At 43.0% G+C, this 72089-nt stretch overlaps 1 protein-coding gene and 1 long non-coding RNA gene across 2 annotated transcripts; both read right to left on the bottom strand.

The window, feature by feature from the left end:
- Positions 1-27567: 27567 nt before the first annotated feature.
- Positions 27568-31329, bottom strand: LOC144807689 (uncharacterized). Its single transcript, XM_078673329.1, has one exon. The coding sequence runs from the start codon at positions 31115-31117 to the stop codon at positions 28847-28849; it is 2271 nt and encodes a 756-aa protein (XP_078529455.1). The 5' UTR covers positions 31118-31329; the 3' UTR covers positions 27568-28846.
- Positions 31330-31418: 89 nt separating this feature from the next.
- LOC144807691 (uncharacterized) lies at positions 31419-65488 on the bottom strand. The gene is made up of 3 exons (XR_013606383.1): positions 65401-65488; positions 44044-44134; positions 31419-31827 (listed from the first exon to the last, which is right to left on the bottom strand). It is a non-coding gene; the product is annotated as an uncharacterized LOC144807691 (long non-coding RNA).
- Between the last annotated feature and the right edge of the window lie 6601 nt (positions 65489-72089).

The raw sequence follows: 72089 nt of genomic DNA, 5'->3' as shown, positions 1-72089 counted from the left end.
AGACTAGTTTGGGGGCTATATCTGTTTTGTCTATGAGATGTGTGAAAGCACTTGAGAGTAGGATGTAGTCAATCCTAGAGTAGGAGTTATGAGGGGCCGATTAAAATGTATAGTCTCTTGCGTCTGGGTGTTGTAGGCGCCACAAATCCCTTAGGTTATATTTAGAGCATATTTTTTTGAGGATTTCATGTGAGCGGGAGGGCTGGTATTTGTATTTAGATTGGCGCTCTATGTGTGGGTCTAGCGGCAAATTATAGTCCCCTCCGACTATGATAAGGTCATCCTGCGGAAGGCTCTAAAGATTACTGGAGACCTTCTCCCAGAACTCCGGATGGGGTCATCACCTCTCTGGAGGTGTGTTATTAAAAGTCTACCATCATCATCGTGGGAGCTCGATACAGTTGTGATGTTGGCCTTTTTAGCAATGAGGGTAATCACTCCTTTTTATGTCGAGCCTAGTGCAGCGCATGTGCTGCACTAGGAAAACAACCTCTTGCCATCAGCACAGCTTTCCTAAAAGCTCGTGCATGTGTGGCTTTAGCACACAATTGGCCAAAGGTCTATGGAAGTGCTAGCTTCTTTTAAAAGGTTTACTCCCAGAGCGATTTGCTCTCGGGAGCCAGCAGAGGAATGCAGGGCCATCTGGATTTAATTAGCCGTGGCGCGCTTGTTCAGTTTGCTTGAGGGTTTTCGAACAATTTTAGGCGTCTCATCCAAGCGTCCTCGAGTAAAGGGTGCCATTTGCTGTGCACGAGTCTGGAACACTTCTGTACATTTTGCGAACGCTCGTGCTGCTCCGACAAACAGGCTCACAAACTTTTCCTTCAGTCATGCACTTGTACACTTTAAAGGTAAACACTGGCATGGGATATTTTTCTACAGCTCGTGGGAATTGAATCAATCCGATTTCGCTGGAAGAATTCTCATCCGTGTGGTCGCTTTTCCTCTGCATCGATCCCCTGAGAACTGCAATGGCTGTGTGGATACGCAGTTCCCGGAAAAGATCTGTTTTAACAGTGGTAAGCCCGTGGGTAGAAGTGCGTGCCAATCAGAGAACAGGCTTGTGACATTCTAACATTTAGAAAAAAAGTTTTAAGCCCGGAATCTAGATCAAATCACAACTAAGAGGCCCCAGACTGAGTAAATCCTTACTGTAGCTAATGGGACACTGGAAAAATGTAAAATAATGTATTTGTGCTTTTTTGTAAAAATTTTAATCACAGTTTGTAGAATTTGAACTATTTAATTTTATTTCACTGGGTTTGATTACATGCTTCTTTTGTTTTCTTCCCAAGTTGCAATAAATTGTTCACACATTTGTTGCTTGACAAGGAGGGTACTATTCACTTTCTTAAATATTTTTGATTTAGCAAAGTCAGAGAAGGAAAGTTGGCATAAGAGTACATGAAACAAGCTTTCAGCAGGGCTTAATTTGAGCCGGTGATTTCCGGTGGCGTCCATCTCTACCTATTTATAATGCATCTGATTTTTACCGAGCTGAAGAGAGGAAAACACACAGATCAGAAAGACAAAAGAACCATACAGAGGGAGAAAGCAGGAACCTTCTAGAGTTAGAGAAAGGGGCGAGGTGGAGGGAGGGGGGTGAGGGTGTCTGGTAGGGTATTTAGGTCTACCAGCCTTGGCACTTGGCACGTCCACTTTTTATTAAACCGGCGGATGAGCTTCGGGCACTGGCATACTTTCTTTTACAAAGTAGGCACTAGCTTTCAGGTTGTTGCGTTTAACCCAGGCAGTAATTTTCTTCCTTGTTTCCTGGTAGATGATCAGTTGCTTTTTGACAAATACTCGCTGAATATCACATGAATTCACTGAAGGCATCTGTGTATGTTTAAAGTGTTACTGTAGCAAGGAAACAGGGATAAACTGAGACCAGAAGTAGGCCCGGACACCCCAAAAAAGTGTCCCACATTTGTAGATCGCAATTTTTCGCGAACTGTGGCTTTATTAGAGCTGAGGGCTAATTTGAGGCAAAATATTTGATAAATGACAAGCGTTCTTCCCTTAGCTCTGCTCGGCCCTACTAATTTCTTCACCTACCCTCATGCAACTCAGTTCTTCACCTACCCTCATGCAACTCTCATTCTTCTACCTTCTGTCCTGCACTCTAGCTCTTCGTCCCCCTTTTTCACCGTCTCATCCCACCGGTATTCTCCATTCAGCTTGTGTGTCTTTCCTCCTACATTGTCTGTTCTTCTTTCATTTTCCCTACCCCCTTCATGCCCTTTCATTCCATTCTTGTATTTGTTCTGAGAGGGAAAAAGCTTGCCCTGTTGCTACCTGGTTTTTCATCGTCCATGTACATGACAGTACCTTTTGCCCACACCACAGCCCCTGATGCTCTTGCCTCCTGACTTCTAACTATTCTTTGTGGTGGGGAAGCTAATTAGACTATTGGTGAAGGCTGAAATATATATTTTCGTTCCACAAACGCCAAAATGAGTGGGATTGCCAATAATCAATGCATGATCCCAAAGAATGAACTTTGACACAATAGGTCAACAGAGTTTACCTTGATTTTGCATATGAAACTGTTTTAGAAATTGACTAGACTACTTTGTAAAATGAGTGACTCCATTTCATATGTGACATCTTCAGTCGTTCCTGTTGTTTTAGCCAACATCACTTTGTATGTGAGGGAATTTGAATCCATGTTTCAAACGCCAAGACAGATTGATGATTTTACATGACATGGAGCCACTTCCCAGTAGTTTAAAAAGCAAGCTAAAATGCTTTTTTTGATTTTCTATTTTTCCTCCACCCAGTCATACTTTTTATTTAGGTTTTGTATTAATATGTGATTTGAAAAGTGGCACTTTGTTCATGATAATAACCCTCTACTGATCATCTCCACATTTGCAGTTTTCAGCAGGATCATTTGCACTAATACGGCTCACATCTCTGCTCGGACTGCATTCTCAACTTGGATTGCTCTTCTTTTCAGAATCCTTAATCAGGGCGGTAGGGGAAGGGCAGAGATGACCCTGCAAAGGCGAATCCCATCCCAAAGCTAATGGATAAACGGTAACACTTTTTAAAAACAAATGAGCCTGCTGACAAAACTTTACCTAAATGTAGTTTTAGCTGCACCTATCACTCCTCATGTGTTGACCAGCATTAGCAGCGTAACATACCTCAAGAAACACAGGAAAAGTTCTGTGCTAGGGCAAATTAACCTCCTTTGCCACACACTCTAACTTATACTCGTCTGTGGAAGTGTCTCTGCTCAGAGCTGTTCTGCAAGAGAGCAGACACAAACCACACTTTATGTTCTGCCATCCCAGGTCAGCCCATCATACTTCTCAGTATGACACTGAACAAGCCAGAGTGTGTGCATGTTCTGGGTGGCGGCAGGCTGCTGGACTGCGTGGAAGCTGTGATAGTTGGCCCACACACACAAATCGGGGGGGAAAAAGCCAATGGTTGGTAGGCCCTGGGCCTCGGGCCTCCGTTGATTGGCTGACTACCCAATCAGACCCTTCAAGGTGCTTATTTTGGTGGATATACCAAGTTTCCTGGGTAACTTTTTATTGGTTTGTCAGAGGCTGATGAAAGTTAAGGGAGTAAACTACCAGTAAAAAGCTGGCGATGGAAAATTGTGTGAGCCCCACTAAATGTCCTTTTTAGGTCTCGCATACGCAGCACACATGTGCTGCATTGGGAAAAGACCTTTAGCCATCGATTTCGTTTGGCTGCCAAAAACTTGCACGCATTGCAGCAAAAAAAAATGTTAAGACTCCCCCCGCCATTTTTACATAAAAAAGAGTAGACCCAATGGTACTGGGGCCTGGGTGAGAATTGGTACGCTATAGAGTGGCCCCAGTAGCTAATGACAAACTGAAGTTTATAAACTTAGAAACATATAAGTGAAAAGATGAATCTGCAACAATTATGTCATAAGGGAATGTTATTTAATCACATTACATCAAATTCATAGCGAGGGGAGCATTACGTTTTTCTCTTTACATAAATAACAACAAATTTTGGGATTTTCTTTTTGAAAATAAAAATTGATTACTATTTGTTACAGGGCTCCATCGAAACAAACAATAAAATTCATTGAAAAGAACTGCCTGCTGGGTGGTATTTATAAATTTAGCGGGTGGAGTAGTCTTGTCTTGCCTAAAGTAAAGTCCTTTTTTAGGCCAATGGTGATTGCTCTGTTTGCCAATAATTAAATTGGGCCCCTAACTCATCATTCTTTTTACTACAGGCACAGTTTCACCTCTGAAAATCTGGTTAAAAGGAGTTATTTCTCTCTCTCTGGATTTGCCTGCCCTCAGTACCATGTAATGAGTAACTGGTTGAGATGATTCTGCCCATTGAATAATTCATAATACACATGGCCAAAGATTTGAAGCCCTTTCTGCAGTGCAATATTTAAATATGGGCTGTTCCTGCTCATGAATATAATAATTGCAGGTTACTTTAGCTTTGACAAAAGTTAAAGCTCCAAATTTCTATAAATGTTGCCTGAAATTTAAACAAAATGAGTCGTCTAAGGGGTTGTATAAAACGTTCAGAGAGGATTCTCCTTCTTGTTAACAGGACAGCATGTGCGCCATACCTCTCATGACTGATAAAGCCTCAGTATGTCTTGCCTGCATTATTGATCAATATGTGAATCAGCAATAGTCCAGTATATCATGCACCAGCCCAAGACAGGTGACCTGCCTTCCGGCCTCAATTTGCTGAAAGCATTGTCATCCATAGCCCTCACAAGAAGCATCAGAGTGTAAGTTGTCTTTTGGTAGGAACCAGAAAATGAGAAAGCACTAACCCCACTCCCGCACCATCTTAAAACATACATTTTAGGCAGTCACCTTGCCTTGTGAAATTGCACACTTACTTTGTCTAGACTAACTTTACCTTATGACCTGCCTGGGTAGGACCTGGCACCGGAACTGCACATGTTCCTCCTGCAAAAAGTTGCCTCTTGGACCCCAAATCATCAAGCTAATTGCATTCTTTCAAACTCTCACCTTCCCAGTGGCGCTTGCATGCTGTCCTTTGGTAACAGCTTGGCTCCATCCTCAAGTTCTCTGTCCCATGGCACAGCTGTTCAAGTCCCCAACTATGGTGCCAGCCTTTTCACCATTGTTCCTGTACAACACCGAAGTTCCTCACATCACCAACAAGCATCGGAATAGCCAACAGGTCTCGCCTTTGGGACCTTATAAGTGTTTAGCCATGCAACAGTTGAGGTTGTTGCACCAAGGATATTGTGCTGGATAACCAAACACTTATAAGGTTGCAAAGGCGAGACCTATTAGCTATTCCAATGCTTGTTCCTTATGGTCTGCTGGGGAGCATAAGACACGAGGGATCCAGTTATGTTTTATGAAGCCCAAGTCTTCTTCTGAGAGTTTGGTTTCTTGTAGGAGGATGATGTCCCCTTTGGGTTTCGCTCGGTATTTCCTGCGCTTCGCTGGATGGTTGAGGCCTTTAACGTTCAGAGATACAATATTAAGGTTCTCTGATAAGGCTCTATTCTGTGTCATGTAGGTGTTTGCTGTCGCTAATTACTGGGCGCAAGTATAGGGGCAAGCCTCGTCTGATGGTGACCCAACTCCATTGCCAGCTAAGTCTGTCTGCCTTACAATGCCTATCATTCAGCAAAGACAACATTTTATAAAGCCTTCACAGGCGGTATACTGTCAGAATCAAGGTTGCAGCTTCCTCTGACCCATTGGCTTGGATGTTAACTTTGCCAATTGGACATTAACATTATCTGCATTACTGTGTCTGTGCTGACTAATTGTCCCAATTGTTCCTACTGCTGATATCATAGGCACACTCATCATCCTACCTGTGTTCCCACCTGGGCTTTAACTGTATCTAGGTGCTAATATTGACAAGCGCAGTCCCTGGGATCCTTATCGACCTTGCAGCCTACGAGATATAGCTCATTGAGAGTAAGCCTGCCCTTAATCATCGCGTCACCTAGCCATCTCAACCACCTCTTGACTAGAAATGGCGGACAAAGAGAGCAGATCCTCCTACAAGAAAGTGAAACCGGAACAACCATCTCAGAATCACTGATAGAAGCCAGACCAGACCTAAATAGCACAATGGACATGATATTAAAATAATTAGCAGAAGTCCATGACCTGGCCAAATCAACGAAACAAAACACTGATGCAATGCAACTAGAACTAACCACAATCCGTGCCGATATGAACACTATGAACTCGAAAATTGATGAAGCGGAACAATGAATAAGCGATGTTAAAGACACGACCTCCCAGGCCACCAAAGAGATCAAACACCTCCTCAACATCATCAGGGAGCTTAAGAAACAGATTGCGGAATTGGAAGACCGAAATAGGAGAGGGAACATATGTATTTTTGGTATTCCCGAAGGGTCAGAGTCTGATGCAGGATCATGCGTAGCCTTCCTCGAAGCTTGGATACCAATGATAACGGGGATAAACTTCCAACAGGGCCTGGAACTGGACAGACCCCATAGAATCCCGTCGTTCAACCCTCTAAATAGAATAGGCTCTCGCCCCATGATCTGCAAACCGCTCCGCTACCAACGCACAGAAGCCATCTTAAACTACGCCAGGAAAAATCATCACGTCACCTGGGAAGGCCAACGGATTACCTTTACACAGGATTACTCCAATGACACAGTTGACACAAGGAAAGGATTCCTACAACTTCGGGACATTCTGAGGAAGAAGAACATTCAATTCCTTTTTGCAGGACCCTTGAAATTCAGAATATTAGAGAATGGAAAACCAAGAATCTTTACAAACCCCCAAGACCTCGCACGTCACCTGGAAGACAACCCTGCCCAGGAGATGGACCTTTCTGGCGGCTCCTCAAACAAGTGGAAAACTTGATATCCTTTACTTTGTATTCTTTGTCACACAACACTTACACCATTACTTTGCTTTTGCACAAATGTCATCCAAAGAAGCCCTGCATGATGTACTTCTATACAGTTAGACGTATTCAGAGGTGTAAGGGTGGTAAGTCCTGTTCATTTTCAAACCCCATGTTAAACCACGACTCTTGCAGCTAGAGTTTAGTTTTTGCTCCTGAATTAGCGGTGCCAACACACTGTTATCATTGTCACTTATCACTGGAACTCCAATTCCAACGTTCAATGTTCGTAAGAAGTGCTACGGCACTTTCTGTTACTCAATTTATATGTACTTAAGGTTTATATGCTTGGGGTTTGAGGATGCTTGGGGTTTAAGGTTTAAGGTTTAAGCATTGAGGACTAAGAATACTTAATGATGTTCCTATTTAGACCTGACCAGGCCAGAATAGCCAAAATGTTCATTCTTATAATCGCAAGAGCAACCCTCTTTTTAATATTTCTCTCACAGTTTCACTCAAGTTTCTCCTGACATAACTTGTTTAAATGAAAAACCTCCGTGTTGCTCTCAGACGGATCTGCCGTCGCAGCTCATAAGTTCGAGGTCATCAAGGGAGGGAGGGAGAATGAGAAGGGGATGGGAAGGGTAAAGGGAGGTGGGAGGGGGATTAGAAGGGCATGGGAACGGTAAAGGGAGGTGGGGGATGAGGAGGGGATGGGAACGGTAAAGGGAGGTGGGAGGGGGAGGAGGGTGGGGTTTAATGTATTTTTCTCCTAGTGATGTATGTACTGTCTAATCATTTTTAAGGGCTGAGCAACCCCTGGTCATAAGCACTGAATGCCCATGCTCTTCCAGAACAAGGGCTGCCTGTCCCCTGTCAACACTCAGTATTTCTGGACAGGAACCGGTTACGTTTCAGCCCCACACAGGACCAAACTAGTCCTCGTGGATCTCTGGGACCAAACACACTGGGCCTGCGATCAGGGTCGATCAGCAGCCCTAGTTTTGTTGTTTTTGCCTGAAGTGCTCACCCCCATGTCTGCTAAAGGTGGGTTTATGAGAGAGAGTTTAGTGTTCACTGGCCAGCCGCCTGCAGGTGCAGCTGGAGAGGGTCTAGAATAGGTTTGGTTTGCAGGTATGATGAGGGACGGCTGACCATTCCCATGGAGCGGCGCTGTTAGCAGATAAATGTACACGCTCTTACTAGCAGTACTAACACTGCCACACAAAGCTTGGCATCACCATCATCGTTCCTGTGTAAAGCGTACATGTATCTATTACTTTCATGTTTTACATCTCAAACCTTGATTTCCAAACCTGTGCTGAATATACTCAGCCAGCAGCCCATCTGGACATGGTTGGACGGGGCCTGATCCAGTCACTTATTGCAACTGTGAGGATGATTATGTGGTGATAAACAGGTTCGCCATTGAAATCCATCGGCTTTGAGCATCTGTGCCCTCTCCTTTAAGATTTGACTAACCAACAGTGTTACATCAGGCCCCTCACACCTCTCCGATGAGGAACACCCTAGACCAGTGGTCTTGAAACCTATCCAATTAACAATGTATAAATATGTCTAGATTCATTTAAACATTGCAGTTAAGTACTGTTTTAAGAATACAATCAAATACATGATTGGCAAACATACTATTCTGGCCAGGCAGACTGGGGGTGAGTGTTTGATTTGCTCAAACGCTCTGTCCATCACCCCCTTTTGTATCGCTTTGTTCGCCCTAAGTTGGCAGGGTATGCTCAGACGTGAGTCCCTTGCTAGTTTTAACTTTCATACGAAATTATACATTGGTTGGACACAAATGACTGAATTAAAAGACGTGAAGCCCAGGTCTTTGTATCACAAGTAGCACTTCTCTCTCCATCAACACAAGAGAGCTAGTACCATCTCAAAGAAACTTTGTCCGTCATGTGAACGCCGAAAGCAGACCCATTCTGAGAGCTGTCACACTGACGAGACAAAACCCCCCTCTAATGCTACCTCTACCAGACTACCTACTGACAGCAGTCACACTGTCGAGACAGGACCCCCTTCTAATGCCACCTCTGCTAGACTCCCTGCTGACAACAGTCACGGTGTCGAGACAGGACCCCCATCTAATGCCACCTGTGCCAGACACCTGTTTACAGCAGTCACACTGTCGAGACAGGACCCCCTTCTAATGCCACCTGTGCCATACTCCCTGCTGAGGGCAGTCACACTGTCGAGACAGGACCCCCCTCTAATGCCACCTCTGCCAGACCACCTGCTGACAGCACAAATTATCTTGAGTTTAGGGGCGCAATATCATTTCTTTAAAATCAGCAGTAACATACCAAAATCCAAAGAATTTTTTTATTCTAGTACATATCTTAAAAACATGCCTTTCTTTTCAATATGTAAAGCTTAGTCATTATTGTGTACATTGTATAGCATCATGATTGGTTCTACCTTTATATTATTTTTGTGCAATCAATCTTTTTTTTCTTTTCTTTTGTGGAACAATCATGTCAATATTCGGCTCTATTAGCCATCAAAAAATCATCGTCCAAGAATGTAAAATGGTGATTTTGCTTAACTGTCACACAACATGCGGCTCAGTGACTTTTATAAATGATTCCTCACTCTCCTTAAGAGAAGCCGCGTGCTCACCCTGTCCATCACACAGCATGCAGGTTGGAGACTTTCATTGATAATCAGTATCTGGTGAACAGACACTGTGTGCTCGGCCTGGCTATCACACAGCTGCAGCTCCGTGACCTTCATTATTGATCCTGCTCTCTTCTGAAGTGTGCTCGGCCTGGCTATCACACAGCTGCAGCTCCGTGACCTTCATTATTGATCCTGCTCTCTTCTGAAGTGTGCTCGCCCTGGCTATCACACAGCTGCAGCTCTGCCACCTTCATTATTGATCCTGCACTCTTCTTTTCTTTTCTTTTTTTTTTTTAAGTCCAGAAAAATGTTATTGGAAGAATATGACATAAGCTTACAAAGTAAGACAAAGAGAATAACAAGCAAAAGTATACATCAAGATAATTAAAGGTATTAATATAAGTTACAAAAAGAAACACCAAAAATTGAGAATAAATATAAGCAAAATTGGCAACTGGTATGACATAAGGTAATAGAAGATATACTAAATATACATTGTAATTACAAGAAAAGCGAAAATAATATTAATATGTTTAACAAAATACAGGAATTCATGGAGGTTTAGGAACTTCTTGTTGTAACGGGGACAAAGGCAGAGAACTCTGAGCACTTAAATCAAAAAATAGTGTAACTGGACTCCACAATTCTTTTTGCTTGGCAGCTAAAGCCAACAAAAGTCGTATCTAACCTGTGATTATAGCAAACAGTATACCACCAAGCCTGATAAGATATTTTGGTAAAATCCTTCCAATTTTTAGTTATTTGCTGGAAAGCTACTGCCAACAATAAGTCAATTATTCTAACCCTGAAAGTGCAATGATCCCAGATGAGGGAAACACTCCCTAAGAAAATGTGAGATAAAGAGAAGGAGTGATTAGAGGAAAAAATCTTGTTAATTTGAGACCAAACTTGCCGCCAAAAATTATGAACATGGGGACAACTGAAAAGCATGTGGAAAAGATCTGCACATGGTAAGGAGCAGGACCAACACTTATCAGAAGCATCTGGATATTGTTTACTAAGAACTAGTGGTGAAAATAATAAACGATTATAAATAAAAAATAGTGTTTGAGTAGTATTAGCAGCTCTGGAAGATCTACAAATCTTAAGCCATAATTTGTCCCACAGCTCAATAGGCCAAGAGACTTCTAGGTCTTTTTCCCAGGTTTCTTCAGTTGTGGTTTTCGTGTGAGATTAAGACTGAGTTTGAAGCAAAGCGTAGATTTTTGAAGCTTTAGGTTGTTTAAGAAGTAAAGAACTCAGTGAAGACATATCGGAGGATACGTGGTTTGATGGAGGAGGTGCAGCAAGGGAAGCATCGTAGGCAAGTTGTAATGCGTGTGACAATAATGAATATTGAACTCGAAAAGCGGGAGGTAGATTGAAAGAAGTAGCAGCTAATGCAAATGGGATGATCTGATTTTGGTGAAACAATTGATGCACCCAGATAAGGCCACGTGATCTCCAGGATTTCCAAAAAATCGGCTTATTGTTAATTAATATAGATGTATTGTGCCAAATAGGTTGATCAAAAAAGGAGGAAACGGGAAAGGAAGGAAAGATTTTGGAGGTATACTTAAGAATAGGAGTAGATAAAGATTGAGGTTTACGAGAAAACATAAGATATTCTTTGAAAGAAAAGGGGGATATAAAAGACTTTTCTAAGGCCAACCAGAAAGGAGAGGATGATGCGGAATCCGTAATCCAGTTCGACACTTGATTAAAAAAAAAAGGATTTATGATATAAGGCAAAATTCGGAAAGTTTACCCCACCCTCTCTTTTAGAACGCATTAATTTGGACAAAGACATACGAGACTTTTTATGTCCCCATAAAAAGGAAGATAAAATAGAGTTAATTTTCTTGAAACATTTCAAAGGGATAGAAAACGGTATGTTAGATATTGTAAATAGCACAATGGGAGAGAGCATCATCTTGATTGTATCTAATCTCCCCCACCCCGATAGATATAGAGGATGCCATTTGCTAGTGAGAGTAGTCAATTTTTGTAAACAGTCATCCATACACTTAGTAACTGTGCCCGAAAGAGAATAAGTAAAATGGAGACCCAAATATTTAATAGAGTTAGGGCTCCAATTAAAGCCCAAAGCAGAGAAATCGTCCTTGAGAGTGAGTTTGGTAAGTGGCAAAATTTCACATTTATCCTTATTTAATTTGTAGCCAGATACTTGTGCAAATGAGTTAACTTCATCCAAAAAAGCAGGGAGGGATGCGTCTGGTTGGGAGAGAAATAATAATACATCGTCAGTGTATGCTGCCATCTTAATATCGGAGTCGTGGAAATTAAAACCATGTATATTAGCATTCTGACGAATTCTCAAAAGGAAAGGTTCTAAAGCAAGATTAAATAAAAAAGGTGAAAGTGGGCATCCCTGTCTAACCCCTCTATTAAGAGAAAAGTAAGAAGATAAGGTACCGTTTGCTAAAATTGCTGCTCTAGGGCTGGAATAAAGGAACAAAATCAGGGTGGAAATCTTTGGACCAAAACCAAACCACTTCAGAGTACTAAACAGATATGGCCATTCGACTCGATCAAAAGCTTTCTCTGCATCTAGGGCTATAGCTGCAAGGGGATGAGAGCTATGCGAGGTCTTAGAGAGAATGTCAAAAAACAATCTAGTATTATCCGTCAGCAGTCTACCTTTAACGAAACCGGATTGCTCTTTCCCTAAAAGCTCGGGTAAAAAAGATTCTAAACGCAATGCTAAAGCCTTTGAAAACATTTTAGAGTCGATATTTACTAAAGAAATAGGGCGATAGTTTTTACAATGTTGTGGTTTTTTACCTGGTTTCGGGATAATGCAAATAAGGGCATCAGAGAAAGAGACAGAAGCGGAACCAGTTTGAAGGAAAGTGGAAAGAAGAGTATGTAATTTGGGAATAAGTAGTTTTGAGAAACAGGAGAAGAATTCAACAGTGAAACCGTCGGGACCTGGAGCTTTACCATGTTTGAGAGAGTTAAGAGCTTGAAGGAGATCTTTCTGCGTAAGGTCTGATTCTAAAGAGGAAAGGTCCAGAAGAGTGTCGAAAGGAGAGGAAATCTTGGACAAAAATTGGGAAATGTCTTGTTCAGAAGAAGATGATTCAGACGAATACAATGTTTCATAAAAATGCAAAAACTCCTGTAGGATATCTTCACTTTTGTGTTTTAGTGACCCATCACAACTATAGATAGATTCAATATTGACCTTGTTCTGCTTTACCTTTAGATAGTTGGCCAGCAATTTCCCATCCTTATTCTGTCCACCATAAAACTTGGCGCTAGATTTTAAGATGAAATTGGAGGCATTGTACCTGGAATCTTTATTAAATTGAATTTTGGTGGCGATAAGATCATTTAAACAATCCTTTGATTTGGAAGTGTAATATAAGTGCTCTAATGTTTTTATTTTAGAAAGGAGGTCATTGGTGGCTAGTTGGGCTTTCTTCCGTTTGCGAGAAACATAATGAATGATGAAATCGCTAGCTGATGCTTTGAAAGAGTCCCAAACTACAGGGAATGGCACTTCACCCGTGTGATTGAACAAAAAATATTCATGAAAAAAGGATGTGAAAGAAGAAAGAAACTGTGCATCGAGAAGGAGAGCATTATTGAAACGCCATTTTTTAATAGAAGTAGGTTTTTGTAATACATCTAAAACAATGGAGACTGGGGCATGATCAGAAATTAAGATGGAGCCAATGTCAGAAGAAATAAGGGATTGTGTAAGTTGATGAGAGATAAAAAAAATAATCCAAGCGTGATTGAGTTTGATTAGGGGGTGAAAAGAAGGAGTATTCTCGCAAAGTGGGATTGCAGAGTCTCCAGGCGTCAGTAAGTTTGTATTGTGTAATGAGTTGTGTAAAAGATTTTTGTGACTTATGAGGAATGTATGCACTAACTGAGTGTCTATCCAAAAATGGGTCAAAAACTTAATTGCAGTCAGCCACAAGGATGAAATTATCAACGTAGTATTGAGTGATAAGCCTGCGAGGGAGGTCCAAAAAGTGGCGTCGCCACTCGTAGGAGCATAAACATTTAAAATAGAAATAGGGACGTTATCTAGAGTGAGATTCACTAGCACCCATCTACCTGAAGTGTCTGCAGAATGCGTTACTACTTTAATTGGAAGAGATTTTCGAAACAAAATCAAGACTCCATTACGCTTACCATCACCTGGGGAAAAATAAACTTCGCCTACCCAATCCCTCTTCAATTTAGCAGATTCATCAGCCGACAAATGTGCTTCCTGTATACAAGCTATATCTGTGTTGAGCTTGGCCTGGTGGGATAATACTCTCTGTCTTTTGATTGGTGAATGTAAACCTCTAACATTCCAAGATAATATTTTCAAAGGCATAACATAATTTTAGAAAAGCATATAAAAAAACCAGTTGAGGGACAATTCCAATAAGAATGACATGTGAAATCAATACAAATACAAGCAATATCAAACCAACTGCACAAAAAGTAAGAGATCTGAACTAGATATGAGAAACAAGAAAGAAAGGAAGCAAAGCGAAAATGCAACCTCTGTAAGAGAAAGGAAGATTGTAGGGTATCAAAAGGAAATGTGGAAGACCAATGAGGGAAGAGAATATGCAAAAGGAGAAAGAAAAAGAAGAAAGAGAGCATGAAGAGAATAGAGAATAATGAAGAAAGAAAACTTACAAACAGTCCAAGACATACGAAGGTTGGAGGGATGGAAGGCCACACGGAATAATGACGTGTCCAGGACCCACAAGGGAAGGCGGAGGGAAGGGCATAACGAACATACTCTAACATAGGTATGAGGAGACACGCTACCGAAACCTGTGAAGGAAGAAAAAATTATTAGATATATTGCAAACAATGACACCGCATAGTAACTGCTGCAAACGTTTCAAGAAATAGCAAATGGAATAAAAACCAAAAGAGAAAACATGTGAATACTGCAACCAGAAACAAAGTTAAAGCAAACTAGCTGGAACTAAATGATGAAGTGGTCTCCATTGTGTCAATGTGATGAGAGTGCAGGAAGCTCTTCAACTTAATTGGATCCTCATATGTGGTAGTTTTATTATTGAATGTCACTTTAAACAAGCAAGGGTGAAAAAGACCATATCTTGCACCCAACGAGCGTAATTGTGGCTTCAATGCTAAAAATTCTTTACGTCGATCAGCTGTCGATTTGGCGTAATCCTGAGAGAAGAACAGAGAATTTCCTGACCAAATTATACGATTCATTGCCCTAGCTGCTGATAGAATCTTTAAGAGGTCAGTATATTCCAAAAAGTACAAGATCACTCCTCTCGGTTTGTGTGGCGACAAAGAAGATGTTTGACGCATTGGTGGGCCTAATCTGTGAGATCTCTGTATATTCAACATGGTGCCTTCAGGTAGCTGAAGGAGCGTTGGAAGGAAGGATTTAAAGAAAGTTGGCGGATCCGAGCCTTCTGTCCCTTCAGGAAGACCATAAATTCGAAGGTTATTCCGCCTATTTCTGTTTTCCAACTGCTCAACTTGTTTGTGAAGTACGGAGACCTGTGAACAAAGAGAGTCTACTTTAGAAGTAGAAGAAGATAACGAGCCAAAGTTCTGCTCTAAAGTGTTGACTCGTTGATCCATTGCTGACCATTTGTCAGAGAGCATCTGAAGTGTGGATTTAGTCTCTTCCATGAACGGACGTAGAGCTCTAATCTCCTCCAGTATTAGATCCATTGTAAATGTAAATGTAAATGTAGTATACTTGTAAAGCGCACAGCTGCCCCAGCAACGGGGCGTCCCGGCGCTGTATAACTCTGGGGAACCCGTCCTGGCTTTCCCTGTGGGATGGTCCCTTGCTGGGAGTCCCCCAAGGTGGAGCCAGGCATCCCCGGAATTGGTGGGGCCGTTGTGGAGATTAGGCAAGCTAATGCCCAGATTTGCCGAGTGTAACCCCTGATTAGAGTAAGCACCGAAGCGAGAATTATCGAGTCCGCTGACCAAGGTTCAGGACCCTGCCGCGTCGGGAATTGAACCCTGGTCCCGGGCTGACTTCTGCTCTCAGGCCTGCCGCCTCTAACCAGTGAGCCACACTACTCCACTACTGTAACAGAAGGAGTCTGTTTAGGTGGAGAGGGAGGATCTTTTTTCAATCTTTTCGTAGAAGTTTTGGAAACAGTCGAGACTGAGGCAATCTGTGAAGGCAAAGCACCTTTGGACGATGAAGCAACTGAATCCTCCATGGATAAACAGTTATAGCGTGAGCTGAGAGGAATCAAAAATTTCCGAGGAGAAGGTGTAGATATCTGTAAAGTTCTAGATGTCCTGTCCATAGACTTGAGAAAAACAATCCAAAGACATAGAATAGTAATGTGCAGGAGAAGAAACGCTGTATTAAGAGCAGAAATAATGTGAACCCAACACTAGGGCAAACTGACCTATCACTGTAAGCATAGCAATATTAAAACAATAATAACAAAAAAGATACTGTAAAGAATTAGCACAACATTATGAAAATGTAATAGAGAAAAGTTCACACGTGGCTTTGGATGGATAATAAATCTGCGCTGTGAGGATATGTGCAATGAAGCTATTTTTTTTTAAACTACCCATGCAATGGGAAGAATTAAAACCTATACAGAAGAGGTTGTACAAAACTATAAGACAAAGCTTAAATGTGCAATTCCATCTAATAATAATAGAGAAGCTATACCGTAATGGAAATTATGAGCATTAGGCGCATGACAGGTTATCATAACATAACTTAACCAATAAGCATGAGACACAAACTGAAAGTGTTAATTGTATGCTTAATGAGAAGGAGGTGTGTGAAATGTAAAACAGCACAATTCTTCACGAAAATGTGACCTGAACAGAACAAGCCATTACATATGGTAAACTGCATGTCTCAGCTAGGAGAGCCATGTGAAATAAATAACTGTGTGGGACATTCATAAAACATTTCAGGCTCTGAAGAAGAAAAAAAATGAAAATCAGCTGAAAAGTACATATGGTTACACATACACAGACCGAAAATAAAGAAATGAGGTTGCTGAAATGCTTATTTAAAGTACATTAATACAGATGACAAGCACATTAAAAAAAGGCCTAATTTCACTGTTCCGCACATCTATTAGTGTTGAACATTAATATTCAGCAAGTGAATTATTGCCCCTCTTGAAGAGACACTGCGCAGGATGAAAACAATCTCCTCAGCACAGCCTTGAAATAACAGATCCCGGTTTGTTTAGTCAGAACTGATAGGGGTCAGAGAGAGGGCAGTGCACGTCAAAAGGATGCGAGGAAACACTGCAAAACTTATCTGTTTAGTTCCATTTCATACTGGGGCATTCCTCTTCCAACAATGAATTTATGCTGCCAGTGAGAATGCCTCACACGATGAAAACGGCTCCTTCAGCGCGCGTGGAAATCAATTAAGCAGCTGTTGCCATTACTTCACCAGCAAGCAAAATCCGTGTTAGAAGGCCAAGGTTTATCGCAAAAGAAATTAAATTACGTCTGTCTGAAGGCGCTCATATTCCGACCTTCATTTATGTTGATTGCCGGTCTTCAGGACTCGGGTGGTGTCAGAGAATCCCTTCGACAACCCCGTCACCTCAGACGAGTCACGGGAGTGCCGCCATCTTCCGATCCTGCACTCTTCTTAAGTGAAGTACTCGGCATGGCTATCACACGGCTGCAGCTTTGTGACCGTCATTATTGATCCTGCTCACTTCTGAAGTGAAGTACTGGGCATGGCTATCATACGGCTGCAGCTTTGTGACCTTCATTATTGATCCTACACTCTTCTTAAGTGTGCTCGGCCTGACTATCACACAGCTGCAGCTCCGTGACCTTCATTATTGATCCAGCACTCTTCTGAAGAGTGCTCGGCCTGGCTATCACACAGCTGCAGCTCTGTGACCTTCATTATTGATCCTGCACTCTTCTGAAGTGTGCTCGGCCTGGCTATCACTCAGCTGCAGCTCTGTGACCTTCATTATTGATCCTGCACTCTACTGAAGTGTGCTCGGCCTGGATATCACACAGCTGCAGCTCTGTGACGTTCATTATTGATCCTGCACTCTTCTGAAGTGTGCTCGACCTGGCTGTCACACAGCTGCAGCAGCTCTGTGACCTTCATTATTGATCCTGCACTCTCCTGAAGAGAGCCTGACGTCTTTGTAGCTCTAAAAGTTGACAAAAGATCTTCACACATTTACTGCAATGACATGGCTTTTCCGTGTGTTTGCTGATCAGTACTTAATATTGAATATTCATAAAACCTACTTCAACATTGACTGCACTTGAATAATTCCTGTGCGTGTTTTCTGATTTTTGTTTGAATATGTTTATTGCAAATTTTCAGGTACCATACAACATTACGCATGATTAAACATAAAGAATACACAGTGCCGCAATGAAAATTGTTCGTCCTAGCTCTGTGCCGACAACATTATACATAAAAGAGCCCAATAGTAAGGATCAGGATAAGGACAGTGTCAATGAAGCAGCATGGTTAAGGCAATAAAGTCTGGCTTACATGCAAGAAAATAATATTCTGTAATTGCAGCACTTGCTGATGGAGAAAGTTGAAATTGTTTCCTTATGGCATCGCGGATTTGTTCATCGGATGTGCAAATGGTGTTGAAACAGCAACGCTAGAGGAAAAGGGCCTAGAAATAGCTCAACATATATCCAAAGCTGTTTTTCAAAGCAATTAACTATAAAGAACAAACCAACAAATTCTAGAAACAAAATAGCGGGTGGTGTCTGATAACAAAAGCCTGTGTGTGTGTGATGGTCATGGGGTAGGCAACAAGTAGGTCCGTACTGCCTCTCGTCGTTTATGAGGGTGTAAAGTGTAGGGGTAGGTGCATGGGTGTCACCGGGAGGAGGGGGGGAGGAGGGGGGGGGTGAGTGGTCACACTATGCTGTCCTGTTGGCATATTTGCTGATAGGATGCCAAGATGACATACCAGTCTAGAGCTATTGGGAACTTGCGGAGTCCTGCTGTCTCTTCCCTATGGAGCGCCACACTCTCTGCCCTCACCCAGTTATCCAACGAGTTACGCCAGTGTATTGGCTGGGGGGGGACAGCATGTTTCCAGCGCTTAGTAATGAGGTGTTTCGCCGTGATCAGCCCTAGATCCTAGTACCTCGCCTGAACTTTCGTCTGTTTCGTCCTCTTAAATAAGGCCAGTAGGCAAGCCTCCCATGTAAACGGCAAGCTGCCCCCCGTTGCCTTTGCCAATGTCTCTGTCACCGCTGTCCAGTAGGTGTGCAGTGAGGGGCATGCCCAAAGGATATGTAGGAACTGCGCATCTACAAGCCCACATCCGGGCACGCTGTAGTGGTAAGCCCAAAATACCGATTAATCTTATCAGGGTACAGGTACGCCCGGTGTACAATGTAGTAGTGTATGATTTTGAAGCGTGCATTGCGTGGTATATTCCGTGTCCCAGCCAGTATTTGTGTCCACTCCCTGTCGGTCCAATCCCGGCCCCTATCTGCTGCCCATTTGTCTCGCAGACGCTGTGGGGAGAATTGTGTATGTGTGTGCAATGCTTGGGCGAGCCAGTGCACTATGTGAGAACCATTGCCCATCACATGTAGATATTGAATGAGGAGGTGTGTCGGTGGCTTTTCCGCTTGCGGGCCCCAGGCCTGTGTCAGTGTATGTAGGAGTTTCGCATGGGTTAAGAATTGCCCGGCTGGCAGTCCTGTGGTGTCCGCCAGTGTCGCGAAAGGGTGTAGCGCACCGTCTTCAAAGAGGTCCCCCAGCCCCTCTAGACCAGCCGTCTCCCAAGTGTCTAACATTCGTGACGCAAATGTAACTCCCTCCCAAGGTGTGCCAAGTAGTGGTAGATTGGGCGCGTAGGGTTTCATTACAGCGGTAAGTTTTAAGCTTCTTGTGTAACATTTCCTCGCCACCGCTAGATGTAGCTGGTCCGGAGAGCGGAGTCTAGACAAAGGGTGAAATAGTGCATGTATCTGTGGGACTGTCATTATGGCATCCTCCGAAGCTGCATCTCCCAAATTCCTCCCACTCAACCAGTAGGCAACCCATTGTAACTGCGCTGCCAGGTAGTACAGTTCGTGTTTAGGTACCGACAGCCCACCGCTCTCCGCTGCAGCGTAGAGGGTTTTCAGCGCAACCCTGGGTCGCCCCCTGCTCCAGATAAGCCGCCTGGTCAGGGTTTCCAGTTCACGGAAGATGCGGGCCGGGACATACACTGGCAAATTTGCATAGAAGTACAGCAGCCTAGGTAGAGCGACTGCCTTCACTAGTGCAATGCGGCTGGGCACATTGAGCGGAAGCGTTTGCCAAAAGGAGACATGTGACCTAAGAGACGATATAGTCCTTGTTAGGTTACCGTCTAGTATGTCGGCAGGTTCATGGTAGATCTGTATTCCTAGGTATCGAAAGACTGTCGGGTACCAAAGGAGTCGTTCCCCCATTACAGTGATCTCACACTCCGGGGTCTCTGCAGCAAAGGAATATACACCTGATTTCGCCCAGTTAACACGGAGTCAAGACATATCACCAAAGGCACTGAATATATCAGTGAGCGCGCTTGGGAAGCGGGTCAGATCTTTAACATAGATCAGTAGATCATCCACATATAGGGATACCGAGTGTATCCCATCAGCCAAGGGAATGCCCCAGGCCTCGCCGGAAGCACGTAGTTGCGCCGCCAATGGTTCCATCACAAGTGCAAAGATCAAGGGGGAGAGAGGACACCCCTGCCTGGTTCCCCTACAAACACGTATCGGGGCAGAGAAGAGCTTTCCCGTGCGCACTCACACCACGGGTACAGAGTAAAGAAGTTCCACCATGCGGAGGTAGTCAGCACCTAGGCCGAATTTCTACAACACTAGCGCGAGGTAGGCCCATTCCACCGAGTCAACCGCTTTCTCGAGATCGAGAACCACGCATCCCGAGTGGGGCCATCGGGTCACAGCCAGGTGTCGTACACGAAACAGCCTCCTGATATTGTAAGAAGTGCTGCGGGTGGGAACAAATTCGTTCTGATCTGCATGGATCAAGGTGGGGATCAGGGGCGCTAGCCTCTGGGCCAGCACAGCTGCTAGTATTTTATAGTCCGTGTTAAGGAGGGCAAGTGGCCTGTAGGACCCTATGTTTAGTGCGTCTCTGTTGGGCTTCAAAAGCGATATCACGTTTGCCTCGTTTAATGACAATGGGAGGGCAGCATCATTTACCGCTGCTGTATACACCTGTAAGAGTTCTGGGAAGAGAATGGTAGAATATGCCTTATAAAACTCCGCCGGCAGTCCATCCGGGCCTGGAGACTTTCCGTTGGAGAGAGAAAAGATAACAGTGCGGAGTTCCTCTGCCCTAAACGGCGCGCCTAATTCCTCACTCTGTGTATTAGTGATCGTCGGTATGGGTAAGTCAGACAGGTACTCCGAAATGTCATCCCTAGTGGCTCGCAAACGGGAACGGTATAAACTTCCATAGTGGGTCATAAAGGCCTCATGTATAGCCTTCTGTGTGTGCACCACAACACCATGCGCTGTGCGAATCGATAATAATGGTGGCGTTTGAGCATTTTTCCGGGTCAGCCAAGTCAACAGCTTACCAGGCTTATCCCCAGTGTCATGTGTACGTGCCGAGTGTGCGGTGTAATTTAAGTTCTTCAGCCTATCTAGGAGTTTCGCATGTTCCCTTCGACTTTCCGCTAATCTCGCCTCATCTCCCTCCACCGCTGCGAGTTCAGCAATCAATAGATCAGCCTCCACCCGTGTCAATTCCCTATCCACCTGACGCCTCAATCCCGCCTGTGCTCCTAGGCAGTGTCTCCTCGTGACCACCTTAAATGCATCCCATTCAACCTGTGGGGTGGATGCAGTATCAGTGTTATCCTCAAAATAGCGCAATATGCCCTGTGCGTGTTTTCTGATGCCGTTTTAGACCTGATATATATATATATATATATATATATATTCAAAAGTACCTGGTGTAGTTTCTTAGAGAAAATACCAGAGTCGAAGCCCAGTTTCCTTATTCAGTGCTCAGGTTTATTTAGCGAAAATAAACAGCCCCAACGCGTTTCGAGGTAATCCTACCTCTTGATCACGGGTGGAGTATAAACAAAAGCGCCATTCTTTTAAAGTTGAAAGTGAATAACATTACGTCATGCATCACGTGATAGTGAACATAGAAGACACATTTAGGTATTCGTACTAACGTGAAGGTTTCAATAAACTAATGGCTTTGCAAGTTGCGTGTAATCATATAAATGTCATGCAGGTCTGCTATATTTTATACTATATACATTTTTAACAAGTGATAACACTGTGATTCGTATTTGCATTGCTTGAATCACCTAAAAATTACCAGAGAATAGCATTGCTACCCATATGAGGCCCCAGTGGGCTCGTGTCTTATATTCTAAATGCAGAACCAAAATTAATCACAGTCAAAGTTCATAGCTTATCCGCAATGTCAAAAATAAAGAAAGTGTCTCATGCCCCAATAGGCTCGTAATCTTGCCGCAATATTGCACCCGCAAAGCCACTTCTGATTTTCTTAGAAAAATCAACAATTTCTATAGCAGACCTGCATGACATTTATATGATTACACGCAACGTGCAAAGCCATTAGTTTATTGAAACCTTCACGTTAGTACGAATACCTAAATGTGTCTTCTATGTTCACTATCACGTGATGCATGACGTAATGTTATTCACTTTCAACTTTAAAAGAATGGCGCTTTTGTTTATACTCCACCCGTGATCAAGAGGTAGGATTACCTCGAAACGCGTTGGGGCTGTTTATTTTCGCTAAATAAACCTGAGCACTGAATAAGGAAACTGGGCTTCGACTCTGGTATTTTCTCTAAGAAACTACACCAGGTACTTTTGAATTTCTATGGTTTGGCGACCCGGTCGAACGCCCGCCGTGCAAGCGGCAGAAGCACGCCCCTTTTCAAGGAATATTTAAAGTTAAACGCTTCTGCCCGCCTGAAAGAAGACATTGCTCGAGTACGGATGCTGCAACAAACGCATGCGGTTAAAATTTGCTGAACCGCAACGGATGGTGATTTGACAATCGAGTCAAAAAAGACTGACATTTTTTACTCTGGGATCCCATCTTCGAGTGCAACATCTACTTACTAGTACCAGCAATTGCAGAAGCCGGGAGAGTGACGGAGGCATCTGCAACAGGCGAGACGGATTATTTACAGTGCTCACAGCGGGACGCCGGGGGGCACGCTGTATAGGTTATAATGGCGGAATCAAGAAACAGCAGGAGAAGGGATGCGGCGGACAAATTATTTTCGCATGCTGGGAGCAGCAGAGATGACAATACTCGTGAAAAGGTACTCACAGGTAAAACATCGGATGATGTAAAAAAACTATGGGATCTGCTATGGAAAGCCCCAAAAAGAGAACAATCCAAATGGTGGGAAGCGGCTGCACTCACAAAGTATCTGGAATGCAATCGTATTCCACGGGGATTACGTATATTCATAGTGCCTACATTTCAAAAACCAGACCCAGATCTAATTAATGCATGGATGGAAAACAATCACAACTGCTCAACGAATATGTTGAAAATGTTAATAAAGGATGCGGAGAAAGAATGCACGACATTGGGAGATGAAATAGAAACTATAACCGGCAAACTAAAAGAAAAATGTTCTGAGAGTGAGTTTACAACGGAAATGGCCAAAATTAACAAACGGCTGGAGAAAATTGAACAAGAGATTAAGGAGAAGAAACAAAGTAAATTCCTCCGTGATGAGGTCGACTACAATAAAGGTCAGATCCTAACTTTTGCTAAGAAATTCGATGCCCTAAGGGAGTCGGCAAAAACAAAGGGGAGAACAGAGCATTCCACAAAAAATGTGGCGGCGGATGACACTGCTACAGAACGACAACAGGATACAGTATCAGTTGAATTGGAAATTGACTCTATGGAGAGTGACACTCCGGAACAGGCAGAATCGGTTCAACCAAAAGACCGAATTTTAAAAGAATTCGCCCTAATGGCACAAGATCGCCAGATGGGCACGCCCCCAAGGAATCATGGAAGAGGCGGCAGAGGAGGAAGCAAGGCCAACAGAGGAGGAAGTTCATACAGCGTGGCCAGTCCAGTGGGGCTACGCACAAGAGGCAAGGCGGCGAAGAAATGACAGCAAAAACAGTGGTAAATTTATCAAAACGTACATTAACGGCTGATCAAATGTTAACATTATCGCGGGGCTTGTCTTTTTGTCCCACTGCAAAGTTTAATTTCACCAACTCACGCATTGACTTATTCAAGTTCACTCGCAAACTTAAGTTGAAAAAATGGTTTGCCAGCAAGACAAGGTTAAAAAGGGACAATGTAGTTGATACTGCTAGTTTGCTAACTCCCAATGATGCTGAAGTTTTGCAAGCATTTCAAGAACTAGCAGGCTGTCAAAATGTAAATACAGACCCTTTAAGTAATCTGATGGAATCAGAAAGGGTCGATATGTGCAGCGCAAGCGGTTTTAAACCTAAATCAATTTTTGTGCCTAATATCGCTAATATGTATATTGACAGCTTTGAACAAGGGGTGCTAGATGAAATGCGCAAAATAAGTAAAAAAAGACCCAAAATGAATCTTAATTTGAATAAGAATCAAATTTTGGCATTAAAAGATATGGAAAGCTGGAATGATGTCGTCATCAAGAACAGCGACAAGGGGGGCAACGTGGTGATTTGGCCCACTGAAATGTACTTGGAGGAAGGGTATAGACAGCTGAATGATAAAGAAAATTATGTCATAACTACTAGAGAGGAATATCACAACATGAAGCAAATGTACTTTGACAAATTGTTTGACTGGAAAGCGAAAGGCATTATTGAGGACGAGGAATACAAGTACCTATTATGTAAATATCCTACAGTACCAGCATTATACTTGTTGCCTAAACTGCACAAGGACATGGAGAAACCGCCAGGGAGACCGATTGTCTCCTCGGTGGGAAGCCTGTTAGAGAAAACGTCGCGTTACATTGACCATTTCCTACAGCCGCTAGTCCAATCATTGCCATCATATGTCAAAGACACTTCTGATTTTCTTAGAAAAATCAACAATTTCTCTTGGAAAACAGAATACCTAATGATAAGTTTTGATGTTATAAGCTTATACACCAGCATACCCCAAAATCTGGGGTTAGAAGCTTGTAGACACTTCCTTAAACAGCGTTCCATCTCACACTTTCAGCATACTAACATGATTATAGACATGATGCAGATATGTCTTGAAAATAATCTTTTCATTTTTGATAAAAAAATGTACAGACAGATACGGGGGACGGCGATGGGGACTTGCTTCGCCCCCAGCTTTGCGGGACTCTTCATGGGCTGGTGGGAGGAGCAAGTGGTGAGTAACATCTCCCTCTTTAATACCCACGCCGTCCTTTGGCTGCGTTACATAGACGACATCTTCTGCGTGTGGGATGGCACACGGGAACAAGCCCTTGAGTTTGAGACTACCATTAACAGGAATAGTCTAAACCTCCAATTTACGAGTCATTTGAGTCAAAAAACACTTGAATTTTTAGATGTAACTCTGCTGATTAAGGATGGAGCTCTGACGAGCTCTTTATTCCGCAAAAAAACAGCTGGAAACAGTATTTTACACGCAGACAGCTGTCACCCTGATACACTCATACGGAGCATACCACTGGGGGAGCTGATTAGAGCTAAACGCAATTGCAGCACAGAGGAACACTATCAGCTAGAAAAACAAACCATGAGGGCTAGGTTTCAGGAAAGGGGATATTCTAACAAGAGTATCACACAGGCGGAGAAAACTGTAGATCTAAGAACAAGATCAGATCTCTTGGCCCCCAGGGAACGCCAAAGCGATGAGAAAATCCGTTTTATAACAGGGTATAGCAGTCAGTCCTGGGAAGTAAGACGTAGTCTACGGAAGTTCTGGGATGTCCTCAAATTGGATAAAGATCTGTGTGGAGTTATACATGATGCCCCTTCTATTACATATACTAAAGCAAGATCACTCAGGGACTACTTATGTAGTACACTTATCAAGGAAAGCCCTAAAGCTAACGCCATACAGGGATTTTACCCTTGTAAAAAATGCAAGGCATGCAAAATGAGTAGAAATTGCAAATCATTAAAAATATCTAAGGATCAAGAGGCACACAAAATCACAAAACATCTCAGCTGTTCGACAGATTATGCCATCTATGCACTGCAGTGTCCCTGTGAGAAGTTTTATATTGGTTGTACTACTAAGCATGCGAAACTACGGGTTCTAGAGCATCTAAGAGCTATAAAGAATGTGAACCACCAATACCCGGTGGCGAGGCATTTTGCCGCAGAACACAATCAGAATCCCAATTTATTAACATTCACTGTATTGGATTGTGTTGGGAATAAGGAAAGAGGTGGGAATAGATGGCTAGAGCTCCGTAAGTGGGAATCCAAGTACATAATTAAATACAACACCATCCAACCATTTGGGCACAATCTTGGGGAGGAACTAGCAGTCCACTTATATGAGTAACCTGTCTTTTGAAAATAATGAAGGAATTGTCGTCGCATGTCTAATGTCAAATTTTTAAGTTTTTAAAGTAACATGATCTTATTAGTATTTACACAAATAGCAAAATTTACTGTTTATGATTGACACATACAGGCTTAAAATCACATTACTTTTTGTTTTCAGGTCCTGAACTACATGCCCACTTGGGCGGAATTGAGAGCTTGGCTTTGCGGGTGCAATATTGCGGCAAGATTACGAGCCTATTGGGGCATGAGACACTTTCTTTATTTTTGACATTGCGGATAAGCTATGAACTTTGACTGTGATTAATTTTGGTTCTGCATTTAGAATATAAGACACGAGCCCACTGGGGCCTCATATGGGTAGCAATGCTATTCTCTGGTAATTTTTAGGTGATTCAAGCAATGCAAATACGAATCACAGTGTTATCACTTGTTAAAAATGTATATAGTATAAAATATAGCAGACCTGCATGACATTTATATGATTACACGCAACTTGCAAAGCCATTAGTTTATTGAAACCTTCACGTTAGTACGAATACCTAAATGTGTCTTCTATGTTCACTATCACGTGATGCATGACGTAATGTTATTCACTTTCAACTTTAAAAGAATGGCGCTTTTGTTTATACTCCACCCGTGATCAAGAGGTAGGATTACCTCGAAACGCGTTGGGGCTGTTTATTTTCGCTAAATAAACCTGAGCACTGAATAAGGAAACTGGGCTTCGACTCTGGTATTTTCTCTAAGAAACTACACCAGGTACTTTTGAATTTCTATGGTTTGGCGACCCGGTCGAACGCCCGCCGTGCAAGCGGCAGAAGCACGCCACTTTTCAAGGAATATATATATATATATATATATATATATATATATATATATATATATATATATATATATATATGTATATATATATCCATTGTCACATTCCTTGCACTTGAATGGTTTTCCAGTGTGTATTCGCTGATATTTTCTTAATATTGGTGATTCACTAAAACTACTTCTACATTCTCTGCAATGGTATGGTTTTTCCCCTGTGTGTGTTCTCTGGCGGTACTTTCGGTCTGATAATCGACTAAAGCTCTTCAGACATTCATTGCACTTGAATGTTTTTTCCCCGGTGTGCGTTTGCTGATGAATCCTTAATGTTGAAGATTCACTAAAACTACTTCCAGATTCACTGAACTTGAATGATTTCCCCCTGTATGCGTACTCTGATGCTGTTTTATGTCTAGGCTGTGGGGTTTTAGGTTTAAACCTATAATAACTGATAAAAACCCACTGAAAGAAAAATAGCCCTCACCGGTGAAAACATATAAACACCTGCACAACCACAAACTAAATGCCATTTAAAGAAAGGAAAAAGAAAGTGAAAGAGTAATTTTGTTCTTACTGAAGGGGTCAATAAAATTTAACTTTGTTATACAAGCTAGCAGTAAGAAAGACTGGCTAACATTATTCTGCTTGAGTTTTGTTCTTTAGGGATGCCACTAAAATATTGTTTCTTCTTCCTTTTAGTTTTTTCAGTTTTATGGCCTTCGGTCTAAAGATGCAGGGTTTAGTTTTATGTTTTAGGTCTAGTTTAATTATTTTATAAACTGTAGAGAATCAGGACATATCAAACTCATATTTGATATTTTGGCTGCATTTGATTCTTTCACTGATAGGTAAAATGGCTAGTTTCATAAAAATCTTTCCTAATATGTGTCATCAGATTTACCCACAGAGAATGGGTAAAAACCCTTAATACATCAGACCATAATTTCTAGTGGGTCAGTATTGATAGTAGGTGAATTGCCAACACCTCAGGCTTTAAACATTAAATGCAAGGTATAGTGACAAGTATATATATCACCAAGCATCTGGGATAGTGGTAAAAAAGTGACACCAGACTTTTGGAAAACATGGAACGCAGTGTCACTTGTTATGCTCTGCAAAAAAGGTTCTTTCCAAGTTCAACAAAGATTGGAGTGATATTGTTTGTATTTGCAGTGATTCAGCTATGTATATAAAAAATTTGTGTGATGACCTGTCAAAATTGATACCTGAGCTGAAGTGATTCCCTGTAGGAGATCCTTGCCACTTGTTAGATGGTATGCTGAAAGCATCTTTACAATCTTCAGAGTTAATGAGGGATGCTATTGACTTTTTAGTCCATTCTGGTGCACTGTTTTTTTATGACCAGGAACTAAAACGCAAATATTTATCATTTTGTGCTTTATGTGGCATCAAAGAAAGAGTCATCCCAACTGTGTCCCTTAGCTGACGGTTCTCAGCCCAAGGGGCTATGAATGCTGAGAGGGCCTTTTCAGAGAAGTTTACATGGGAAGGAAAGCGCGAACGCACATGACAAAAAACTCACTGAAGAAGTATTGTATGGTGTACTACAATAAGATTAATTTGCAAAAATCTCTTTGGACCTCATATACACTATACGTACACTGTCTATATACCATGTTCTGTCAGTGCAGAAAGCAAGCAATAATAAAAACAAAACGTTCCATAAACACCAGAAAAACACTTTTTCTGTTGTTTTTAGTGGCGTGAAAATGTGTAACCACTGAAAACAACTGTTTTTTAACATATTGAAAACACTGAAAACCCCCCACCAGAATTTACCAAAAATAGAAACTGAAAACAGGACAGCCTATTTATGTCTGATAATGGAACAAATCTCTTCATACATTCACTGCACTGGTATGGTTTTTCCCCGGTGTGTGTTTTCTGATGCTGTTTTAGGTATGATGATTGACAAAAGCTCTTCACACATTTACTGCACTTAAATGGTTTTTCCCCTCTGTGTGTTCGCTGATGAATCCTTAATGTTGAAGATTCATTAAAACTACTTTCACATTCACTGCACTGGAATGGTTTTCCCCGTGTGTGTTCTCTGATGCCGTTTTAGGCTTGATAAATATATAAAGCTCTTCCCACATTCATTGCAATTGAATGGGTTTTCCCCTGTGTGTGTTCGCAGATGTTGCCTTAATGTTGATGAATCACTAAAACTTCTTCGACATTCACTGCACTGGAAGGGTTTTTCTCCAGTGTGTGTTCTCTGATGACGTTTTTGGTTTGATATAGATTGAAAGCTCTTCCCACATCCATTGCACTTGAATGGAAATTCCCCGGTGTGTGTTCTCTGATGCTGTTTTAGGTTTGATAATCGAATAAACCTCTTCTCACATACACTGCACTGGTATGGTTTTTCCCCGGTGTGTGTTTTCTGATGCTCTTTTAGGTGTGATGATCGAGAAAAGCTCTTCACACATTCACTGCACTTAAATGGTTTTTCCCCTGTGTGTTTTCGCTGATGATTCCTTAATGTTGCCAAATTCCTAAAACTACTTCCACATTCACTGCACTGGAATGGTTTTTCCCCTGTGTGTGTTCGCTGATGAATCCTTAATGTTGAAGATCGTCTAAAGCTACTTTCACATTCACTGCACTTGAATGGTTTTTCCCCTGTGTGTGTTCGCTGATGAATCCTTAATGTTGAAGATGCACTAAAACTACTTTCACATTCACTGCACTGGAATGGTTTTCCCCCTGTGTGTGTTCTCTGATGCTGTTTTAGGCTTGATAAATATATAAAGCTCTTCCCACATTCATTGCAACTGAATGGTTTTTCCCCTGTGTGTGTTCGCAGATGTTTCCTTACTGTTGATGAATCACTAAACCTTCTTCCACATTCACTGCACTGGAATGGTTTTTCCCCAGTGTGAGTTCTCTGGTGACATTTTAGGCTTGATAAATATATAAAGCTCTTCCCACATCCATTGCACTTGAATGGGTTTTCCCCAGTGTGTGTTCTCTGATGCCTTTTTAGGTCTGATAATCGAATAAACCTCTTCTCACATTCACTGCACTGGTGTGGTTTTTCCCCGGTGTGTGTTTTCTGATGGTATTTTAGGTGTGATGATTGACAAAAGCTCTTCACACATTCACTGCACTTAAATGGTTGTTCCCCTGTGTGTGTTCGCTGATGATGTCTTAATGTTGACAAATCACTAAAACTACTTCCACATTCACTGCACTGAAATGGCTTTTCTCCTGTGTGTGTTCGCTGATGAATCCTTAATGTTGAAGATTGACTAAAACTACTTCCACATTCACTGCACTGGAATGGCTTTTCCCCTGTGTGTGTTCGCTGATGGTTCCTTAATGTTGAAGATTGACTAAAACTACTTTCACATTCACTGCACTTGAATGGTTTTCCCCCTGTGTGTGTTCTCTGATGCAGTTTTAGTCCTGATGAATATATAAAGCTCTTCCCACATTCATTGCAATTGAATGGTTTTTCCCCTGTGTGTGTTCGCAGATGTTTCCTTAATGTTGATGAATCACTAAAACGTCTTTCACATTCACTGCACTGGAATGGTTTTTCCCCAGTGTGTGTTCGCTGATGCTGTTTTAGGTGTGATAATCGATTAAACTTCTTCACACATTCAGTGCAATTATATGGTTTTTCTCCTGTGTGTGTTCTCAGATGGTATTTTAGGTCTGATAATCGACTAAAGCTCTTCAAACATTCACTGCACTTGAATGGTTTTTCTCCTGTGTGTGTTCGCTGATGATTCTGTAATGTTGACGAATCACTAAAACGACTTCCACATTCACTGCAATGATATGGTTTTTCGCCAGTGTGTGTTCCCTGATGCCGTTTTAGGTTTGCTAATTGACTAAAGCTCTTCCCACATTCATTGCACTTGAATGGTTTTTCCCCTGTGTGTGTTCGCTGATGATCCCTTAATGTTGAAGAGTAATTAAAACAACTTTCACATTCACTGCAATGGTATGGTTTTTCCCCTGTGTGTGTTTGCTGATGTGTCTGGAGACCTGATAGCTGGCTAAAGCTCTTCATACATTCAGTGCAATGATATGGTTTTTCCCCTGTGTGTGTTCGTTGATGTCTTTTTAGGCCTGATAATTGAATAAAGCTCTTTGCACATTCAGTGCATTTGAATAGTTTTTTCCCTGTGTGTGTTTGCTGATGGGGTTTTAATATTGAAGACAAACTAAAGCCCTCACTGCATGTGTCTGAGACTTCTCTCTTGGTTAGCGTCTCTGGGTCTGGTATATACTTGTTTACATCCATTGACTGTACTTCCTGAAGGGCCAACATGACTGATAAAGCACTTGTGTTATTCTTGCATTCTCTGTATGTATCGTTTGCCTTCCGATTAAAGAATAAAGTGCAATGGTCACCAATTATTTCCCAATCTCATAACGTGTGTAAGGCTTCTTCTTGGGCGATTGTGTCTTCAGACTGGATAATGGTTCTGCACGCATGCGGGTAAAGATCCATTGTCCTTCTGGTCGGGACACACTGGGACAGTGCTCTTTATTTTAGACTGCAAAACACCTATTTCTTTTAATCTTCAGTTGTCTGACTCCACTCCGTTGCGATTTTCAATGGTTGCTGTGGATTGGTCTGAAACAGTTTGCAATACACCTCTAGCACTGAATGGTGGCCTGGTATTATTTAAGGAAGCAGAGCACTGCTGTAACCACCTCATACCAACCTCATGATCAAAGCTGTTATTGGACATGTTTACACAAGAGGAGGTTTATCAGTGTTGTCTTAATTTTCTAAAGGTTATTTCTTCATTTTGAGGCATGAAGGTACACAGCTGAGACTCGTGGAATCACTGAATTTCTCGTGTCCCTTGTCCCTTCTTTCAGGATGTCTCAGTTTATGTTCGGGTCCGGCTGGCTCTGACGGCACTTATGTTTTCCTGAATATTGGAACTCAATATTTCGCACTTCGTCTTTGCAGATTTACAGTGTTATCTTCCTTATTTTGAAACATTTCATACAATCAAAGATTGTTTTCTGTTGGATGTAAAAAGATTTAAAATAACTTAAAGTGAAACATAACGGAATGTGCATACACAATTTTTAATTGATTGTATAAATATTTCTTGATTACCATTTTTGAAACTTATGAAGGCATATTTAACCATACACAGAAATGTACATAAAAGTTGCTTTGAATATGTCACATCTTACTTATTTCAGCAAAGGTGTTCATGAGTAAGTTAGTAAAAAAAAAAGGGCGCTCGCATAGCACTCATACACTAGTTACAGCTTTAGGTAGATACATATGGTCAAGGTTTTGTTAAAACAAGAACAGTTCTTTGAGTAAGAGATGTGAGATGGATCAGGAAGACTCAAGATAGAAGGGTGGACATCAGGATGTTGCGCCATGAATCAAATATTGCTGCTCGCAGAGGTGCCTGGCTTCATCAACTGCACCCACAATATGCAGTAGAGCAGCAGTTTAATGATTGTATTTACTTTGTGGTTTTATTTCTCTCAAATATTTTTACGTTTGTCAGTATTATCCAACGGGGTGGGAGTTCCCCGGATGGACTAGGAGATTGAGCTGGGCTGCTCTGTTGTTTAGTTGTCCCACCACTAACTTTAGAGCTTGAGATAGCACACTAGCCTGGTGGCCCACTAGTTGACAACTATGGTGCATCAGCGTAGCAAGAGCACAGATGGCACGCCAAAGCCAAAGCCTGTTAGCACCCTTTCACCTCTGGATCTTGCTCAGCACCCGAAATACTCTTAAAAACATCTCTTAAGTCAAACTGCTCTGTCCATATCTCCTACATCTCTGCTGCCCTCCATACAAGGCAGGGCCTGTTCTCAAATGTATTCACCTGCACCTCACATGCATAGACCTGCTTTCAACATTCCTATTCCAGCACAAAACCTGCGAACAACATTTTCTAACCATGTAATTCCCATGAATTTTCATGGGTCTCTCCTCCTACTCATGCTTTTTAACATCACTTGTACAAACCACTGTGGCCACATTTAATGGAACAATCCTGAGGTGCGCTCATTCTTTCCACATGATGGAGAATGCACCAGAACAGCGCACGCTGCACATAAGATAAAGATAAAGTGCCTTCTGCGACTCTTACACATGCCCGGAAATGACACAGTCCCTACACAGCTTTTACAAAGGGCCAGATGCTTAGCATTGCTTTTCAAATACACACAAAATGCCATAGGCACAGCTCAACAATGTAAAATAAAAGTATTTCACAGTGTGAAATGCACCGCCAAATGATCCAAAGCGTGCTGCATGCCACCAAAGTTCTTTACTATCTCAACTGCGTTCTACAGCAGCAAAGTTTGTTGTCACCAAAGTGTTCTTCCTTTGAAAAAGGTGCTATGCATGTGGTATTTGTACAGCACAAACCTAACCTAAAAGCAGCTGAGCTCCTTATCGGTCCTAGGCAGGGACAGAGTCACCGAGCGATAGGTGAGGCGGCGGGATAGTAGATTGTTACTGCATTTTGATCGAAGAGCCTGAAACTAGCAGCATGTGTGATAATTCCTCAGAAGCTTTTCCTCTATGACATGTAGAGCGGGTGCAGGCCAATATCTCTCAGAAATAAAACATTTATAGCTCAGTAATATTCAGAGATATAGAAGCGGAAAGTAGGATGCTGGCTTCCAATAATACAGCACTGAGCACTCCACCTCAGCCAATCTTTAACGATTGTTTGAAGAACAGAGCAACAGGAAGGTGTTTTAAATGCCGACCATTAACCTTTAACCAGCTGCACACGGGGACAGCATTGGATAAATGGAAGGCTGTGCTCCCGCAACCGCTCAAGTCATGCATACAGGCGCTAAAACATGTTGTCCTGGAACTCTCGATTCCGATTCACACAATCTAACTACACACATTACAGTTAACTCTCCCCCCACCGTATCAAGTGTGTTTTTCCTGATTCGACACCAGAGTGCCCGCGCTGTAAACTGGCTGACGCCGGTTTCTAACATATGGTGTGGGAGTACCCACCACTACAGGTGTCATGGCTCGAGGTTACAGCCACCACAGCTGTACTCGCAGACCATATACTGTCAACTACCCCTGAATCCTGCCTGCTAGGCCTTCACCCTAAAGCAAAGGGGGACAAACACTTACACAGGTTCATAGACCTTGCATACATAGTTTTCAAGTGACAATAGCAACGTCTTGGAAAGTGGCCTCTGTGCCGGACACTAAGAGGTAGCTGCATACTCCACTGCACAGTGCACGAGCAGAAGATAACACACTACACATGCTACTCTCTAGAGGAGTGGGGAGAATGGGTGAGGGTGTGGGAAAGTAGGATCTGCTTTCATGGCTACCCCCACTTTTTGCTGGTGTCATACAGTTTTTTTCTGACTAGTCTGACTGATATCCTGCTAATCAGGACCCCAGTCACTGGGCTTCCTCCCTATATTGGCTATGGTGAGTACCTTGGTACATTCCTAATTGGCTGCTGGTGTACCCTTGTACGTCCCTAGTATATGGTACTAGGTGCCTAGGGCCTAGGTACTCCAGGGGACCCCATGGGCTGCACCATGTGTTATGCCACCCAAAAGAGACCCTCCAAACTCTGACCACATGCATGCCATTGCAGCCTGTGTGAGTTGGTGCATGTACAATTGTACCCAAGTATGATGTATATCCTCCTGTTCTTGTGATCTCTATTTCCCTGTCGATGGTGGGACCAGGAGCCACTCTGGCAGATTGCATGGATTAGACATTATGTTGATCTACCCTTACGTGTTCCCGGCAGCCTCCTCCTTACATCCTACTTCCTTATAATGTATTGTTTTATTGACGCACTGTCTTCTATTTAGGATTGGCATGTTTTATTGACGCACCATCCTCCTTGCCCTGTGATCACCCATTACCTTAGCCCCCTCGCTGCCAGGCCTTTTGTCCCCATGTGCAACTCCCTTTTTTGGGTATTTGGGGGGGTTTGCGCTTAGGCACCCGTATCTTTTTGTCCACTTAAATTAGCGTCCGTTTCTTCCAACATCCTTAGTATTCTGAAGGCCCCCGAAGTTTGTGGATTCTCCTGGAGGGGAGAGAGAAATTAGGCAAAATACCACAAAAAAACTTTAATGGGAAAATAGTGCTGCAGAAGACAGCGTCAGTTTTTTCCCCTGCAAATGGTATCAACAAAGGGTCTGTGGTGTTAAAATCACCTTCTTCCCAGCTTTCAGGAACAGGCAGACATTTGTCAGAAAACAAAAATTTTCTACACAGTTTTGGCATTTTACTAGGAAATAGCCTATCTTCCTATTTTTTGTGCTTTCAACCTCCTTCCAGTTAGTGGTAGAAATGGGTGTAAAACCAATAATGGATCCCGGAAAGCAATAGATTTATGAAAAAAATATATAATTCTGAATTTAGCAAGAGGTCAATTGTGTAGATCCTTCAAGGTTTTCCTATAGAAAGTAACAGTTCAAATAAAAAAATATTGAATTTGAGTTCAAAACAACAGCCATTTGTGCCTACATTTTCACCTGTAACTTCTTCTAACTATGCTAGATTTTTTAAAGCAGTATACCGTTATATTTGCAGGACCCTTCTGGTTGCGGGGATATATCGGGCTTGTAGATCCACGAGGAACCCGAGATACCCAGAGCCAATAACTGAGCTGCACCTTGCAATGGTTATTCATTGTGTACTGGGTATACAGCAATTCATTTGGTGAAATATAAAGAGTGAATAATAAGTATCAAGGAAATTTACGTATTTCTCATATTGGGAACAAGATAAGGAGTTTAGAAGCAGTGGTTATTTGAACATCTCGGAATTTGTGTGTAGCAATGCCAGCATGTGAATTAGGGGGCATTTTTCAAAATGTCTTCTTTTTTTACACACTTTCTTACATTTGGAAGGCAGAAAGGTGTAGAAAAACAACTGGTAATAACACTTGTTCTACTATTCTGGGTTCCCCTATGTCTACCAATAAAAACGGTACCTCAGGAGGAGGAACTACGCCTGCAACCAAGATGGCCGCTTAGGCTCCCGGCTCCGCCGAACTCCGTCCCCCGCCGGATAATCCTGTTACAGATCCTGAATTTCCACCCTGCCTCCGGGTGTGTGAACCACTACGTTGTACTTTGGTGCGATCCCGGGATTTTTCCCAGCTTTAAATTTGCTTCTTAATGGAGTTGTGTATTTTATTATGGGGATTCCTGGTTCTGGCGGGGGGAGGGGTGGACCGGGGGGCCGTACTGAGATGCCCTCCTCCACGTTTTACTATATTTAGTTCTTAGTTAGATGGGGCGACAGGCACGCTGCTAGTTGGGGATAGGGTGCAAGCCATATGCAGGGGTGCAGGGTGGGGGGAGGGGTGTTTGTTTAGTTAGTATATGTAGTTTTTCTGTTTGAAATCCTTCAAAATCCTGGTATAGGTGGTCTTATTGAGTAGCAGATTTGTGTTATGGGGTAGACGGGTTCTGATGGAGATATCACTTGCGTGAGTTAGCCAATTGTTGTGTAATTTATCATTGTGTTCGGTATGCGGCTATAACTTCGTAACCTTCTTATTACTGCACCCTTCCCCCTCCCTTCTACTCTGGGCTGTTACTCAATGTTTATCCTGTTTTCCTGGGGAGGTGGGGTTGGTGGTAGGCGTTGGTTTGACTATCCTGATTGTAATACGGCCGCATACCTGATGTAACTCGTGAACAGACTTTATTGATGATTCTCAGTCTATATGCCCTGTATGTATATTATTGATCCTTTCACTCCGCGTTGTAAGCCACCTGTTATTGTTTCTTCTTTTCTTGTTTCTTCAATAAAAAGAATTTATTTTTTTTAAAACACGGTACCTCACTTGTGTGAGTAGGCCCCCAGACAGATAATGTGTTAAAATGCAACATGGGCATTTTTTTTAAAACTAGACACCCAGGGGATTCCAGGATGGGGGCACTTGTGTGGCTCTCACCACGTTCTGTTACCCAGAATCCCTTGCAAACCTCAAACTTTGTAAAACAAAAAACATTTCCCTCACATTTCTGTGATGGAAAGTTCTGGAATCTGTGGGGAGCCACAAACTTCCAGAACAGAGCAACAGGAAGGTGTTTTAAATGCTGACGATCAACATTTCACCAGCTGCACACGGGGGACTGCAATGGCTAGATGAACGCTGTGCTCCCGCAACCGCTCAAGTCATGCATACAGGCGCTACAACATGTTAGCCAAGTGTCCTGGAACACTCGATTCCAATTCACTCAATTTAACTACACACATTACAGTTAACTCTACCCCCACCGTATCAAGAGCGCGTTTCCTGATTCGACACCAGAATGTCCGTGCTGTAAACTGGCTGACGCTGGCTTCTAACATATGGTGTGGGAGTGCCCACCACTACAGGTGTCATGGCTCGAGGTTACAGCCACCATAGCAGAACTCACAGACCATACACTGTCAACTACCCCTGAATCCTGCCTGCTAGGCCTTCACCCTAAAGCAAAGGGGCAAACACTTACACAGGTTCATAGACCTTGCATACGTACTTTTCAAGTGACAAATAGCAATGTCTTGGAAAGCGGCCTCTGCGCCGGACACTAAGATGTGGCTGCATACTCCCCTGCACTGTGCACGAGCAGAGACCAACACACTACACAAGCTACTCTCTAGAGGAGTGGGGAGAAGGGGTGGGGGTGTGGAAAGTAGGATCTGCTTTCATGGTTACCCCCACTTTTTCCTGGTGTCATACAGTTTTTCCTGACTAGTCTGACTGAGATCCTGCTAAACAGGACCCCAGTCACTGGGCTTCCTTCCTAAATTGGCTATGGTGAGTACCTTGGTGCATTCCTAATTGGCTGCTGGTGTACCCTTGTACGTCCCTAGTATATGGTACTAGGTACCTAGGGCCTAGGTACTCCAGGGGACCCCCAGGGGCTGCACCATGTGTTGTGCCACCCATAAGGGTCCCTCCTAACTCTGACTACAGGCATGCCATTGCAGCCTGTGTGAGTTGGTGCATGTACAATTGTACCCAAGTATGATGTATATCCTCCTGTTCATGTGATCTCTGTTTCCCTGTGGACAGTGGGACCAGGAGCCATGCTGGCAGATTGCGTGGATTAGACATTATGTTGATCTACACTTAAGTGTTCTCGGCAGCCTCCTCCTTACATCCTACTTCCTTATAATGTATTGTTTTATTGACGCACTGTCTGCTATTAGGATCGACATGTTTCATAGTCCTCACCATCCTCCTTGCCCTGTGGTCACCCTTTACCTTAGCCCCCTCGCTGCCAGGCCTTTTGTCCCCCTGTTCCACTCCCTTTTTTGGTTAAAATCATGATCTTCCCAGCTTTCACGAACAGGCAAATATTTGTCAGAAAACCAAAATGTTCTACAAGGTTTTGGCATTTTATTAGGAAATAAGCTATTTTCCTATTTTTTGTGCTTTCAACCGCCTTCCAGTTAGTGGTAGAAATGGGTGTAAAACCAATAATGGATCCCGGAAAGCAATAGATTTATGAAAAAAGACATAATTCTGAATTTAGCAAGGGGTCAATTGTGTAGATCCTTCAAGGTTTTCCTATAGAAAGTAACAGTTGAAATAAAAAAATATTGAAAATGAGTTCAAAACAACAGTCATTTGTGCCTACATTTAACTTCTTCCAACTATGTTAGATTTTTTACAGCAATATACCGTTATGTTTGCAGGACCCTTCTGTTAGCGGGGATATATCAGGCTTGTAGGTCCACCAAGAACCCAAGATACCCAGAGCCAATAACTGAGCTGCACCTTGCAATGGTTATTCATTGTGTACCGGGGAGACAGCAATTCATTTGGTAAAATATAAAGAGAGAAAAATAGGTATCAAAGAAACGTAGATATTTCTCATATTGGGAACAAGATAAGGAGTTTTGAAGCAGTGGTTATTTGCACATCTCTGAATTTGTGGGTAGCAATGCCAGCATGTGAATTAAGGGGCATTTTTCAAAATGTCTTTTTTACCCACTGTGTTATATTTTCGAAGGCAGAAATTCCTAGAAAAACAGCTGCTAATAACACTTGTTCTACTATTCTGGGTTCCCCTAAGTCTACCGATAAAAACGGTACCTCACTTGTGTGAGTAGGCCTAAAGCCTGTGACAGGAAATGGGTCAAAATGCAACATGGATATTTTTTGAAAACTAGACACCCAGGGGAATCCAGGATGGGGTGACTTGTGTGGCTATCACCAGGTTCTGTTACCCAGAATCCCTTGCAAACCTCAAACTTTGTAAAACAAAAAACATTTCCCTCACATTTCTGTGATGGAACGTTCTGGAATCTGTGGGGAGCCACAAACTTCCAACCTCCCAGCATTCCACCAAGTGTCTCGATAAAATTGTTACCCCACTTATGTGGGTAGGTTTAGAGCCCGCAACAGGAAATGGCCCAAAATAAAAGAAATGTGGTCACATAATCTTTTGCAAGGAAAACAGACCCTTCTTTCGCAACGTGCCTACCTGTGGATTTTAGACCCTAGTTCAGCCGGCACGAAGGGAAACAAGGCAACAGGAAATTGCCCAAAACATACTGTGGAGACTTCAAAATGATTGATCACAAAAAGATATGGTTTTGCGAGGGAGTCACCTGTGCTTTTGGTCACAGGCTTGGCAGCCATCTAGGGAAACCTACCAAACCCAGACATTTCTAAAAAAAAAAAAACACCTGGGAGAGTCCAGGGAGGTGTGGATCTCCCAATGTTTTCTTACCAAGAATCCCCTACAAACCTCAGATTTTGCTAATCAAAATTATATTATCTTCAAATTTCTGTTTGAGATCACCATGCCGTTACAGATTTCCTACCACCCAGAGTGCCCCTTAAAAAATAAAAATGATACCTCACTTGTTTGGGTGTCCAATGCAGAATCGCCTAAAAAATAAAATACAAAATAGGGTGCTTAGAGCTTGCTGTGCTATTTCCTCAGTCTCTACGTTTTTGGCCTTTCCCAGTCGCAGACCCTTGGCCACCCAAACAAGTGAGGCATCATTTTTATTGGGAGACCAAGAGGAATGCCGGGTGGTAGGAAATTTGTGCCAGCATGGTGTACCCACAGAGAACTGTGGGAAAAATGTAATTGTTTAGCTACATTTGAGATTTGCAGGGAATTCTGGGTAAGGTAACTTTGGGGAACCCATGCAAACCACACATCCTTGGACTCCCCGGGTGTCTAGTTTTCAGAAATGTCTGAGTTTGGTTGGTTTCCCTAGATAGCCACAGAGCCAGGGACCAAATATGCACTTGCCCACATTGCAAAACAAGGTCATTTTGTGATCAATAATTTTGATGTCTTTACAATGTGGTTTGGGACCCTCCCTGTTGCAGGCCCTTAGCCTTCCCACACAAGTGAGGTAGCATTTTTATCAGGAGAGCTGGGAGAACTTTGGGTGGTAGGAAATGTGTGAGGGCTTGGTAAAAAACTCCCTTCGCAAAAATAGGTTGTTTTGTGATAGATTGGGAGCACCTGCGTTTTTGCCCCTGGCTTGCAGGCCATCAATGGAAACCTACTAAACATAGATATTTCTGAAAACTAGACACCTGGTGGAGTCCAGGGATGTGTGGCTTGCATGGATCTCCAAAAGTTTCCTTATCCAGAATCCGCCGCACAGCTCAAATTTAGCTAAAAGGTTACCTTTTCCTTTTCTGTGTGCCAAGTTTGTGAGATCACTGTGAGATCACTGTGCTGCACACATTTCCCACCACCCAGAATTCTCCTCAGTCTCCTGATAAAAAGGTTCCCTCACTTGTGTGGGTGCCCGAAGCAGAGTCAGCCTAATAACTTATATAAAAAACTGCCCTTTTGGATCCTCTTTGGTCCCCCTCAGTGTTTCATTTTATAAGTGTTTAGGTTCTCTGTTTTGGACGCCCACACAATTGAAGTATCATTTTTATCAGGAAACTGATTAGAACACTGGGTGGTGGGAAATGTGTGCCGACACGATGATCCCACAACTTTTCCACACGGAAATGTGAGGAAAGTTTGACTTTTTAGCTAAATTGACGTTTTGCAGGAGCTTCTGGGTACTAAAACGCTGGAGGTTTCACGCAACCCACACCACCAGCCAAGCGCCATCCATGCACACCACCAGCCAAGCACCATCCATGCACACCACCAGCCAAGCACCATCCATGCACACCACCAGCCAAGCACCATCCATGCACACCACCAGCCAAGCACCATCCATGCACACCACCAGCCAAGCGCCATCCATGCACACCACCAACCAAGGACCATCCATACACACCACCAACCAAGCACCATCCATGCACACCACCAACCAAGGACCATCCATACACACCACCAACCAAGCACCATCCATGCACACCACCTGCTAAGCGCCATCCATGCACACCACCAGCCTAGCGACAGCCCACACATACCACCAGCCAAGCACCATCCATGTACATCGCCAGCGACACAACATCCACATAAATGGCCAGCCAAGCAACACCCCACACATACCGCCAGCAAATCGAAAGTCCACACACACACCGCAAGACATGGTCCATCCATGCAGAATGATAGACAAGCGACGGTCCACGCACACTGCCAGCCAAGCGCAAGTCCACACACATCACCAGCAAAATGCAGGTTCACACACAGTCCGCCAAACGCCAGTAAACACCGACCATCAGCCGCACTCCAGTTCACACACAGAAGCTAGTGTCTAGAGGCTTTCTGCAGATTAGCCTGAAAATATCGCTGACCTGCCTCAAGAGGGTGGGGGAGCAGAAGCAGCAAAAAGTTGTTCACAAAAAAAGGAGAGCAACCCTGCCTAACCCCATAAACATATCTCTGGTTCCTAGTGGGCTTTCTGCCCCCTGGAGCATATCAGGGGCTATTGCCCTTTTGGGGGAGGGGGCATTGGCATCGCACCCATCTTTTATTTCAAGAAATCCTGGTGTCTAATGGGCTTTCTGCCCCCGGGGGCAAATCGAGGGTAACTACCCCCATCTGCCCCCTCGAGGCGGGCAGAAAGACTGTCCCATTTTTTGTTTGGAGGTGGGGATATTGGCAAACATATTGAAAACAAGAAATGAAATCCCCGGGGGCTAGTGAGCATTCTGCCCCCCCCGGAGGCAGACCGGGGATAGTACCCTCAATTGCACGTGAAGGGGGAGCTGAAAGACTTATTTTTATCATTGTGAATTGAGGCATGGCTTTGCCCATTGTGGGTAGCCCCCACACCTCTTTTATAATGACAATGAAATCCCTAGTGTCTAGTGGGCTCACCCCCCCCGGGGGGCAGATCGGGGTAATAACCCCTATCTGCTCCTGTCAGGGATAGATAGATTGTCCCTTTCGTTTTGGGGAGTAGAGACATTAGCATGCCCATTCTGGAAAGTCCCCACTCCTCTTTCAGAGAGGAAAAAAAAAAACTGGCGTCTAGTAAGCTTTCTGCCCCCGGGGAGACTGATCGGGGGTAATAACCCCCATCTACCTCCCAGAGGGGCAGACAGACTGTCCCTGCTGTGTTTAGGGTGTGGGCATAGACCTGCCTCCACCTCTCTATTATGAAAAAAAAACAATAAACCTGGTGCCTAGTGGGTTTTCTGTGACTGTTTGGGGGGCATTATAGTGCCCATTTAGGGCAACCCCCACCCCTAAGTAAAAAGAAAGAAAAAAAAAATCCTTTGTGTATAGTGTTCCTTCCGCCTCACCCCCCGGGGGGGCAGAAAGACTGAATTTGGCTAAATTATTATGGGGGGGCAAAGGCCCTTGCCCAAGGGGCCCGTCCCCCCTCCCTGGTGTCTAGTGGTGGATCTCTGCTTGGGGATCACCCTCTTGCAGTGATCCCCAAGCTGTGATCAACTAGATTCTCCCCTTTCCAATGATACCTCTTCTGTCTGCCTATGTGCTTGGGGGTGAGATAGCCCCAGGAACATGTATGTAGGCAGTGAAAGTGAAATGAGCCGATCGGCTAATTTCACTTTAACTATAGTGAAGTCAGCACGCAATGCGCGCCGATTGTCCGTACACTGGAAAAAAAGTGCCTCGGGCAGCTGGATTTCAAAATAGTGGGCCTTGGACGTAATGGTTACATCCTTGGCACCAGAGTTCCACAACCTTGGACGTAACCGTTATGGCATTGGAAGGGGTTAGTAGAGCTTGCTCTGACACTGATGTAACTGGCAATGTTTCCCAACCATGATGTGCTCTACATATGCCACATATATTTGTAGTGAGGGCGGGATTCTACTTGCACACATTGCTATGTTAGCATAAGCGTTTTAGAAGTTAAACGCCATTTTGTCACTTTGCCGATTTTTGCACACAACACTGTAGGTTGCTGTTGTTGCAAATTAGAATGCTTTATTTTTTTTCACATGAGAACGGTCTGTTCTCCACATCCCTAGACTTACACTACGACCTTAGTCTGCACACTGCGTGCAGAAGTCTTCAAGGTCAGAACAACAATGTATGCTGTGATTCAGGTTGATCGGCCCACATTTCTAGACATAACACTCAACTGAAATCCTAGTGCTTTAATATTGCAATGCATGCACGATTCAAGCACTTGGAAGAATATCGTTTCCAGAGTCAGAGAGCTTTGCTGATCCTGATGTGATTCACCTATGCTGATCTTGGAGGTATGGGGTTCCTCATTTAAGCCTAAGAGACCTTCTATTATTATAAAACCTAGTTCTTAACATGGGTGGGTGGTACACAAGGCGCTGTAGGACCTGTTTCCACTATCATTGTAATATGATTTTTCCATTTCTGTTTTATGGAATTGTAACAATGCTGACTGTTTAATTTTAGATCATATGCCTGCTTATGTTAGCCAAAATACTGCATCTTAGAGCACGTAGTTCAAAATAAACATTTTAAAATTTGCTGTGTCTCTAATTACTCATGTTGTGGACTGGTATGAGAATAAAACGAAAAAGTGTTCTTGATTCCCACCATTCCTGAGAGTACCCTAAGTTGCATGCTCTGGGTTGTCTAATCATTGGTAGCTTCGCTCTAGGACGGAGAGCTAATGAGACACTGATGCTAGTCGGATGGGGGTTCTGGGTTCTGAGCTGAGTTTCTGGTCCACCCCAATTCACTAAGGTCCTGGTTTTCTGTGCATAGTTCTGTGCATAAACAGAATCCCTGCAACATATTATGTTATTGATGTTCCCTGCAACCTGTATCGCTCAAAGAGTTTCCACTTGTTGATGTTTTACAAGAATAAAAAATGCAATCAAATATTTATGAGACAATGAGATGCAAACATACCTTCTCCCTGCACATCCTGGGACAAGACTGCTGGAAAGAGATCGATGGGAATGAGAAAGGTTTGGAGGTGAGCAAAACACTAAAACGTTACCTGAAAGAACAAATAAAAAAATAAAAATTGAAAGAAGATAGATGGATATTTGAAATTACAATAGGATTTTTTACACAGCAAAAAAAAGTAAAAAATATTTTTAAAGTTTGCAAAACACTGAAAAAAACCCACAATTTAGAACCTATAGAAACTGAAAACAGAAACGCCTATGCATCTTGTTTTCAATGCCTATGATCAGAGAAGAGGACTTGTTGCATGTATGGGATTATTAACAACGAGACCTAGTGTGTCATGACGGTGCACTAGGTGTGGTTTTCTGTAGTCATGCATTCCAATGGGCTCTAGGAAGTGCAGTCTTTTTGTAACTGTGTTTAACTTGGAAGCTGATAAAGCTAAGGATGAAATGCATAATTGTCTAGACTTTCTGAATCTCTACACTTAGGAAAATCTAGGTTTTGAGCATGCATACAACACATAATGTGAAGTGTGCATTTGGATTAGAACACACAGATAGCAGGCAAGAAAAAAAGTGAGAGAAAGAATCACATTAGTCCTGGCATTAGGCAGGGCCATCCCCTTTCACCCATACTCTTCCTGATAGCCCCAGAGCCCCTCACATTCACTCTATACTGCTCAGAAGACATTTGGGGAACTGAAACCAAAGCCGGCAACCTGGAAATTAAGCTGTATACGGACAACATACTCCTCACTTTACCCTCTCCAGAACGTTTGCTGCCAGCACCGACGTTCACCATATCAGACTTTACAGCATTTTCCAGGTAGAGAATGAACTGGACCAAAAGTGAAGTCTTACCCTTGATGGTCTATACTACGAGGGAAGCCCTCCGTGCACATCCATTTTGGTAAATCGACACAAAGATGAAATATTATAAGTATTGATTACTGTCGATTTTCCAATGATGATCAAAGACAATATGACTGCACTGACTGATCAAATGCACAGGGGTTTCACTAAATTGATCAAATGGCAATTGTCGCTGTGGGGACGAGTCTAAACTGGGAACATGGTGGTAGTCCAAGGTTTAACTACATTTGCAGCATGCTTATTATATTGGTCTTGGCATCAGAACTATGCCTAATAGACGCAGCCCTTATAACATACTTCCGGCATGGTGAGACACGTGGACTGGACATGTCGAAACTCCAAGCCGCTACTTCAGGCGGACTGAGACTCCCAAAGATGGAAATATATCATATGGCGCATCAGGTCTCACATCAAGCATATCATTCTGCCACAGATCTGGAACGCATCAATTGGGTACTCCTGAAACAACAACTGTGGGTGGGCACGGGGACCGCAGGTGGTATTTCTGCATCATCCCTCACAGATACCTTAAATAGAACTGCTTTGGGGGCCTCGAGCTGCAGAAGCGAAGAAGGGGGAAATCTTCACCTCCATCTACTCTGCCATTGGTGAGGGGTGCTAGTTTCTATCCTTCCTTCCCTGTTTCTCTCACAGATCGAGATCATAGACCCAGAAGGTCGCAATATGATATTAGCAGGCAAACTAGATGGCAAAGATATAGCCTGTGTGAACACTCATGTCCCCAATGTGGGCCAAACTATCATCCTATTCTCCCTAATGTTCTCGTCCCCCGAATACATCATTACCCTATGTTACTCGGAGGACATTGCAATTGCATGGCTGATGTCACTTTAGATAGATCACACCCCCACTTCCCACATCCCCACTATATAAAACTGCCCACGCATTTCGATGATGGATTAACGGTTGAGGATTTGTTGATATCTGGAGAACCTCAACTCCGGAGGGCGGCTTAGACTCTTATTACTCAGGTACGCACAAGCTATCGGTGCACTTAAATACTTTCTTATGCTCGGCCAGTGTACATGCGAGAGCTAGAAGGGTCGAATATCGGGTGAAAAATACTGCGACAACCACCCGTTATTGCAGATTCTGGCCTGAGCGCTGTCCAGACCCCGCACTGCGACATGGAAGCTCAATACTGCAAAGCTGATGACCCAGTCTTCAGACCTACCCTAGGGAACGTGATCAGTAATTACTTTATGGAAAATACGGGTACGACTTCCTCCCCACTAGCGGAGTAGGAGGCATTCAATCTAGTGGTACGTGGTCACAGCATCTCAGCAGTAGTAGGGACTCGGTCCCAACTTCATACTGAGATCAATCACTTGGAGCACCTCTTAATAAAACCGGATCTACCGACGGAGGGAGCACAGGTGCTGCATGACACATTGAGAGCAGAAAGGGAAAAACTCCTCAAACTAGTGGAGCGACTCCCGGCATACGATTATCGAGCATATATAAGACTAGGGCACACATAAAATGTTATAAATCCGGCAGATTACTAGTGTGCTTGACCAATCCTGATAGACAGGGTCCCCAAATATTGCAGATGCAAAACAAGGGGAAGGTGACCTTCTTTACAGGTATGCCGCGATTAATACAGTCTTTGCTGTATATTATTCTAACATCTATGGGTGCTCTGATGTGGCCCCACCCAGCCCATGCAGGATTATGTTCTATCGGCAAGTATGAAGCAAATGACACAGGTAGTGGCTGCATCCCTCGGAGGTGACATCACAATCCAGGAGGTGAGGGGGCAAGTAAAGACCTGGGCAACGTGCCAGGCTCAGATGGCTTGCATCTGGAATTTTATGCATCGTATGTAGACACGCTTACCCCAATCTTGACTACATTATATAATGCAGCAAGAGCAGCGGGGGTCTCCCACCAACCACGGGCGAGTTCCTGTTTGTTCCACTCCACAAAAAGCGTAGGGTAATAAGATAACATAATATAGCCCTTCTCCATATTAAATGTACATTATAAACTGCTTAGTGAAATGTTGGTGACTGGGCCCCCTCTAGGTGATCTTATTCACACTGATCAAATGGGTTTTATACCTAAACGCAGTTTGATCCCTAACATTCACCAAATGCTCCATAGCCCATTAGTGGACTATCCTAAAGCACTAGTGATCAGCACTGACACAGAGACAGCTTGTGACTATCCATGCTGAGACTTTCTTTATGCTACACTGGCCAGCATGGGACTGCGGAATAGATTCCTCACCTGGACTCGTCTGCTATATTTGCCCCTGATGTCTCCGGATCGAAATGGGGTGTGATATCAGAACCCTGTAGGGTAGAGGCTGATGCCACACAGGGTTGCCCCCTGTCGCCAGTGCCGTTTGCCTTGGCTGTTGAGCCCCTGGCCCTGATGCTCTGCACCATCCATCATTATCAAGGAATAGTGATTGACGAACACCCCATCTATACATCCCTATACGGGGATGATCTATAAGTGTACCAGTGTGGGGAAAACGCAAATGTGGATCACACATTTAGCGCGTTGGATGATTTTAGCCAGATGTTGGAGTCCAAGTGAATTGGGATAAGTCAAATGCATTCCTGATACATGCTCCGAAAACAGCCGCTATTCTGCCAGAAATGGGGCAGGATCTCTGCTCGGAACCAGTCCCATTATGCTTCCTGGGCATTCATATTTACTACAACTTGGCTGATCTTGGCCAATCTTCAACTGGCACTGATTTTTACAGACATGCATTCATTTCTGGCTAACACTTCCTCTATCAGTTGCAGGCAGGGTGATACTGAGAAGATGGTTTTCCTTCCCAGTCTCTTGCATTACTTTGCAGCTCGCCCAATTTGGCTCACAAAACCCATCTTTTGGGAGATTAACAGCCTATTGATATACCTCATATAAGGCACAGGACGTCGTAGACTGGCATTAACCAAAATCCAGCTCCCCGCTTTATATCTTTATGGCCAGCCGTTTGTTGTGCATATGGACCATAAGCCGCTTATTCCATTTTGTATGGGTTCATCTTTCAAACCTCCCCCTCGAATTGAGAAATGGATCCTGAAGTTGCAGGATTATTGTCTTACAGTGGTCTTTCGTCCTGGGACTCTGAATCTTGCTGACTATCTTTCCCGGCATTTCCGTCCTGCTATTCCCGGTGAGGAATCTGCTGCTGAGGATACTGAGGAGTATGTGCGTCTGGTGGTGGAGCGTTCCAGGCCTCTTCCTATTTCTTTGGAGGAGATTTTGGAGTCCACAAAACAGGATGGATGTCTCCAACTCTGTCTTTCTGCAGTGGGTACCGGGAAATGGAACGTACTTATGGATTCTGCCAGGTGTCGTACTGAGGATGCTAGGTCAACTTTGGCATCTCTTTTCAATGTACGGGATGAACTGGCGATATCCCCGGAGGGGTGCTTAATGAGAGGTCCGTGGCTGGTGATTCCTGCCTGTCTCCAGCAGAGGGTGGTGGATTTGGCTCATTTTGCTCACCAAGGGGTTGTGAAAATCAAGTCCAGATTAAGATGTAAAGTGTGGTTTCCAGGATTGGATGCTTTGGTAGAGAATACTGTGTTGCCTTGTACGCTTTGTCAGGCTGCTGGAGCTGGTGACTCTCCGGCTCCCATTCTTACGGAAGATATTCCCTCGTTTCCTTGGCAGCGGGAAAGTGCTGATTTTGGATGTTTACCAGATGGGCGCCATATGCTGGTGGTGGTTGATGATTTTTCCAAATACCCTGAGGTTGAGCTTCTGGGCACTACCACGGCGTGTTGCACTATTCCCTTGTTTGAGAAAATCATGGTGACACATGGTTTGATTTCTGAGTTACGTACTGATAAGGGTCCTCCTTTTTCCAGCCATGACTTTGCAAATTATCTACACTCTAGGGGCGTTCGTCATCGGAGAATCACCCCTTTATGGCCTCAGGGCAATGGAGAGGCAGAGCATTTTATGCATACCCTTAATAAAACGTAATAATCAGAATTGCTGGTGCCGACCACCAGGAGTTGGACTGTGCTATATTTATGTTTTTGAGGGAATATCGTATGACCCCTCATTCCACTATGAAAGTCAGTCCGATGTCCTTATGCATCAATCGGCCTATGGATGGAGGCGGTGTCTGCCAAACATGCAGTTGTAGCTAATGAGCTACAGAATCGAAAACTAAAGAATGATAAGGTGGCTTACAGGCGTGGAGCTACACTCAGTACTTTTAATGTGGGTGATGCTGTGATGGTGAGGAATCGGCATCCAAAGGGGTAGTTTAGTTTGCCTTTTGAGCCTGAGCCATGGATTGTTCAGTCTGATCATGGGACTAAAGTTACTGCGGTGAGGAATGGAGTGAGCATTTCTCGGAATGTGTAGTTTTTTAAGACCTACTGGGCTCCTGTTGATGCCCAGGTGAATGACCATGTGGCACCACCAGATATTGGGTCTCTATTTTCTAATGATGAGTCCACAGATCTGTTTCCTGTTCCTGTGCTGGGTCAAGACCGTCCAGGGAGGAATCTTGTAGTGCCTGAACAGTGTGGTGTATCTCCATCTGCCATACCCTCTTGTGCGGCTCCGGAGCATGATCTGCTACCCCGTCTGATGAAAGTCAGGGGCCTGATTCTGGTTCCCAGCGAAGGCGTGTTGAGAGATACCAGCTGCGGCCATGTCCTGCCAGGTCTACGCGACTAAAGAACTATGGGCCAGATGTAGGAGCCAAAATACCGGTCGGTAACGGCCGATTTCGGCCGTTACCGACCGGTATTCAAGAATTGGCATGTAGGGGCATAATTTTACAGAATCGGTAAATTTACTGATTCGGTAAATTTACCGATTCTGTAAAATACCGAATCTGTATTTTTACCGATTCGGTAAATCCCAGATGTAGGTGGGACTCTTCTGAGTCCCAAAGGCCCTACAAATTCGGTATTTTACCACCCAATCCAATTGGGTGTTAAAATACCGAATTCAGGTGTGCATGGACATGTGTGCATGCACACCTAGCCATGTGACTGTGTGCCACATCACGCACATGCCTATTTTTGGGGTGCCAGAGGGTGTCAAAGTGACACCCCCTGCACCCTTGCAGAATTCGGTATTTACCGATTCGGTAATTACCGATTCGGTATTTCCTATTGATTCCTATGGGCTTCACAGCCCATAGGAATCAATAGGAAATACCGATTCGGTATTTACCGAATCGGTAAATACCGAATATTACCGACTCGGTATTTCAACATCTGGAAATACCTACATCTCCCCCCTTCATATTTACCGATTCATAAATACCGAATCGGTAAAATTCGGTATTTATGAATCGGTAAATACCATTTACCTACATCTAGCCCTTAGTAACCTATTAAGGAGGACTCGGGACTCATTGAGTTTGTTTTTGTTTGATTTTGTGGTTTGTGGAGGAGTGTGATGTGGTCACCGCCATTTCAAGCAACCCGGAAGGGGTAGCGGGGGACCACCTGTTGTTTGTATAGCACGTGGTAAAAGTTTAATTATAGGGGTCGGGCTTATTCACGAAATAAAAGGATCCAGCTGTGGGCAGGATATGGAACAGTCTATTTCCTGGCTACTGGTTGTACTTACTTGAAGATAACAATTGGGAGGTAACCCAGCGTCTGGTGCTGGAACTCCCTAGGGCAGCGGACTCGTTCCGGTATCTCGGGATATGGATCGGCAGGACTGAGGTCATTTTTTATCAACATAATATGGGGAGGATAATCCGGGAATTACTTGGTAGTATTGCCTTTTGGAACACACTCAACCTCTCCTTCATGGGGAAGATCACCTTGATGGTGGACCCAAAGAGGAACCCCTTTGTTGTTTGTATTACCAAGATTGCATCAAACAAGTCTTCTTGAACATCTGTGAATACAAAAATAAAGGACAAAGGACTGATGACTACAAACTCTTGTATATGTACACTTGATTTGAGCATAAATCTCTTTATCTACATTTGTGAATAATTTTTCCTTGCTCGGGGTTCCTCTTTGGGTCCAAAGTTCTAATAACAATTACTTTTATTGTTATTTTTTTACAGGGTTGGGTGGTCGCTGTCTTTGGTTCCCCTCGATGCAATTCATTAATATATATATCTTATACAGTCACTGCTTGGATCATGCGCTGTAAGTACCTCACTACCTGTTTGTGTAAAGTGTTGATAAAGATGGTGGTCCTGCCTCGTTGCCTTTATGCAATGCAAGGGTCCTTTTTTGAACTCCTACACAGGGTATTCAAGGAACTGGATGTACTCCTGGTCCTATTGTTATGGAATGGGAAGAGGTGCCAGGGTAGTCTGGAGACTATTAAGCGTAGGTGGGGAAAAGGTCCCAGATTTATAACTTTACTACTTTGAGGCACAATTGCAACATGCCGTAGCATGGCTGGACACGGACTGCTCCTGGTAGAGGTCCTTGCTAGTGGGTACCTATGGGGATCGACAGCTGGGTGCACTCCTTTGGCGGGCGGGGGGACAGCGGGATCAGGGTCCTCCACTTGTGAGACTTGGGCGACATTGTGGAACCGAGTGATACGACGCCTGATTCGAGGTCGACCGTTCGCCCCAGAGGCGGACTTCTGGCTCATGCCATCCTTTGCCCACATAGATCAGTTGATGTCCATGGACAAATGGAAAGATGAGGGCTGCCTGATGCTGTCTGACCTTTATCCGGATAATAAATTCATTACTTATCAAGAGGCGGTAAGTCATTTTGAGCTGGGATCAGGGAAGTTTCTGCAGTATGCAAAGATAGCGGCGACGGCGCAATATTTGTGGCCCTCGTTTCCGGAAGCCCCGGAGCACACTCACACCCTGGTCACGATGCTCGCCATGGCTGGGGGATGAAAGTTTGTGACTCACCTCTATAGGGCGCTTTGAGAGGATAAGAAGAATGGCCCCCTAAAAATAGAAGATACTTGGCAGGGGGTGTGTCCGCAGGAGATTATGCCTTGAGACTGGGAAAAGATACACATAGGGGTCTGGAAGGTGTCGGTATGCAACCGCTTTAAATAAATTCAATACAAGACCTAGCTCTCACCCAAGCGGCTTCATGCCATTGATAAATCCAGAGATCCTCACTGCCCCAGGTGTCGTAGTGGTCCAGCGGATTTACCGCACATGGTGTGGCTGTGCCCAACGATCAAGGAACACTGGTGGATGGTCCTAGAGGACCACCCACCAGTATAACAGGGTGGGTACTTAACCTGGACCCGCGCGCTTGCCTATTGGGCTTGATTCCGCGAGATCCTAAGCACAAGACGAGTAGGAGGTTCCTGGTTCTGCGACTAGTTATAGCCAAAAGGCGGATTGCGATCCATTGGCTGACTCAACAGGGGCCACTAGTGGCGTAGCGGAGGACAGATCTGAGGGAGTGGGCACTGGCAGAGAAAGTGCATCTGGGTAACACCAGGTGAGATCACAAACTACCGGAAGTGCTGCTGGCATGGGGAACAATGATACAATAGATAGCGGGACACTCCATACAATTCACACAAGCAGATGAGGAACAGGCACCTTCTACAGGGGGGGAGAGCCCCAGATCCCAGAGAGCATACACAAAGAGACCCAGTATAGCTGCTATGAAGTACAGATCTTGAGGTACGCAGACCCGGTGGGGGGGGGGAGAGGGGGAGGGAGTATGGGTGGTGGGTGGCCAGTTACAGTTATGTTGTGGGGACATTCATAAAACTGTGAAGGAATCCGGAACAAGTCTCCTCCGCAGTCCAGTTCTGTGGTCCTCCTGATATGTATTGATATAAAATTGTGTTCCACCTCGGCTAAGGTGACAGAGACTGCTGCTGATTATTGTATGTAATCTGTGGGTATGGAGGAACACCTAATAAAGAAATTTTAACAAAAAAAAACACAGACCAGGCACTAGGAGAATCTGATGCAAACACTGCAATAACACAGGCCAGGCACTAGGAGAATCTGATGCAAACAATGGAAAAACAGACGCCAGGCACTAGGAAATCTGACGAAATAATACAATAACACAGGCCGGGCACTAGGTGAATCTGATGCAAACAATGCAATAACACAGACCAGGCACTAGGAGAATCTGACGAAACAATTCAATAATACATACCAGGCACTAGGGGAATCTAATGCAAACTTCGCTATAACACAGGCCAGGCACAGGGAGAATCTGATGCAAACAATGTAATAACACAGGACAGGCACAAGGAGAATCTGATGCAAACAATGCAATAACACAGGCCAGGCACCAATGGGATTGCACCCAGTGGAGTTACTAATAGAAAGTGTTCAGTGTCCACCAGCAGGAACATTTCTTTCTGTCTGTAAGTACTCTTGAGAGGTGAGCATGTAATAGGTGGCGGGATTCAGGGTACTGTGTGGACAAGAGGGTGGGAGGGCAAAGATTACTTTTATATGAACTGAACCATGGGCAAAATGAGCAATATTTCAAGGAAGTATTACCATATAGTAAATCATACAGAGTCAGTTTTTATTTTTGAATCACTGACAGAATATCGACGGACAGAAAATCGACCTACGAAAATATCGGGACCAAAATTTCGAAGTCAAGAATATCAACATCCTATCTACATTAAGGTAAGTACAAAAATATCGAAACAAAATTATCAATGTCAAAAATATCATTGTTAAAAATATTGGGTCTTTTTAAGTCAAAAAAATAATGTAAAATAACTAATTATATATAGTTAAAAGAAACATACTTACAAATATCTTTAAATATTTAAAAAAATACTAATATATATGATATAAACATAAAATAAAGATATACATGTAATATATATTATATATATACTTCATATTAATTAATAATTATTTTCATAACTTCTAAATTGTTAAAACAATGTTTATACATTATATATACATCTATACACATACAACTATAATTTAAACAAACAAATACAAATATATATAACAAATTAAAAAACTTACAAAGATTTGTAATATTAAAAAATAATAATTATATACTACAATAAATAAAACACTACAAATAATAATAAATAGTGCAGGAAATAAAATTACTATTCTAACAACAAACAATGCAACAGTAGGGTAAATGTTGGATAGCGTAGGGGTAAATATTTCTATTCCTAATACAGTTATTGCAACAGTAGAGAAAATGGTGGATAGCGTAGGGGTTAAAACTACTATTCCCACTCCAGTGAGTTCAACAGTAGGAAAAATATTGGATAGCGTAACTGTAAAAATTACTATTTCCCCTCCAATGAGTGCAACAGTAGGGTAAGTGTTGTAGGGCGTAGGGGTTAAAATTACTATTCCCACTCCAGTGACTGCAACAGCAGGGTAAATATTGGATAGCGTAACTATAAAAATTACTATTTCCACTCCAGTGAGTGCAACAGTACAGAAAGTGTTGGATAGCGTAACTATAAAAATTACTATTCCCACACCAGTGAGTACAACAGTAGGGAAATTGTTGGATAGCGTAGAGGTTAAAATTACTATTCCCACTCCAGTAAGTGCAACACTAGGGAAAGCGTTGGATAGTGTAGGGGTTAAAATTACTATTCCCACTCCAGTGAGTGCAACACTAGGGAAAGTGTCGGATAGAGTAGGGGTTAAAATTACTATTCCCAATCCAGTGAGTGCAACAGTAGGGAAAGTGTTGGATAGCGTATGTGTTAAAATTACTATTCCCACTCCAGTGAGTGCAACAGTAAGGAAAGTGTTGGATAGCTTAAGAGTTAAAATTACTATTCGCACTCCAGTAAGTAAAATAGTAGGGAAAGTGTTGGATAGCGTATGTGTTAAAATTACTATTCCCACTCCAGCAAGTGCAACAGTAGGGAAATCGTTGCATAGCGTAGGGGTTAAAATTGCTATTCCCACTCCAGTGAGTGCAACAGTAGGGAAAGTGGTGGATAGCGTAGGTGTTAATTTTACACACTTATAATTTAAATATTTTAATAAAAATACCATTTGAAAAACTTCATTAAAAATAATTATTTATAAATATGAATAAAAATAAAGAAATGTTAACGTAATTAACCTTAAATTACATCTCACACTATTCCCCTATGAATACACTACACACTACACATAAAAAAGAACATTATTTTGTTATGTTATGTTATGTTATACAAGGCTCTTCTATAGCGCACGGCTACTCCACGGAGTGTCCCTGCGCTTTGGCGAAGAGAAGAATAGGAAAAGTACACAGCATAACATCCTTAGCAGACCGGCACAGAGTTACTGGGAGAAGAGCCAGGTCTTCAATTCCTTTCTAAAGACCAGTAAATTAGTAGCTGTTCTCAAAGAAAAGGGGAGATCGTTCCAGCAGCGAGGTGCTAGGTACCGGAAGGAGCGACCTCCGGTACGAGCGCGCTTGATAGAAGGAACCACGGCCTTGGCCTCAAAAGTAGACCTAAGAGTCCTTCTGGGGACATAGAAGGCAATCCGCTTCCCAAGATAACTTGGGCCCATCCGATGGAGCGCCTTGAAGGTCATAGTCAAGATCTTAAAAGTGACTCTCTTGGCGACCGGAAGCCAGTGGAGTTTCTCTAGAAGCTCCGATGCTCGGGCTCTTCGTGGTAGGCCAAAGATGGTTCTAGCAGCCGAGTTCTGCACGACCTGCAAGCGTGCCATCAAGTATTTAGGAAGGCCCAGATAGAAGGCGTTCGCGTAATCGAGACGCGAACCTATCAAGGCCTGCACAGTAATTTTTTTGTGCTCAAGGGATAGCAAAGGGAGAAACGTCCGCAACATTTTCAGGATGCCAAAACACTTCCCTGTCAGCCCTATAATCTGGGGTCTAAAAGACAGGTCGACATCACACAAGATACCCAGATTTTTCGCTTTTAGCGAGGTGGTATCGGGCGGAGACATGTCAAGAGGCCACCATGTCTTCCAACCGGGGTCCGGTGGGCATCCAAAAAAGAGCAACTCCGACTTGTCAGAGTTGCACTTCAAACTATGCCTCTGAAACCAGTCAAACACGGCTTCCAGACATTCCCGGATCCGACCGCTATCAAAATCCTCACCCTTGTTACATGAGAAAAGAAGCTGGGTGTCATCAGCATAGGATATGATCTGGGCACCGAAAGATTCCGCCACCGCCGCCAGATGGGCCATATAGATATTAAAAAGGGTGGGGCTCAGAATGGACCCCTGGGGAACCCCCACCTCCAGCGGCGGCATTTCGGAGGAAAACGGAGGTGCCCAGATCACTTGCCGGCGGTTGGTCAGAAATGACTTAAACCATTTCCACACTGTCCCACGGAGACCAATCTCCCAGAGTCTTAAAAGGAAACCAACGTGGGGTACGGTGTCGAAAGCCGCCGACAGATCCAGAATGACCAAGATGGCTTTACCCCCTCCGTCCAAAATCTCTCGGATGGCATCGGTAATCTCGAGAAGAGCAGTTTCCGTGCTGAAATTCGCACGGAAACCCGACTGAGAGTCGTGCAAGTTGTTATTACTCTCTATGAAGCTGGAAATGGAGAGGTGCACATGCTTCTCAATCAATTTGGCCAGAGAGGGAAGGAGGGAGATTGGTCTATAATTCGCATGTACAAGGGGACCTAGAGATGGTTTTTTCAACAGCGGAAGAATCAGGGCATGCTTCCAAGCCGTGGGGACCTCTCCCGATGTCAGGGAGGCATTGAGCAGAGGGTTTAGCAAGATGTTAACTGCCGACGCCACTCTCCCCAAACATTTGGCAGGGCAAGGATCAAGCGGCGAACCTGATTGAAGCCGCGACAGAAGTTCAAGAGAGGATGCAAGGGAGATGGAAGGAAAAGCCGGAAGCAAAGGGCCTTTCTCCTTCCTGGATGGTGACGTAGATGTCAGATGACAAACAGCAGGACTGAGGCCCGGACCCGGGAAAGAGTCTTGGATGGTTTTAATTTTATTAATAAAAAACTCACTAAGTTGGCTAATCCAGACTTCAGTATGAGAGTGAGTAGGTGTGCTCGAAGGAGGAGAGATAAACTCCTGTACAATTCTAAAAATGTCCTTACTCATACTTTCTGCTGCGTCAATTCTGCGCTTCAGATAAGCTTTTTTGGCATCAAAAATATGCTTGTGGTAAAAGCGAATTAACTCCCTGTATTTGATTTTATCTTCAAAGTCATACATGCGCCTCCAGACTCTTTCTGCCCTCTTGCAATCCTGACGCACCCTACCTAAGAGAGGAGTAAACCAGGGGGCCGATACATGTTTACCCACATAGTTGGCTGGTTTACCAGGGGCTAGCTCCTCAAATCTAATTGTGAGCCACTTCTGGATTAGTTCAATGTCTTGTTCCAAGTCGCCTGTTAGCTGGCAAGGATGTTGTCCAAGAGCCGCAGATAGCATTTCCGCCGTGACTCGATGAAAGGGTCGAGACATCCTTCTAATATCTCTCGCCCCTCTTGTACTGGCCTTGGCTACAGCTGAAATGCAGAATTTGATTAAAAGGTGATAAGACCACAGCACTGGAAGCGGTGGTGGAGCCTCGATAATCCTGGTGGAAAAGATCTGGTCTATCGTATGTCCTTTAACGTGAGTTGGGCTGACAACATAGGGGAGCAGCCCAAACGGACAAACAATGTCCAGAAGTTTATTAGTGTCAGGGTCTGCTGAGTTATCCATATGGAGATTAAAATCTCCCAGTAGGATACAATGCTCCGATCTTAAGCAGGGCACAGAAAGGACGGCCTGCAGGTCGTCAAAGAAAGAGCCTAACGGGCCCGGTGCTCTGTAGATAATAATCCCTGTGCAAGTTTGACGGGGAGACAGCTTGAGAGTGAAGCCTAAGGCTTCGCTACCGAAGATGTTATCCACGGCAAAGGTTGAACAAGAAAGACTCTTGTCACGATTATTGCCACTCCACCGCCCCGGCCCACCGCTTTATCCTTCCTGTAGATGGTATATTTCGGGGGGATAGCAGCGGCAACGTCAGGGCCGGAGCATTCACTCAGCCACGTCTCTGTGAGAAACAAGCATTAGGTTTTAGAATCGAATAGCAAGTTCCAGATATCAGTGGAATGCCTGCTGAGAGATCTGGTGTTAAGCAAGTGACAAGGGTAAGATACGGGTGTGGATACAGGAAATAAATCTTCCCGAGCAGACAAATTCCAGCCACAGCCATAGCAACCCTTCCTAAGAGAGCGGCCACCCGGAAAAACATGGTGACAGGAAGAGAAAGAGCCTCTGAGTGCTAATAGATCACTAGCAGAGTAGCGGAGCATAAAAACCGCTAGAGCTCCCCAGCTACCAGGCTGAGGACCAGAATATGAACACAGAGCCTAGGAGCCTACCTCGCCGACCTCCGAGACGCTCACGAGCGCAGACGGGCAGGACTCTGGCATGACTCAGGCACAGAGAGGGCACTCCCGCTGCGCGTAACCGCTGCGCGCCCCGAGGAGTCCTTTAAGTAGGCAGCTCCCACTGTCCCCGAACGCAAGGACGCTCAAAGATGGCGGCCACAGTTCCTTCCGACTCCAAGATGGCGCTCCCCGCGCTCAGCCTCCCCGGAACCGGACCCGCTAAGCAGCGGTGGGTAACAAAGATTAGAGTGCAGGTGAGTGGCCAGAGACCCTGTGGTTAAAACCAGGGGATAAAGTAAAGGAAAAACAAATAAAATACAAAACGGGCAATTTAAGATAAAAATAGCGCTGAGACAGCGCGCGCGACCAGCAGCAAGGTGCTGCTGCAATACTCGCCCTCAGAACCACTTCGCCAGGCGAATTATTAAAAATAATTAACAATTAGTAATAAATTAACAATAATTTCATATTAATTATTTGAATATAATAATTACTTATTTATAATAAATTGCTTCCAAATATATTCCCCTATAAACCAACAACACACTACACATAGAAAATAACACAATTATTTTGTATCAATTAATTAAAACAAATTATTAATTAATAATTATTTAACAATAAGTAATTACTACATAATGATTAATTAAAATTAATAATTACTTAATTATAATAAATTAGTTCCCACCCTATTCCCCTATAAACACACAACACGCTACACATACAAAATTAACACAATTAATATCATTAACGATTAATCAATTAATACAAATTAATTAGCAATTATTAATTAATAAAGAATAATGCAATGTTCAATAACCATAAATAAAAGTAATAACTAACTATATATAATTAATATGTGTATTAATTAATAAAGTCATAAAAATTAATTACCAATTAATTATTAACAGTACAGTAATAATAAATATAACATAAAAATATTAATTACCTAATTATAATTACATTACTTCCCACCCTATTACCCTAAAAACCCACAAACCGCAACAAAAATAAAAAAACAATATTTTATTAAAATTAATGTATATTTCATAGAAATTAATATTTAATATAATTTAATTACTTCCACCCTATTCCCCTATAAACCCACAGTCCGATCCAATACTAAAATGCAAATTTTTATTAAAATTCATTATTATTTAATAAAAATTATTATTGAATTTAATATAATTAAATTACTTCCCACCCTCTTCCCCTATAAACCCACAGCCCTCTCTTATACTAAAATGCAAATTTTATTAAAATTAATTTATATTTAATAAAAATTATTATTGAATTTAATATATAACAAATTAAAAAACTTACAACGATTTGTAATATTAAAAAATAATAATTATATACTACAATAAATAAAACACTACAAATAATATTAAATAGTGCAGGAAATAAAATTACTATTCTAACAACAAACAATGCAACAGTAGGGTAAATGTTGGATAGCGTAGGGGTAAATATTTCTATTCCTAATACAGTTATTGCAACAGTAGAGAAAATGGTGGATAGCGTAGGGGTTAAAACTACTATTCCCACTCCAGTGAGTTCAACAGTAGGAAAAATATTGGATAGCGTAACTGTAAAAATTACTATTCCCCCTCCAATGAGTGCAACAGTAGGGTAAGTGTTGGAGGGCGTAGGGGTTAAAATTACTATTCCCACTCCAGTGACTGCAACAGTAGGGTAAATATTGGATAGCGTAACGATAAAAATTACTATTTCCACTCCAGTGAGTGCAACAGTACAGAAAGTGTTGGATAGCGTAACTATAAAAATTACTATTCCCACACCAGTGAGTACAACAGTAGGGAAATTGTTGGATAGCGTAGAGGTTAAAATTACTATTCCCACTCCAGTAAGTGCAACACTAGGGAAAGCGTTGGATAGTGTAGGGGTTAAAATTACTATTCCCACTCCAGTGAGTGCAACACTAGGGAAAGTGTCGGATAGAGTAGGGGTTAAAATTACTATTCCCAATCCAGTGAGTGCAACAGTAGGGAAAGTGTTGGATAGCGTATGTGTTAAAATTACTATTCCCACTCCAGTGAGTGCAACAGTAAGGAAAGTGTTGGATAGCTTAAGAGTTAAAATTACTATTCGCACTCCAGTAAGTAAAATAGTAGGGAAAGTGTTGGATAGCGTATGTGTTAAAATTACTATTCCCACTCCAGCAAGTGCAACAGTAGGGAAATCGTTGCATAGCGTAGGGGTTAAAATTGCTATTCCCACTCCAGTGAGTGCAACAGTAGGGAAAGTGGTGGATAGCGTAGGTGTTAATTTTACACACTTATAATTTAAATATTTTAATAAAAATACCATTTGAAAAACTTCATTAAAAATAATTATTTATAAATATGAATAAAAATAAAGAAATGTTAACGTAATTAACCTTAAATTACATCTCACACTATTCCCCTATGAATACACTACACACTACACATAAAAAAGAACATTATTTTGTTATGTTATGTTATGTTATACAAGGCTCTTCTATAGCGCACGGCTACTCCACGGAGTGTCCCTGCGCTTTGGCGAAGAGAAGAATAGGAAAAGTACACAGCATAACATCCTTAGCAGACCGGCACAGAGTTACTGGGAGAAGAGCCAGGTCTTCAATTCCTTTCTAAAGACCAGTAAATTAGTAGCTGTTCTCAAAGAAAAGGGGAGATCGTTCCAGCAGCGAGGTGCTAGGTACCGGAAGGAGCGACCTCCGGTACGAGCGCGCTTGATAGAAGGAACCACGGCCTTGGCCTTAAAAGTAGACCTAAGAGTCCTTCTGGGGACATAGAAGGCAATCCGCTTCCCAAGATAACTTGGGCCCATCCGATGGAGCGCCTTGAAGGTCACAGTCAAGATCTTAAAAGTGACTCTCTTGGCGACCGGAAGCCAGTGGAGTTTCTCTAGAAGCTCCGATGCTCGGGCTCTTCGTGGTAGGCCAAAGATGGTTCTAGCAGCCGAGTTCTGCACGACCTGCAAGCGTGCCATCAAGTATTTAGGAAGGCCCAGATAGAAGGCGTTCGCGTAATCGAGACGCGAACCTATCAAGGCCTGCACAGTAATTTTTTTGTGCTCAAGGGATAGCAAAGGGAGAAACGTCCGCAACATTTTCAGGATGCCAAAACACTTTCCTGTCAGCCCTATAATCTGGGGTCTAAAAGACAGGTCGACATCACACAAGATACCCAGATTTTTCGCTTTTAGCGAGGTGGTATCGGGCGGAGACATGTCAAGAGGCCACCATGTCTTCCAACCGGGGTCCGGTGGGCATCCAAAAAAGAGCAACTCCGACTTGTCAGAGTTGCACTTCAAACTATGCCTCTGAAACCAGTCAAACACGGCTTCCAGACATTCCTGGATCCGACCGCTATCAAAATCCTCACCCTTGTTACATGAGAAAAGAAGCTGGGTGTCATCAGCATAGGATATGATCTGGGCACCGAAAGATTCCGCCACCGCCGCCAGATGGGCCATATAGATATTAAAAAGGGTGGGGCTCAGAATGGACCCCTGGGGAACCCCCACCTCCAGCGGCGGCATTTCGGAGGAAAACTGAGGTGCCCAGATCACTTGCCGGCGGTTGGTCAGAAATGACTTAAACCATTTCCACACTGTCCCACGGAGACCAATCTCCCAGAGTCTTAAAAGGAAACCAACGTGGGGTACGGTGTCGAAAGCCGCCGACAGATCCAGAATGACCAAGATGGCTTTACCCCCTCCGTCCAAAATCTCTCGGATGGCATCGGTAATCTCGAGAAGAGCAGTTTCCGTGCTGAAATTCGCACGGAAACCCGACTGAGAATCGTGCAAGTTGTTATTACTCTCTATGAAGCTGGAAATGGAGAGGTGCACATGCTTCTCAATCAATTTGGCCAGAGAGGGAAGGAGGGAGATTGGTCTATAATTCGCATGTACAAGGGGACCTAGAGATGGTTTTTTCAACAGCGGAAGAATCAGGGCATGCTTCCAAGCCGTGGGGACCTCTCCCGATGTCAGGGAGGCATTGAGCAGAGGGTTTAGCAAGATGTTAACTGCCGACGCCACTCTCCCCAAACATTTGGCAGGGCAAGGATCAAGCGGCGAACCTGATTGAAGCCGCGACAGAAGTTCAAGAGAGGATGCAAGGGAGATGGAAGGAAAAGCCGGAAGCAAAGGGCCTTTCTCCTTCCTGGATGGTGACGTAGATGTCAGATGACAAACAGCAGGACTGAGGCCCGGACCCGGGAAAGAGTCTTGGATGGTTTTAATTTTATTAATAAAAAACTCACTAAGTTGGCTAATCCAGACTTCAGTATGAGAGTGAGTAGGTGTGCTCGAAGGAGGAGAGATAAACTCCTGTACAATTCCAAAAATGTCCTTACTCATACTTTCTGCTGCGTCAATTCTGCGCTTCAGATAAGCTTTTTTGGCATCAAAAATATGCTTGTGGTAAAAGCGAATTAACTCCCTGTATTTGATTTTATCTTCAAAGTCATACATGCGCCTCCAGACTCTGCCCTCTTGCAATCCTGACGCACCCTACCTAAGAGAGGAGTAAACCAGGGGGCCGATACGTGTTTACCCACATAGTTGGCTGGTTTACCAGGGGCTAGCTCCTCAAATCTAATTGTGAGCCACTTCTGGATTAGTTCAATGTCTTGTTCCAAGTCGCCTGTTAGCTGGCAAGGATGTTGTCCAAGAGCAGCAGATAGCATTTCCGCCGTGACTCGATGAAAGGGTCGAGACATCCTTCTAATATCTCTCGCCCCTCTTGTACTGGCCGTGGCTACAGCTGAAATGCAGAATTTGATTAAAAGGTGATAAGACCACAGCACTGGAAGCGGTGGTGGAGCCTCGATAATCCTGGTGGAAAAGATCTGGTCTATCGTATGTCCTTTAACGTGAGTTGGGCTGACAACATAGGGGAGCAGCCCAAACGGACAAACAATGTCCAGAAGTTTATTAGTGTCAGGGTCTGCTGAGTTATCCAGATGGAGATTAAAATCTCCCAGTAGGATACAATGCTCCGATCTTAAGCAGGGCACAGAAAGGACGGCCTGCAGGTCGTCAAAGAAAGAGCCTAACGGGCCCGGTGCTCTGTAGATAATAATCCCTGTGCAAGTTTGACGGGGAGACAGCTTGAGAGTGAAGCCTAAGGCTTCGCTACCGAAGATGTTATCCACGGCAAAGGTTGAACAAGAAAGACTCTTGTCAATGATTATTGCCACTCCACCGCCCCGGCCCACCGCTTTATCCTTCCTGTAGATGGTATATTTCGGGGGGATAGCAGCGGCAACGTCAGGGCCGGAGCATTCACTCAGCCACGTCTCTGTGAGAAACAAGCATTAGGTTTTAGAATCAAATAGCAAGTTCCAGATATCAGTGGAATGCCTGCTGAGAGATCTGGTGTTAAGCAAGTGACAAGGGTAAGATACGGGTGTGGATACAGGAAATAAATCTTCCCGAGCAGACAAATTCTAGCCACAGCCATAGCAACCCTTCCTAAGAGAGCGGCCACCCGGAAAAACATGGTGGCAGGAAGAAAAAGAGCCTCTGAGTGCTAATAGATCACTAGCAGAGTAGCGGAGCATAAAAACCGCTAGAGCGCCCCAGCTACCAGGCTGAGGACCAGAATATGAACACAGAGTCTAGGAGCCTACTTCGCCGACCTCCGAGACGCTCACGAGCGCAGACGGGCAGGACTCTGGCACGACTCAGGCACAGAGAGGGCACTCCCGCTGCGCGTAACCGCTGCGCGCCCCGAGGAGTCCTTTAAGTAGGCAGCTCCCACTGTCCCCGATCGCAAGGACGCTCAAAGATGGCGGCCACAGTTCCTCCCCACTCCAAGATGGCGCTCCCCGCGCTCAGCCTCCCCGGAACCGGACCCGCTAAGCAGCGGTGGGTAACAAAGATTAGACTGCAGGTGAGTGGCCAGAGACCCTGTGGTTAAAACCAGGGGATAAAGTAAAGGAAAAACAAATAAAATACAAAACGGGCAATTTAAGATAAAAATAGCGCTGAGACAGCGCGCGCGACCAGCAGCAAGGTGCTGCTGCAATACTCGCCCTCAGAACCACTTCGCCAGGCGAATTATTAAAAATAATTAACAATTAGTAATAAATTAACAATAATTTCATATTAATTATTTAAATATAATAATTACTTATTTATAATAAATTGCTTCCAAATATATTCCCCTATAAACCAACAACACACTACACATAGAAAATAACACAATTATTTTGTATCAATTCATTAAAACAAATTATTAATTAATAATTATTTAACAATAAGTAATTAATACATAATGATTAATTAAAATTAATAATTACTTAATTATAATAAATTAGTTCCCACCCTATTCCCCTATAAACACACAACACGCTACACATACAAAATTAACACAATTAATATAATTAACGATTAATCAATTAATACAAATTAATTAGCAATTATTAATTAATAAAGAATAATGCAATGTTCAATAACCATAAATAAAAGTAATAACTAACTATATATAATTAATATGTGTATTCATTAATAAAGTCATAAAAATTAATTGCCAATTAATTATTAACAGTACATTAATAATAAATATAACATAAAAATATTAATTAACTAATTATAATTACATTACTTCCCACCCTATTACCCTAAAAACCCACAAACCGCAACAGAACTAAAAAACAATATTTTATTAAAATTAATGTATATTTCATAGAAATGAATATTTAATATAATTTAATTACTTCCACCCTATTCCCCTATAAACCCACAGCCCGATCCAATACTAAAATGCAAATATTTATTAAAATTTATTTATATTTAATAAAAATTAATATTGAATTTAATATAATTAAATTACTTCCCACCCTCTTCGCCTATAAACCCACAGCCCTCTCTTATACTAAAATGCAAATGTTATTAAAATTAATTTATATTTAATAAAAATGATTATTTAATTTAATATAATTAAATTACTTCCCACCCTATTCCCCTATAAACCCACAACCCGCTCTAATACTAAAACGCTAAATCTACCTAAAAATATTTTCTAAACATTTCATACATATATTTAAAAATAAATAAAATACCTTACAAAAAATATTAAACACATACATATAAAATACATACTTAAATACATAACACTAATATAAATCTTGATATTATTTACAACCATATTTTTGCTAACAATATTTCTTACATCGATATTAAATACCTTAAGGTCGATATTCTGGTCACCGATATTCTTGCTGTCGATATTCTGTACCTACGATATGAAAAACTCGATATTAAGGTAGGTCGATATTACAACATCGATATATTGACTGTGCACTTTTTTTTTTTGGCCTGGTGTGGAATATTCGTACCAAGTGGTGTCAGAGAGATTATAATCTTCGCTACAAGGGTCATCTGCTTTACAAAGAATTTCAATATGAGGAGAGACTCTAAAAAGCAGCGGCGTGGCATGCATGGAGAGGAGAGAATGTAGATTGTCACTAACGTTATGGAACAGCACACAACTTTAGAGGCTACAGAGATACAAGGGAGACACCTGAAATGGTCTCTGCAACTCACATGAATCCAGTACACGAAAGCGTTTTGACACACAGACCAAATATCCTTGATGGGACCGAGGGGAGAAGGAGGGTCTCAGAACATAAACATAGAAGGAAGAGCTAGTAGGTGTTCAGGGACACGTTACTGGAAACTGACTACTCTAGTTAGTAGTGTCATGGAATGGTTGTGGGGACGGTAGTTCCCTATAACAAGCAGCTTTTACTCCACGGCTAAAAGAAAGGTCTCAACGTTCTTCTGACTTTTTCCATTAAATGAAAATATTGGTGGGAAGGCACTTATAAGTATGCTCAATACATCTAGAAAAATGATGTAAAAATAACCCTTGACAACACCCTTAACGAGGTGGGCAATTCACAGGCGTGTGCACACAACACCACTAGACATAACATCTAATCCCGGCTTTACCACTTTACCTAAATAGGCTGGAAATAGACACCAAATGTTACTTCTCGACAGGGCCACTATACAGGTACTTATCCAGGGATTGTAGTCCCTCGGCCTCTCCCTCACGATCTCCACCACCCCACGTGTGGTTTACTGCACCAAGAAACTGTGCAACCAGGAGACTCTGTGTTTAACCCTGACTTACAATTTGTGAAATGTTGCGCTTGGGAATCACTAAGTAAATTTATGCCTCTCCCCCATTTATGTCCAAGATAGGAGGTATTTACAACCGTTCTAAAGTTGTAAGTAAAGCTGTGCTTTTAAAAATGGGTCCAGAGTGTTGTGGTGCTTCTTTAACTAAAGATTAATTCTTACGGCTCCTGGACTGTTGTTGTTAATGCGTTGCCAGGAGTGTTCCCGGCAGTTACGTTCCTGGTGCAGTTGGGTGAGTGGTGAATAAATCTTACCCTTAGCCTACCGATGACACAAGAGTTTGATTACAACATAGACATTGCCTCTGGGGGGTACACAGCACCCACTCTCATGGACTTCACCAGAATGTACCGTGGCCAAGTAATAAATAGGAAAAAGTAGTTATCCGTTCATCAGACTTAAACCTTTTAGAAGTAGGCAAATCCTACTCTTTCTGTGCCTCTGTCCACTGATCTGACAATGGCTTCACCTCGAAGGATTCTGGATGGAAGAATTAAACATAAAAGGCACGTTCCCAGCACAAACCACCAGCATGGATTCCATTCACTCGTTCAGAGCTGCTTAACTGCAGGTCTACGCGCTCCATATCAGCATCTCTAAAAGCAAACACTGTTGAAGCAAAAGGAGGGGGAGAGACCATATGGCCATCTAAAGCCTAGGCTGCTCACTAGAAAATGACGACGAAGGACAGGACTCTAACAGGATAAACCGATCCAACTCAAATATGAAGTCAACGTATTATTTATCGCCTTAATGGTGCAAAAGACACTCTGGAATGAAAACAATACTATTCGCATAATCAATGTTCGATTTATAATAGAGGCATTGCTGAGCTGCAATAAAAGAAATCACCAGCAACAATAGCTACTCTCACAACAAAATGTACTTATTTCAAGATTTGGCTTGCATATTTTACAAGAAGGGGACAAAGAGACAACTGATAGACAACATTATAAAGCTTACCAACTTGTCTTATAAAGGTTACTGGTACTTTTAGAACAACACAAAAGTTAAGGAAAAGCAGAAGTATCAAACAAGACAGTGTATCCACAATGACGGACAATAAATCCTTATTAATAGTGACCATATAACAACCGTCTCCAGGTAGGAGCGCCTAATTACAAAAGACCTGCCAATACTGAAAACGACTACAGTGCATCAAACTGTGACTATGACATTGGTCTATCAAAACATTTGAATTCTGCGTTTGTTCTTCTCGTTAGGTGTTGATCCTGGAAGATATAGGTCGATAGGTTTCGGGCTTGTGCTTTATTGACGCTTCAGGACTTCGCGGAACGAATGTCACCCAAACATTGCACCAAGTGGTGGAGGTCACTGGGGTGGGAGTGGATCGCTTAAAATGGAGCGCCACGATAAAAGAACTGTTCAAAGAAGCACTGGGGTTACCAGCTTCTCAAAAGGGCATTTCCTCTGTTTAGATAGCTGACCAGAGGGCCAGAAACGGAGGACATCCATGGACATAATGGCTGAAATGCCGTTCGAAAGGTAACAGGCGGGGTTCTCCTCTGCATGAGTCGCCAGGAAGGAGTTACCGCCAAGAGACTAGATCAAAAACACGAAGAAAACTGTGGCATCGGCACTCTTCTTTCCGAGGAACACTAGCTTGGTACGAAGAATTTTCAACATCGATTCTGGGTTACGGGCGTCCTAAAGAGGAAGTCTTTGCGGCGCCATGTGTGACGCGCAAGGCACGATGGGTAGTAGTTGGGGATGTAGTTCATCGCCGTGGGACATTATTGTTGCGCAATGATAATGCCGACAGGTAGTCGTTAAGTTGCGCTTGAGTCCGGCACATGTAACATTCACATAAGTGAACATGTCATTCACTAAACCTTCCAAGTGTCCGACCGTAAAAACCTGTCCCGAAGGAGTCCTTCCTCCTGCTTGCACCTCCAGTGACCTCGCCTGAACGGCACATCCGATTCCTAATATCTTCGTCATTAACCACGCCCATTCTAAGCACAAACCTGTTTGGTAAGATCTCCTTCAGTGACCTCAGATGAAAAGCTCCCGCTTCTGTAGTGTAGTTTCTATTATCCCAATAGGCTCTGCGCATTGGAATAATACCTTCAATAGTATAGACCTAGGACGGAGGTTAACTAGGTCTTCTACTGACGATATTAGACTTAAAGTTTTGGGTTTGCCAGCTAGCTCAGAGTTCATTAGAAACTTTCTCGAATAGGCAAGGAGGAGTTTCACCTCCCTGGATAGACAAGAAGGGATTTAGTTTCTGACAACCATAGAACATGACAACTTTGCTCTCCCCTAATCAAGAGTGTATCTCTAGAGTCGTGTGAAAACAAAAGACAACTTATTTTACTCAGTCAGTTCAGTGCATTCTTAGTTTCACCAGATTGTAGAGAAAAGGAAGAGACGGGCATGTTCAATAAAAGATGTTATTTATTGATCAGTCTCTTTTCTCGTACAAGAGAAATGAATCGATATTATTGCAATACTTATGGTTAAGTAGAGTGCATACAATAAAAGCAGAATTATGAAATAATACTGTAAAAGCATTGATATGGTTTCTAAGCCATATGATATTTAAAATGGATAAAATAGATACATACATATACATTTGACTAATCGTACTCAACTGGTGCTTCTAACCACGCCTACCCCGGTGTACCTGACCTAAGCCTAATACGTGGGCAGGAGTAGATAAGTAGCAGTTTAAGTTAAGTTTGTTTTGCCAAGTGACTGACTCAAGAATTCTCTGCAAGGGGTTATTCAGTTCTGTACCTGAGATCTAGAATGGTTGAGGGTTGGTATCTCTCGTCTATGGTCTTGATATTCCAGCTGCCTGCAAGGGCTGCTTGGAAGCGCCGGAGCTGGATTTCTCGGCAGGAGAAAGGCAGCGTCTCCTTCTCAGCGTGTCAGGAAGGCGGGGCAGCGCCAGTGGGCTTCGCTCTCTGCTGGCCGCTCGGCAAGTCTCGCTGCTCCGATCTCGTCACCACCGCGTGTGTTTGCTTAAGGCAATGTCGGTAATATTTATACCTTACAGGTGTCGAGATTGACGTAAGGATGGACATGTATACGTCAATAAGGATGTCATACGAGCTGGTCGTTAGCACATTCTTTTACTGAAGTTCTCGGAGAAATCAAAACAATGTCCGTAGGGTTTTTCCCAGGTTGTCATAGGTTTGATTTGTTTTGAGAACTCCGTATGCCTTATCAGGGGCTGGAGGAATATTGCTTGTCTAATTAGATGGCATGCGTTATGACCTAATCAGATAACACGTTTCTGTGCCGTGGTGTGGCTTAATCAGATAACGGTTTTTGCACCGTGGGCTGGCTGCTAGTTAACTATTAACCAAACCAGGGTCAGGAATAGGGGGATCGATACAGAACCTATAGGAATACATCACACCCACTCCACGCAGACTATGTCCATATTTACGAATCTAGGCATAGTAAATATACTGTAGAGTATTGTGTATACCGTACCACCCCAAAATACATATAAATGCATTTCGAAATTATGTAATATACGAGGAAAAATAATCACATGTACTATATGCACTCAAGCTGTAGAATAATGCTAAATTAATCACGCATATCAATACATTATTATTACTCAAATATGAGCATTACACATGAAATGGCTCTTAATACAGAAGAAAAAGTTCGAGACCACTTCATCACAAATTAAAATATTTATGAACACGCCAGCGGGCAGCTAATGTCTCTAAAGTTCCTAAAAATAGAAATTTAGTACTCTAAGAATAGTTTCAACTTTAAGCAGAAGATAAGTGTCCCGAAAAAATTTTAAAAATATTTTGGGGCTGCTGAAAAAATTGCTGTCCGTGAACTGGAGGGAAAATTGTTCATGTTACTTGATTATTAAAGTTGAAGGCCAAATTCAGGGTGATGGGAACGCCGTGTGCTAGCTTGCTCAAAAGTCGTTATTTCTGCTCTGGTGAGAACATCATATCATTTAGACTGTCGAAAAAGCTGTCAACAGCTTCCTGTGAAAGTTCCACTAACTCGGAAAAAGATGTTACCATGCATTCATGAGCATGATTGCCTTCATTGATGGTTTGATCAGCATTGCTGACAGAAGGTCGTACCTGATCGATGCTGCTTTCATCTCGAACCTCACTACCCCTCAATCGTAGTGGTGAAGTTTCCACGAATGCCGTCATCAGGATTGGTAGCCGTTGGGGGCAGCACAATGCATGAGCCGTTACCGGACCCAAAAAGGTTTCTGCGTCCATTGGCGCATCCGATTGTAGCGTCAGACAGGTGTCCAACACGCATTCTTCTCCGCACAGCAAGCACCTTAATACAGGTAAAACACATCGATGCCACATTGGTCGAAATGAAAGAAACCAAGTCAGGTTTAGGTCTCTAAGCCGGGATAGTCCCAATATTTTAGATATCCGGTCCCGGTATCCAATGGCTAGGATTGTTTCTTCCCTTGTCGCAGGTGTTTTGTCTGTGACACGGTTTGCCATAACGAAATAACAGGATCAAAAATAGGATTCCTGCCACTAGTCCTAAAAGGAGTGGTAGTCCGCCAAAAATGGAATGGACGAAGTCCGGAAAAATACCCAGAATGGCTTTGAATGGAGTTAAAGCCCCCGAAAACACTGTCTTAAATACATTTGAGACTCCACTGGTATCAGAAATATTTAAGATTTCATTCAGGATTTCTGCGAAATGTATGGGGGCATTAGTTGATAACAATGAGTGAATCTCTGCAGTTGTCCTTGCAACTTGGAGATCATACGTTTCTTTTGATGACGTGAGTCTGGTCGGCGTCTGAAGGAGCACTGTTTTCATTCTGCTTAAAGTATCAATTCGAATAGAAGTAATTTTCAAGTTGGGCCATGTCCTTGCCTCCCTGTCTGGAAAGGCACTGGGGAACAATAAGCGCTCACAGCACATGACCTTCGCAGTCGTAGTTATGAGATAAGGAATCCCGGGCAGTAAACTACAACATCTGCGATCTACTATTAGAATGTAACTCCCGTTATAGAGTCTCCTAAAGAATGGTTCTATTTGTGTCGCAGGTGTGCCTAGCTGGTGACATGAAAGGTTATTTGAGTTCCCTTCACAGGCTCCATGCAAACTAATACCATTACACAGAAGTGTACCGCTTAGTGACATCGCACAATTATTGCCACTTAGAAACACATTCTGGCCTTTATTACTGACACACGCATGTGAATAGGGCAAGTTCCATGTTGACTTAATGTACCCTTTTCCCAATTTTTCGTACATGCCAGTCTGTATATATTTTTGGCAGTATTGAAACCTGAAAGTAGATATTGGAATATTAATTATCCCATGTATTATCCATTCAATGACAGGTCGTTCTGACATTGTCAATGGTAATCTCTCGAGTTTCTCAATGCTCAGGATTATATAATCAGCACCCTTCTGTGCCATACTGATTTGTTCATCAGTAAGGTTAAAGATATTGAATAGTGACGTTGTGTTGATTAAACGCCAAGGCACATAGCCTGAACGCAGATTTTGTAACGTCCAGCCAAGCTGTATAATAGAACGCAATTGGGACTGACCGTGTTGTAACATCAGTAAGTCTTGCGATATTATGTCGATTGCTGAAGACACAATGATGTCCAATGAAAAAATTCTGGAGGACAGAGTCATTAACCCATTGTCCACTACAGAAAGTGATTTTTCCAAATTAATACGGTCAATTTCCCGTATACTTTCTGCTGTCTCAATTTGAGTTATTTT

This window comes from Lissotriton helveticus, chromosome 1_2 (assembly GCF_964261635.1).
Source record: "Lissotriton helveticus chromosome 1_2, aLisHel1.1, whole genome shotgun sequence".
Taxonomy (NCBI): Eukaryota; Metazoa; Chordata; class Amphibia; order Caudata; family Salamandridae; genus Lissotriton; species Lissotriton helveticus.
Note: the sequence above shows the minus strand (reverse complement) of the source record. Positions and strands in the feature narration are given on the sequence as shown.

Bases quoted from the DNA above. Each gene is read 5' to 3' on its own strand.
- LOC144807689 (XM_078673329.1), bottom strand. From the start codon at position 31,117: ATGTTGGCCCTTCAGGAAGTACAGTCAATGGATGTAAACAAGTATATA.